Genomic DNA, 72,089 nt, shown 5'->3' with positions numbered 1-72,089 from the left:
TCCAGCCTCCTTTTATGATTAAAACCCTCTGCAAAATTGGCATAGAAGGAACATACCTCAATTTAATAAAAGCCATCTATGAAAAAGCTACAGCTAGTATTATACTGAACCAGATAAAGCTGAAAGAAACAACCGAAACATAAGTATCCATAGCCATATATCTTTGTGCACATATGAGAGTGTTTCTGTAGGATACAGATTTTTTCATAATAGAAATGCTTATTAGATACACTCATTTATGTGCCAAAAAAGGTGTAATCATTTACACATCTGTCACTATGTTTTGAGAATAACATTTTGCCTGTAGTTGAAAAATACTATTTTGTTTCAATATTAATTTTTGTACTACTGGTGAGACTGATTACCTTGTCATGCTTCTTGATTGTATTTGTTCTGCAAATGTTCTTTTCTTGTACATGATTAAGTTTTCTTTCAGGTATCTTATTTTTATTGAATTACAACAACCTTTTATATATATAGGAACTTTGTTTCCCTTTGTTGTATATTATGAAAATATAGTTACCAGTTATATCACTTGTCATTTAGCTATGCTAATAGTGTTTAAGTCACACAGAAATGTAAAAATTGTATAATCAGATTACTCAACTTCTTATGGCCTATAGATTTTCTGTCTTGGTTAGGAATGACTTTGTTATTCTAAGTTTATTCTTCTACACGCCGTTTGAGTTTCTTCTATTATTCTAATTTGTTTTAGTTTTCTGAAACCCATCATTTATTGTAGCAGCCCACAACCACGTATTATATGTGAAAAACTTCCCTGTGAGGATTTAAATTTATAATAATTATATATTCAAAATTATATCATTTCTTTTTTTAACTCCCAGGGTACAGGTGCAGGTTTGTTATATAGATAAACTTATATGATGGGGTTTGTTAGACAGATTATTTTATCATTCATATATTAAGCCTCCTCCTCCCACTCTCCACCCTTTGAAAAGACCCAGAGTGTGTCATTCTTCTCTATGCATCCACGTGTTACCATTTAGCTCCCACTTATAAGTGAGAATATGCAGTATTGAGTTTTCTATTCCTGTGTTAGTTTGCTAAGGATAATTGCATTCATCTCTATCCATATCCCTGAAAAAATCATGATTTCATTCTTTTTCATGGCTGCATAGATTTCAATGGTATATATTTACCACATTTTCTCTATTCAGTCCATCACTGATGGGCATTTATGTTGTTTCCGTGTCTTTGCTACTGTGAATCGTACTGCAATGAACATACATATGCATGTGTCTTTATAATAGAATAACTTATATTCCTTTGGGTATATACCCAGTAATGGGATTGTTTGGTTGAATGATATCTTGCCACACTGTCTTCCACAATGACTGAACTGATTTACACTCCCACCAACAGTATATAAGGGTTCCCTTTTCTCCTCATCCTTGACAGTATCTATTATGTTTTGACATTTTAAGAACAGTCATTCTGTTATGAAATGCTATCTCATTGTGGTTTTGATTTGTATTCCTCTAATGATCAGTGATGTTGAGCTTTTTCTTATAAGAATGTTTACCACATGTTTTCTTCTGAAAAGTGTTTATGCCCTTTGCTCACTTTTTTTAATGCTTTTTTTTTTTTTTTTCAGAATTTTAAGTTTCTTATAGATGTTGGGGATATTAGACATTTGTTGAATGCATAGTTTGCAATAATTTTCTGCTATTCTCTAGGTTATCTAGAGATAATTGATAGTTGATATCTAGTTAATTTCTTTTGCTGTGCAGAAACTCTTTAATTAGATCCCTTGTCGATTTTTGATTTGTTGCTATTCCTTTTGGCAACCTCATCATAAAATGTATGTCTGGAATGGTATTGCCTAGGTTGTCATCCAGGTTTTTATAGTTTTGGGTTTTACATTTATGTCTTTGATCCATCTTGTTTTAATTTGTGTATATGGTGTAAGGTAGGTGTCCAGTTTCAATCTGCTACATGTGGCTAGCCAGTAATCCCAGAATCATTTATTGAATAGGGAATCCTTTCCCCATTGCTAGTCTTTGTCAGGTTTGCCATGGATCAAATAGCTGTAGGTATGCAGGCTTATTTCTGGGTTCTCTATACTTTTCCACTAGTCTATATGTCTTTTTTCGTATCACACCATGCTCTTCTGGTTATGGTAGCCCTGGAGAACGGTTTGAAGTTGGGTAGCATGATGCCTCCAGCTTTGTTCTTTTTGTTTAGGATTGCCTTGGCTATTCAGGCTCCTTTTTGGTTTCATGTGAATTTTAAAATATTTTTATCTGGCTCTGTGAAGAACATCAATTTTATTTTAACAGGAATGTCATTGAATGTATGAATTGCCTTGGGCAGGATGGACATTATCTCAATATTGATTCTTCCTATTGATGAGCATGGAATGGTTTTCCACTTGTTTGTGTGATCTCTGATTTCTTTGAGCAGTGATTTGTAATTATCCCTGTAGTGACCATTCACCTGCCTAGTAATTTGTATTCCTAGGTATTTTATTATTTTGGTGGAAATTATGAATGGGAGTTTGTTCCTGATTTGGCTTGTGGCTTGATTGTTGTTGGTGTATAGGAATGCTAGTGATTTTTGCACATTAATTTTGTATCCTGAGACTTTGCTGGAGTTGTTTTTCAGCTTAAAAAGCTTTTAGGTTAAGACTATGTGGTTCTCTAGATATAGGATTATGTCACTTGCAAAAAGGAATAGGTTCACTTTCTGTCTTTCTATTTTGATGCTGTTTCTTTCTTTCTCTTTTCTGATTGCCCTGGCCAGGACTTCCAACACTCTGATGAATTAGAGTGGTGAGAGAGGGCATCCTTCTATTGTGCTGGTTTTCAAGGTGAATATTCCAGCTTTTGTCCATTCAGTATGATGTTAGCTGTGGGTTTGTCAGATAGGGCTGTTATGATTTTGAGTAATATTCCTTCAATACCTAGTTTATTGAGTTTTTAGCATGAACGGATTTTGGATTTTATCAAAAGCCTTTTCTGCATATATTGTGATAATGATGTAGTTTTTGTCTTCAGTTTTGTTTATGTAATGAATCATATTTATTGATTTGCATATGTTGAACCAAATTTGCATCCCAGTGATGAAGCCTATTTGATGGTGGTGGGTAAGCTTTATAATATGTTGCTGGAGTTGGTTTGCCAGAATTTTGTTCAGAATTTTTGCATCAATGTTTATCAAGGACATTGTCCTGAAGTTTTCTTTTTCTGTTGTATCTCTGCCAGGTTTTGGTATCATAATGATTCTGGCCTAATAGAATGAGTTGGAGAAGAGTTCCTTCTCCTCAATTTTTTAGAATAGTTTTAATGGGAATGATACCAAGTCCTCTTTGTACATCTATAGAATTCAGCTGTGAATCGGTCTGGTCTTGGCCTGTTTTTGGTTTATAGGCTATTTATTACTTCTTCAATGTCAGATCTCTATTGGTCTGTTCAGAGATTCAATTTTTTCTTGATTCAGTCTTGGAAGTGTGTATGTGCCCAGGAAGTTGTCTGTTTCCTCTAGATTTTCTAGTTTATTTGCATAATATTCTCTGATGGTTGTTTGCGTTTCTGTGGGGTCAATGGTGATATCCCCCTTGTCATTCTGATTGTGCTTATTTGAATCTTCCTTTTCTTCTCCTTTATTAGTGTAGCTAGCAGTCTATCTATTTTATTATTTTCAAAAGAAAAAATTCTGGATTTTCTGATCTTTTAAATGGATTTTCATGTCTCTATTTCTGTCAGTTCAACTCTGATTTTGGTTACTTGTCTTCAGCTAGCTGTAGGATTTGTTTCCTCTTGGTTCTCTAGTTCTTTTAATTGTGATGGTAGGTTGATGACTAGATATCTTTTTAACTTTCTGATGTGGCCATTTAGTGCTATAGATTTCCCTCTTATCATGATCTTAGTTATGTACCATAGATTCTGGTATGTTGTACCTTTGTTCTCATTAGCTTCAAAGAACTTGATTTCTGCCTTAATAATTTACTCAGAAGTCATTTAGGAGCAGGTTATTCAATTTCCATATAATTGTATGGTTTTAAGTAAATTTCTTAGTCTTTCTAATTTGATTGCACTGTGGTCTGAGAGATTGTTTCAATTATGATGCATTTATTGAAGAGTATTTCTGATTATGTGATTGATTTTAGAGTATGTGCCATACAGCAATGAGAAGAATGTATATTCTGTTTTGTGGGGGTGGAGAGATCTGTAGCTAGCTATCACGTCCATTTTATCCAGTGCTAAGTTCAGGTCCTGAATATCTTTTTAAATTTTGTGTCTTGATGATCTATTAAATATTGTCACTAGGGTGTTAAAATCTCCCACTATTATTTTGTGGAAGTCTAAGTCTCTTTAAAGGTCTCTAAGAACTTGCTTTATGAATCTTGGTGTTCCTGAGTTGGGCATATATATATTTACAATAGTTAAATCATCTTCTTGAATTGAACTATTTACCATTATATAATGCCCTACTGTGTCTTATTTTATCTTTGTTCGTTTCAAGTCTATTTTGTAAGAAAGTGGATTAAAACCCCTGCATTTTTCTATTTTCCATTTGTTTGGTACAGTTTCCTCCATCCCTTTATTTTCAGCCTGTGTGTGTCAATTGCATGTCATATGGGTCTCTTGAAGACAGCATACCAATGGTCATGGTTCTTTATCCAGTTTGCCACTCTGTGTCTTTCAACTGGGGCATTTAGCTCATTTACACGTAAGGCTAGAACTGATATGTGTATTTGATCCTGTCATCATGATGTTAGCTGGCTATTTTGAAGACTTGTTTATATGTTTGCTTTACAGTGTCACTGCTCTGTGAACCTCAGTGTGCTTTTGTAGTGGCTTGTAATGGGCTTTCCTTTTCATATTTAGCACTTCCTTTAAGAGCTCTTGTAAGACAAGTCTAGTGGTAACGAATATCATCAGCATTTGCTTGTCTGAAAAAGATCTTATTTCTTTGCTTATGAAGCTTACTTTGACCAGATATGAAATTCTGGGTTGCAATTTCTTTTGTTTAACATTGTTGTATATTGGCCCCCAATCTCTTCAGACTTGTAGGTTTTCTTCTGAGAGGTCCAGTGTTAGTCTGATGGGCTTCCCTTTGAAGGTGACCTGGTCTTTCTCTCTAGCTGCCTTTAACAATTTTTCTTTCATTTCAACCTTGGAGAATCTGACGATTATGTGTCTTTGGGATAATCATCTCATGGAGTATTGTACTGAGGTTCTCTGCATTTCCTGAATTTGAATGTTGGCCTCTCTAGCTAGGTTGGGCGAGTTCTCATGGATGATATCCTGAAATACATTTTCTAAATTTGTTCCATTCTCCCCATCTCTTTCAGATACAACAATCAGTCATAGATTTATTCTCTTTACACAATCCTAAATTTCTTAGATTTGGTGTCCTTACATAATGCTATATTTTGTTTATTCCTTTACATTCTTTTTTCTCTATTCTTTTCTGCCTGTCTTATTTAATAAATCCCATCTTCAGAATAGACTTGGTCTATTCTGCTATTAATGCTTGTGATTTCCTTATGAAATCCTTGTACTGTGCTTTTCAGGTCTATCAGGTTTGTTACATTCTCCTCTAAACTGGCTATTTTGTCTGTCAGCTCTTGCAATGGTTTATCGTGATTTTTAGCTTCCTTGCATTGGGTTACAACATACTTCTTTAGCTCAGTAAGCTTTTTTTCTATCTATATTCTGAATTCTACTTGTCTTTTCAGCCATTTTAGCCTCATCCTGGCTCGAACCCACCCTTGCTGGAGAGGTGATGCTGTCATTTGGAGGAAAGAGGGCATTCTGACTTTTTGAGTTTTCAGTATTCTTGTCGTGATTATTTCTAATCTTTGTGGGCTTATCTACCTTCAATCTTTGAGGCTGTTGACCTTTGCATGTTTTTTTTTTTTTTTTTTTTTTGCAGTCTGACCACTTTTCTATAGGGCTGCTGTGGTATGCTGGGGGTCTTCTCCAGTCCCTAGTCACCTCAGATTTTCCAGTACTTGGAGGCATTCACCAGTGAAGGCTGAAAAACAACAAAGATTACAGCCTGCTGCTTTCTCTGGTAGCTGCATGCCAGTGAGGTACAGACATGTTGTTGGTCCAAACACACCTGTAGGAGGTGACTGCAGTCCCTGGATGGGAGGTTTTGCCCAGTAAGGAGGAACAGGATCAGGGACCCACTTAAAAAAGTAGTCTGGCCACATTTTTGTAATGCAGCTGTGCTGTACTAGGGGTCCACTTTAGCCCATGGTTGCCTCAGACACTCTGAAGCCCAAAGGTCAGAATGGCTCAGTTGCCCAAATAGCTAAGATGATGGACCACCCCTCCTCTTAGGAGCACCATCCCAGGGAGACCTGAAACCTCTGTCAACTAATGATCACTGATGGGGGTGGCCAGAGATGCTGGTTGGGAGGCTCCACCCAGTGATGAGGAATGTGGTCAGGGATTTGGTTAGAAAAAGTGGCAATCTGACCACATTTTTTGTATGACTGCTGTGCTGTGCTGGGGTACTGCTTCCACTCCTAGTTGGCTTGGGGTCCCCAAAGCCCAAAGGCTGGAACTGCTAAGTCGTCCAAACAGCAAAGATAGTTGCCTGCCCCTGTCTCTGGGAGTTCCATCCTAGGGAGTTTTCAAAACTCTGTAGACTGCACAACACTGGCAGGGGTGGCTGGAGGCTCTCATTTGGAGGTCCCACTCAATGAGGAGGAACAGACCAGAGACCGACTTAAAGCAGTAGCCTGGCCACGTTTTGGTAGAGTGGCTATGCTGTGCTAGAGAATTTCTTCCACCCATGGTTAATTTGGATTCTCCAAAGTCCACAGACTGGACTGGCTTAGATGCCCAAATCACAAAGAGGAAAGCCTCCCGCTTCCCACAGGAACTCCATCCCAGGTAGTTGCAACACTGCTACAGGTGGCTGGCTGGAATTCTAAGACAGTGAGTCTTATTCTGTTAGGTGCCATGGAAGTAGGGCTTACAGACCATTGATGCTTGGCCCCTTAGATTCAGCCCCTTTCCTAGGGATATGTATGGGGGCCTAACATCCCACGTTGCTGGAGTTGTAGTTACATCTGACAGGAAGCCCACAGTTGGAGCATCTAAAGCTCCCAGGTCTCTACACATGCCTGAGTGGCTGCTCTGCTTTCTCACAGCTCTGTGTGTCAGACTGAAGGCCCTGGTGGACTAAGTCACGAGGGGATCTCCTGACCCAAGATTTGCAAAGATCTGTGGGAGAAGCGTGGTTTCCCAGGGTTGCACATTTACTCACTGCTTCCCTGGGTAGGGGAGGTTCTCTTAACTCTGTGTTACTCCTGGGTGAACCATTGTCCTGCCTTGCTTTTTCTCCATTCTCTGTGAGTTGCACTGGTTTCTTGATTAGTCCCAATGCCAGTACCTGGTTGTTTCTGTTGAAGTTGCTGTTTTTACTCACCCCTTTCATTCCTCTCCATGAGAGCGACACAACCTAGCTGCTTCTAGTTGGCCCTCTTGGCCACTCCCTAATTACATCATTTCTGGTCTGTTAAATGTCACATTCTACTGCTTTACTTGTAAATAGTCCATGTTTATCTAAACATAAAAGTATAATATTCTTTATGAATTTGTAAAACATACCTTTATCAAAATAATGGAAATCATATTTTTTTCACAAAGCAATTCCAAAATTCATTCAGAATTTGTTTTACAATATTTTTTCAAATGAGAATAATGTAACACATGGAGGTAAAGATGCTTGTCCAAGGTCATAAGAAGAATCTTGGATAAGGCTAAAACCCATAGCCTCAGTTATTATGTGTGTGTATATATGTATGTGTTTCCTCACTGAGCCACATTGGCTCTTACTTGAGGCTAAAAAAGGAAAATGTTTATGCAGAAATATGTGTGAAAGTTACAGAAGAAAGATTTTAATCAAAATTATGTATTTCATCTCTCTCTACTTCCGTTACCCAGCTGGTATCCAAGTCCTTCCTCATTCCCCTGTTTGGGATAAGAACAGCTGCTTATGATGACATAGGCAGTCTTCTCCAGCCTTCTGCTTCAGGCAGCAGTTTGTGCCTTTCTCTTTGAAATTAGCTGGAACCATTTTAAGCATTTTCCTGTTTCCTCTAGGCACATGCAATACCAGGATAAGAATCAAAGCATCTGTCCTTCTAAAGATTATGTGAAGTTTTTACAATGTTTCTTGATTATTTGAGGGCCAGCAAATTAAGTAGGTAAGAAAAGTTTGTAACTGGATTAGATCAAAACAGAAAAATGAATGGAAAATAGTCAATGGTCAATATTTGGAGTGTAGAAGAGAAAAAGAGCATTTTGAGAGGTGGAAATATTTCATATCAAAGATTTTTCCTCATAGGAAAAGACAAGGTACCGAAATGATTTAATTTAGTAATAGACACCACTAAGAGAATATTCCTTTGCTGCATTGGTGAAATAATCTAGTATGCTCTGGATTTTCTTGCTGCACAATTTCTCTGAGTACCTTTTCTCCACTCAGCCCCATAGAACCCATTCTAATGGAATCTTCCTCCTTCTCCTAGCTAGCCTGCCCTGCTTCCTACCTTTCTCCACTCAGAAAAGCCTATTATTCTCCTCCATTGCTGATGTTCTTGTGATTTTTGGAGAGGAAGAGACTTTTGGAAGTTTCCTTAGAGATAATTAATTTGGCTGGAAATGGACTATTAAGGAAAACAGGAAGGACATGGACAGAATATTATAAAGAAGATTATTGTAATGACAGAGAAGATAAAACACAAGGCTCCTGCAGAGTACAGAAAGGAATTCCAAGAGTAAAGAATAATAGAATATGCTATCCAGAAAATAGAAGAGTAAAAAGCCTTTCAATAAACACACACACACACACACACACACACACACACACACACACACACACAAAGTTACCAAGTTGAAAACTAATGCTTTGGGTTGGTAGAAATCTAGGTTTAGTCATTTACTTGTTGGAAGCTATATAATATATACTTAAAAATAATAGAAAATAATATCTAAAAAATATCTAAAATATAAAATAAGCTCCTTTTGACAATGTGATAAAGCCTCTGAGTACTGTAGTCTGAGCCAATTTATGAAGTAGGTGATGCCATTTGTACATTCTCATTTAACCTGCAAGTGCTCATTTTTTGTAAACACATAGGCGTGTTCCATGTCCTATTCTTCAGTTATTCTTCATTATAATGCTACAGGGGAATATTGTATACTTAAGAATTCCTGTTCAACACTGAAAAGCCAGGTGCTCCATGAAGTCTTCCTTAACCTCCTCCCTTCACAGACACAGTTATTATCTCTCTATTCTGGACTCTTCAACAAGTTCTGAATGTCTATTATTGCACTACATTCACTGTACTGTAATTATTTGCCACTTTTTTGTCTCTTTCGCTGAATTGTGTGATGTTTGGTGACAAAAGTCCTGTTCGTTTCTTTTTTTATTGTAACCCTAGGACCCATAGCTGTACCTAAAAAAGAATAGTAACTTGATAATTGTTTTAAAAAATTATTTTCCATTTTTATTATTATTACTTATGTTTTGTGTTTTCTCTTTCTTTGGTTTTCTCCCAGAGATGCTATAGCCTAAGGACTCTGATCTTGTCGAATGGCATCTGCTTCTATGTAGTCTTTGTTTCTGTTAAAAGGTACTTTATCATTTTATCTGAAAACATCTAAGAATTCTTTCTCTCTTCCATTATACTCTATTCTTTTTTAACATCTAGTTTTCTGCATCACTAGGTATAGTACACCAACTACTTGATCACTAAATGTGTTTTTGCCATGACAAATGATAACACCACTTCTCCCTTTTATTGTATATTTATGTCTCACATTATAGTCCAAGGATTCAAGAGTGAATACGTGTTGTAGGTAGACTTGCTGCAACAATATTTTAGCTGTGTTGATTTATGTCATGTGAATTGCAAGACAAACATCTAATAGTATGTGTCATTAAATATTTTTTTCCATTTATTTTATTGCATTTTAGGTTTTGGGGTACATGTGAAGAACATGCAAGATTGTTGCATAGGTACACATGTGGCAGTGTGATTTGTTGCCTTCCTCCCCATCACCTACCTCTGGAATCTCTCCCCTTGCTATCTCTCCCCAGCTCCCCACCCCCTCACCATCCCTCCCCTATTTCCCCCCAAATGACCCCAGTGTGTAGTGCTCCCCTCCCTGTGTCCATGTGTTCTCATTGCTCAACACCCGCCTATGAGTGAGAACATGCGGTGTTTGATCTTCTGCTCTTCTGTCAGTTTGCTGAGAATGATGGTTTCCAGGTTCATCCATGTCCCTACAAAGGACCCAAACTCATCGTTTTTGATGGCTGCATAATATTCCATGGTGTATATGTGCCACATTTTCCCTGTCCAGTGTATCATAGATGGGCATTTGGGTTGGTTCCAGGTCTTTGCTATTGTAAACAGTGCTGCAATGAACATTCGTGTGCACCTGTCCTTATAGTAGAACGACTTATAACCCTTTGGATATATACCCAGTAATGGGATTGCTGGGTCAAATGGAATTTCTATTTCTAGGTCCTTGAGGAATTGCCACACTGTCTTCCACAATGGTTGAACTAATTTACACTCCCACCAACAGTGTAAAAGTGTTCCTATTTCTCCACATCCTCTCCAGCATCTGTTGTCTCCAGATTTTTTAATGATCGCCATTCTAACTGGCGTGAGATGGTATCTCAATGTAGTTTTGATTTGCATTTCTCTGATGACCAGTGATGATGAGCATTTTTATATGTTTGTTGGCCTCATGTATGTCTTCTTTTGTCAAGTGTCTGTTCATATCCTTTGCCCACTTTTGAATGGGCTTGTTAGTATTTTTCTTGTAAATCTGTTTTAGTTCTTTGTAAATTCTGGATATCAGCCCTTTGTCAGATGGGTAAACTGAAAAAATTTTTTCCCATTCTGTTGGTTGCCGATTCTCTCTAATGACTGTTTCTTTTGCTGTGCAGAAGCTGTGGAGTTTGATTAGGTCCCATTTGTCTATTTTGGTTTTTGTTGTCAATGCTTTTGGTGTTTTGCTCATGAAGTCCTTGCCTATACCTATGTCCTGAATGGTTTTGCCTAGATTTTCTTCTAGGTGTTAGGTCTTATGTTTAAGTCTTTAATCCATCTGGAGTTAATTTTAGTGTAAGGTGTCAGGAAGGGGTCCAGTTTCTGCTTTCTGCACATGGCTAGCCAGTTTTCCCAACACCATTTATAAAACAGGGAATCATTTCCCCATTCTGTCTCGTTTGTCAAAGATCAGATGGTTGTAGATATGTTGTGTTGCCTCCAAGACCTCTGTTCTGTTCCATTCGCCTATATCTCTGTTTTGGTACCAGTACCATGCTGTTTTTATTACTGTAGCCTTATAGTATAGTTTGAAGTCCGGTAGTGTGATGCCTCCCGCTTTGTTCTTTTTGCTTAGAATTGACTTGGCTGTGTGGGCTCTGTTTTGGTTCCATATGAAGTTTAAGGTGTTTTTTTCCAGTTCTGTGAAGAAGGTCATTGGTAGCTTGATGGGGATAGCGTTGAATCTGTAGATTACTTTGGGCAGTATGACCATTTTCACGATATTGATTCTTCCTAACCATGAACATGGAATGTTTCTCCATCTGTTTGTGTCCTCTCTTATTTCATTGAGCAGTGGCTTGTAGTTCTCCTTGAAGAGGTCCTTTACGTTCCTTGTTAGTTGTATTCCTAGGTATTTTATTCTCTTTGTGGCAATTATGAATGGAAGTTTGTTCTTGATTTGGCTCTCTTTAAGCCTGTTGTTGGTGTATAGGAATGCATGTGATTTTTGCACATTGATTTTGTATCCTGAGACTTTGCTGAAGTTGCTTATCAGTTTCAGGAGATGTGGGGCTGAGACGACGGGGTCTTCTAGATATACAATCATGTCATCTGCAAACAGAGACAATTTGACTTCCTCTTTTCCTATTTGAATACCGTTTATTTCTTTTTCTTGCCTGATTGCTCTGGCTAGAACTTCTAGTACTATATTGAATAGGAGCAGTGAGAGAGGGCATCCTTGTCTAGTGCCAGATTTCAAGGGGAATGCTTCCAGTTTTTGCCCATTCAATATGATATTGGCTGTTGGTTTGTCATAAATAGCTTTTATTATTTTGAGATATGTTCCATCAATACCTAGCTTGTTGAGGGTTTTTAGCATAAAGGGCTGTTGAATTTTGTCAAAGGCCTTCTCTGCATCAATTGAGATAATCATGTGGTTTTTGTCTTTGGTTCTGTTTATGTGGTGAATTACATTTATAGACTTGCGTATGTTGAAACAGCCTTGCATCCCCGGGATGAAGCCTACTTGATCATGGTGGATAAGCTTTTTGATGTGCTGTTGCAATAAGCTTGTCAGTATTTTATTGAAGATTTTTGCATCTATGTTCATCATGGATATTGGCCTGAAGTTTTCTTTTCTTGTTGAGTCTCTGCCAGGTTTTGGAATCAGGATGATGTTGGTCTCATAAAATGATTTGGGAATAATTCCGTCTTTTTGTATTGTTTGGAATACTTTCAGAAGGAATGGTACCAGCTCCTCTTTGTATGTCTGGTAGAATTCGGCTGTGAACCCGTCTGACCCTGGGCTTTTTTTTTATGGTAAGCCCTTAATTGCTGCCTCAACTTCAGACCTTGTTATGGGTCTGTTCAGGGTTTTGCCTTCTTCCTGGTTTAGGTTTGGGAGGAGGCAAGTGTCCAGGAATTTATCCATTTCTTCCAGGTTTACTTGTTTATGTGCATAGAGTTGTTTATAATAATCTCTGATGATGGTTTGAATTTCTGTGGAATCTGTGGTGATATCCCCTTTATCATTTTTTATGGCATCAATTTGGTTATTCTTTTTCTTTTTTATTAATCTGGCTAGTGGTCTGTTTATTTTGTTGGTCTTTTCAAAAAGCTCCTGGTTTTATTGATTTTTTGAAGGGTTTTTTTGTGTCTCTATCTCCTTCAGTTCTGCTCTGATCTTAGCTATTTCTTGTCTTCTGCTAGACTTTGAGGTTTTTTGATCTTGCTCCTCTAGCTCTTTCAGTGTTGATGATAGGGTGTCAATTTTTGATCTCTCCTTGCTTCTGATATGGGCACTTATTGCTATATATTTTCCTCTAGAGACTGCTTTAAATGCGTCCCAGAGATTCTGGTATGTTGTGTCTTCATTCTCGTTGGTTTCGAAGAACATCTTTATTTCTGCCTTCATTTCATTGTTTATCCAGTCAACATTCAAGAGTAAGTTGTTCAGTTTCCAGGAAGCTGTGCGGTTCTGGGTTTGTTGTTGAATTCTGAGTTCTAACTTGATTGCACTGTGGTCTGAGAGACAGTTTGTTATGATTTCCGTTCTTTTGCATTTGCTGAGGAGTGATTTACTCCCAATTATGTGGTCAATTTTAGAGTAGGTGTGATGTGGTGCTGAGAAGAATGTATATTCTGTGGATTTGGGGTGGAGAGTTCTGTAAATGGCTATTAGGTTTGCTTGTTCCAGGTCTGAGTTCAAGTCCTGGATATCCTTGTTAATTTTCTGTCTGGTTGATCTGTCTAATGTTGACAATGGGGTGTTAAAGTCTCCCACTATAATTGTGTGGGAGTCAAGGTCTCTTTGTAAGTCATTAAGAACTTGCCTTATGTATCTGGGTGCTCCTGTATTGGGTGCGTATATATTTAGGATCGTTAGCTCTTCTTGTTGCATTGATCCTTTTACCATTATGTAATGTCCTTCTTTGTCTCTTTTGATCTTTGTTGTTTTAAAGTCTAATTTATCAGAGATGAGAATTGCAACTCCTGCTTTTTTTTGCTCTCCATTTGCTTGGTAAATCTTCCTCCATCCCTTTATTTTGAGCCTTTGTGTATCCTTGCACATAAGATGGGTTTTGGCTTTTTATCCAATTTGCCAGTCTGTGTCTTTTGATTGGGGCATTTAGTCCATTTACATTTAGGGTTAATATTGTTATGTGTGAATTTGATACTGCCATTTTGGTGCTAGCTGGTTGTTTTGCCCATTAGTTGATGCAGATTCTTCATTGTGTTGATTCTCTTTACCATTTGGCATGTTTTTGGAGTGGCTGGTACTGGTTGTTCCTTTATATGCGTAGAGCCTCTTTCAGGAGCTCTTGTAAACCTGGCCTGGTGGTGAGGAAATCTCTGAGTACTTGCATGTTCACAAAGGATTTTATTTTTCCTTCACTTATGAAGCTTAGTTTGGCTGGATAGGAGATTCTGGGTTGAAAGTTCTTTTCCTTAAGGATGTTGAATATTGGCCCCCACTCTCTTCTGGCTTGTAGGGTTTCTGCTGAGAGATCCGCTGTGAGTCTGATGGGCTTCCCTTTGTGGGTAACCTGACCTTTCTCTCTGGCTGCCCTTAGTATTTTCTCCTTCATTTCAACCCTGGTGAAACTGACGATTATGTGCCTTGGGATTGCTCTTCTTGATGAATATCTTTGTGGAGTTCTCTGTATTTCCTGGACTTGAATATTTGCCTGCCTTGCTAGGTTGGGGAAGTTTTCCTGGATAATATCCTGAAGAGTATTTTCCAGCTTGGATTCATTCTCTTCGCCACATTCAGGTACACCTATCAAACGTAGATTAGGCCTTTTCACATAGTCCCACATTTCTTGGAGACTTTGTACATCCCTTTTTACCCTTTTTTCTCTATTCTTGCCTTCCCATTTTATTTCATTGAGTTGATATTCGACCTCTGATATCCTTTCTTCTGCTTGGTCAATTCGGCTGTTGATACTTGTGCATGCTTCGCGAAGTTCTTGTGTTGTATTTTTCAGCTCTATCAATTCACATATATTCCTTTCTGTTTTGTCCATTCTTGTTAGCATTTCATCAAATCTTTTTTCAAGGTTCTTAATTTCTTTGCATTGGGTTAGAACATGTTCTTTTAGTTCACAGAAGTTTCTTACTACCCACCTTCTGAAATCTGATTCTGTCATTTCATCACACTGGTTCTCCATCCAACCTTGTTCCCTTGCTGGTGAGGAGTTGTGAACCCTTGTAGGAGGAGAGGTTTTCTGGTTTCGGGTGTTTTCATCCTTTTTGCACTGGTTTCTTCCCATCTTTATGGATTTATCCACCTGTCATCTTTGTAGTTGCTGGCTTTCAGATTGGGTCTCTGAGTGGATGTTCTGTTTGTTGATGATGAGTCTATTTCTGTTTCTTGGTTTTCCTTCTGACAGTGGCCCCTCTGCTGTAGGTCTGCTGAGGTCCACTCCAGGCCCTGCTTGCCTGGGGATCACCTGCAGCAGCTGCAGCACAGTAAGGGTTGTTACCAGTTTTCTTCTTCTGCTATCTTTGCCCCAGAAGGATACCCGCCAGGTGTCAGTCTGATCTCTCCTTTATAAGGTGGCTCTTTGGATATACAGGGGTCAGGGAGGTGCTTGAGGAGATGGTCTCTTCTTTATAGGAGCTCAAATGCTGAGCTGTGAGCTCCATTGTTCATTCAGAGCTGCTGGGCAGGTACGTTTAGGTTTGCTGCAGCAGAACTCATAAACTGCTTTTTGTTCCCAGGTGCTCTATCCCAGGGAGTTAGGGCTTTATTTATGAGTTTCCATTATGCTGCTGCCTTCTTTTTTTTACCTTCAGAGATGCCCTGCCCAGCAAGAAGGCAGCCTAGTCACTGTCTGCCTGTAGAGGCTTTGCTGAGCTGCTGTGGGCTCCACCCAGCTGCCGAGTGAACTTCCCTGCAGGCCGGTTTATATGGGTGTAGTTAGAACTGCCTCGGCAAGGGTGGCCCGCCTCCTTTAGGGCGGAGTCTCTCTGTAGTGGCGGGTTGCCTTGGCAACGGCGGGCTGCCTCAGCAATGGCGGATGCCCCTCCCCCATAGAGCTGGACCATCCCAGGTTCAGCTGCGCTTGCTGTGAAACCCTCAATCCAGAGAGTTTCTGATTGCTGTTCTTTTGTGGGGGTGGGACCAGCCGAGCCTAATTGCCTGGCTCCCTGCCTCAGAGCCTTTTTTTTTTTAAGTTGGTGTTCCAGTCGCCTGTTGAGTCGCTGGGGTCTGTTTGTTTTCCTGTGTGGCAACTCACTGCACTGGCTTAAACAGTGGCACTGAGATTTGTGGCGCTTTTTTTTTTTTGCCCTGGAATCTACTGTCCTGGTTCTCTGCTCAGTCCCCTTTGTAAACAGAGGAATGGGTGACTTCCCGTGGCTCCAATTGCCAGCCAAAAGGGCACCCGGACTGGTGTATTTTGTACGGAGAACCGCTGCCCCGGGGCGCCGACAAAGCAGCCGCGTGGGGCAAAGCAGCGGCCCTGGCCGGCACAGCTGCGCTGGCCGAAACAGCCACGTTGGCGACCCATGGAGCTCCTCCGTCTGGGAATTTCCTAGTCTGTGGGAAATAAAAATGTGGCGTCCACTCACCCTATGCGCTTTCACTGGGAGCTGCAATCCTGAGCTGTTCCTAAACGACCATCTTGGATCGATCCCCCTAAATATTTTTACTACACTGAAGAAAATGAAAACATAAGACTATCCTCTGATTAAGGGATAAGTGAACTGATTTGTATTCTAGAAGCTAAGGGGGGAAAGATACATTTTTAGAAATCAAAAACTTCCGGTCTTCAATTTTAGGTGCTACTATCCTATTTAGGCCTGTGCTCCTTATTTTCAAAGTATATGGAAAGTCCCAGAAAGACTATGCTTCAAATTCCTATAGTTCTTGGTAATGGTAAAACCTTGGACGGGCAGGCAAACAGGGATAGCCCTGAGCTACCTTATCAAGAAGATGATACAGTTTGCAGTTTTCCATATCTACTGTGAGTGTTTACTACTCTCATACTCTAGGTGTGTTCTTTGTCCTATTAGTCCAGGGTCTAGCCATCAACTAATCTCCTTAATTATGGTGTTAGAGCATGATGTCCTAAGAAGTGTTTCTTACAATGATATCTGCTGATACGTTGCATCAGAATTATCTTTAACGTTATTGTTAAAATGGAACTCCCTGGGTCTAACTCAAGAATTTTGAAAGCAGAAGATCTGGGGATGTGGTATGGAATCGGCCTTTGTAATGGACTCCAGGAAATTTTAATTCAAAATATAATCTGTGAAGCACAGTTATGTGGTATTCTCTTTCCCTAGGTAATAAGGACCTCAGGGAACCAGCCTCTGTGATAAATTTACAGATGACACAATCCCAAATGGGGAAATAAACCTTTTATGGAAGTAGATCATCTCAAAAAATTATTTAATTATCTATGACAATCATATGCATATGACAATCAAAGTACTATGTTAGACATACAAATTATACTTACTCATAATGCTTAAATGTATACCTTGTTACCCCTAAAGAGGCCAAACAGATAAATGTGCTCTAATATGCAGATTACAGATTTTAATGTAATAATATACTTGTGGCTATAATTAATGACTATTCTTACATCCAATTACTTCCAGAAAAGGTGGTTTACAACCCACTGTTGCAAAAGTCATAATTTTTGGTAAGCATTTTGCAATATTTAACTAGTTCATTGATAATCACCTTAAACAACTGGGAGATTTCTTCAGTTAACTGGGATTATGTTTTTCAAGCAGCTAGTCTTAAAGAGATCATATTGCTTGAGTTTTATGAGTGTTTTTAATGAGTTTTATTTTAAAGTTAACTAGGATATTTGATTATACCCTATTAAAAATGATTCAAGTTAAAAATTAAGAGAAAATGCATTATGATACAAAGCTCTGGAAACTTGCATTCTTGTTCATTTATGAGGTGAAGCTGATTTTAACTATTTGGGGGATAAATCTTGCTCCTTTCTATAGGTAGTCCCTTGGCTCATTTTCATAAATAAATTCAGTGAACACCTCCTTAGGTAAGTGTCTTCAATTTTACAAAGAAGGCATAGACTCAATCTTATTTTAGTTTTTTTTTTTGTTTTTTTTTTTTTTTTTTTTTTTTTTTTGATGGAGTCCTGCTCTGTCACCCAGGCTGTAGTGCAGTAGCACCATCTCGACTCACTGCAAACTCTGCGTCTCGTGTCCAAGCAATTCTCCTGCCTCAGTCTCCTGATTAGCTGGGATTACAGGTGCCTGCCACCATGCCTGGCTATTATTTGTATGTTTAGTAGAGACTGTGTTTCATCATGTTAGCCAGGTTTGTCTCGAACTCCTGACCTCATGATCTGCTTATTAAAATACATCTGTCTGCACCTAAAAAGCAATATAGATTAGCTGCACTCCCAAATTTGACAAAGAGTATTACTTAAAAGTCTGCCACACAATACATATCAAAATTTATGTGAGAGATTATCTCTGAAAGATTGCCTCAAATACTTAAGGAAAATTTATTTCTCTAGATAATTTCAATTTGACTTGAAATTATCTAGTCAATTTGACTCTAGATAATTTCAATTTCAAGCCAGGCCTAGCTTGCCCCATGACACACCTCATCTAGACCTAAACACATGTAAAATTTCTTTAATGGCACTAAGATGGGTTATAATGGCATAATACCATTGACGTACATTGACCGATATTATAAAACAGCCTTATCATGTTGGTTATTTTGTAGAAAGTTGTTAAAGATATTATTGACTACATTATACACTGTAATATAGGAGGAATTACAATAGAAATTTCTCTCTGGTTGTGTTTCTGAAAATAATTTTAATCCTCTTGAACATTTAAAAAAATTATGTGCTGCAGCTAATGTTACATGTTACATTTCATTCTGTACATCATAGCATGTATTTTCTTAATACTCACCTCTGTATTAATCTTATATTACTAACATTTCTAATTGCTCACCATGATTTTTCATTTACTTAATGAAAGTCTTATTGCACTGCTCATATTTGTGCATACTATCTTACATATGTTTCGCAGAAAAGCAGCATATAAATAAACATGATAATCGTAAAGCTGAGTCCAGAGATTAGCAACTTTTAAAAAAATAATAGTACTGAAATTTCCTGGTGTTCAGAAAAAAGCTGAGACCAGTCCACCATAATATAAACTCCCCAGGCATATAAATAGACCAAACGTGAAGAAGTACTATATTTATTTCTAGGTAGGGCCTTCTTACCCAAGACTGTGCTGAAGATTACTGTACTACCTATATTTATATAAAAGATTTGTAGACTAGAAATGAAACTTAAGAAATTTCATGTTTGCTGTATCTCCTGAGAAAATTACTTGAGCAGACCACTTCTGCAGATGGGTTGTGGTTCTTGTGTATAAAGCTGAATGTTTTAATTTTCTAACATTTATGTTTTGGACATATTTGAAACTTATCCTAAGTATAATTTGTTATCAAAGTCTAGTCAATAATATTCTTCAATGCCTCCTATTAACTTTTGGTGAGGAAATAACTTCTTTCTCTGAAGCCTCCTTTTAAATAGTAGAACTGCTTCTTGAGTGTTCTGATATAAAAAAAAAAATTCACTACCCAGTCATGATCACAAAAGGGAAAATGATTCCCAAGAGTGGCCTGGTATGAAGATATAAAGTATGACAAGGATGATATTAGGCTTGAAGCTCCTTCTGCAAATCTCCTGCTTTGTCTCAGTGTGAGATCAAGTTCGTTATAGATACGGGTTGCCGAATGTTTTATCAGCTGGTATATATACTCCTGGAAGGATCTTTACCCATTACTTATCATTAGATAATTTTTTTCCTCTAGTAATACGGAAAATATCTTTTCAATTTTTTTTCAAATATCACATCTCACCAATATGAATTCTGACAGCCATTCAGTAATAGCCAGAGTATACAATTGAGACTGAAAAAGGAGTAAGAGGTGTGTATGTGTGTATGTGTACATGGTGGGGGGTGAATTCTTTCTGATTCTATTTGATTTTATCTTAAGAAAAGCACCCATCAAAAGACACATGTGGAATTTTAAACTGTGGAAATGGATGAGCTTATTTGGTGCAAAAGTATTAAAACAAGCAGGCAGCACATAACTGAGCCTTTTCAATCTGCTTGCCTTTCTTCTAACCCCAGCCTGTTATACACTTTTTATTGAGAAATAAGTGTATGTTGCTTTGGTTACAGGTCAAATATCTAAGATAGAGTAAAACTGATTTTTTGTTACTCCAAAGATATAAGATAGGGAATGATTCTGTGTAAATGTCACTTATGACTCATCCAAGAGAAATAGGCTGTCTTCAGGCACTATTCTTGAGGTATACTGCTTACCTAGATGGACTCATTAGAGTACTAGAATCTTGAGTGCCCTATCTGTTGAGTCTACCTGATTCAGTTATTCTTTTTTTTCACCAAAATCTCTTTAAGAATTTTATAAAAATAGCAACAAGGACTTTTTGTGATAATAATAGAAGACACACTATTAAATTAGTTATACATGACTGATTAGTCATTAATAAATTGTATTATTACCGTAGGTAGTGTTGTAGTCTTGCCAATGCACCAAAATGTAGCAGTCTCTCATTTTCTGAGATAGTAACCATCCAAGAGATGGGTACTATCTTGTCGCACATCCAAGAGAATTAAGGAGCATGGACACAAGGGTAAGGTTGGAGTAAAAGATTAATAAGCAAAAAATGAAAGCTCTCTGCAGCTGAGATGAGTGTGGGGCTGAAAGCATTACCCACTATAAGCCTGAGGTCTGTGGTTTTTATGGAGTGGGAAGGGGAAGTAATGTGTTTAGTCTGGGGGTTGTCTTAGAGAAACTGTGACTCAGCTTGGTCTGGGAATTTGACCCAGGACCATCACCCAGGACCAATCAGGAGATAAAGTGATAATTCACAGGGACTATTCAGCTTGGCCCAGGACCTATCAGAAACTGAAGTGAAAGCTTGGCCTGGGACCTGAAATGAAATGAAAATACATATTTTCCTTAATTATGAATCTAAGCCTGACTAGATGCACCATATATATACTAGTGAGAATAAAGTTTTGCAAAAACATATTATCAAGGACTTAAAAGTTATGCAGAGAGGTTTGGGTCAGCTATTTGGAATCACTGAAAATTTTTGAGCAGGGAAATTTATGGTGAACAGCAGTATTTTAGAAAATTCTGTCTATCAGTGAGATATAGGATGAATAAAAAGGGACACTGTTTAATGGAAACAGTGGTGGGGAAAGTTTGGTTAGAGAAGGAAGATAAAATCATTTTTCGTAATCCAGGCATGAGATAGCAAGACTGGATTAAAGTGTTAGTGGAAATAAAAAGACAAATTTCAGGAAAAAATATACAAAAAAAAAAAATCAACAGAAATTGTTAAATAACGTCCTTAGGAAAGATGAAATAGAGACAGAGGTAGGTCACGGTTCTGAATCTTAGTAACCCAGAGGATGTCAGTTGTACCTCTGACAGACAGGGATGTCAGGAAGGCACTCTATTAATTATTCTAGTAAATTTTCTGCTGGTGAGATAGAGTCAGGTACTATTTTCCCTGTGTCTGATTTTCACACACTGCCTCCTGAGTAGGCTTTTTGGAACGGCAGCTTTCTAAGCTTTATTGTACTAGAATTGGAAATGAGGCCAGAGATGGAAGGAGCATCCTGCACTACAGATGCAGAAATTTACAAAGCTGGAAATTTGTCTTAAGTGACACATCCCATAATTGTATACCACACCATACTGCTGACATGCCTTAAGTACATTCTTAATGGACAATATTAGGCTCAAATTGCCAATTAAAGCTGTGCACTAAGCTAAAGTAGACTTTTATACTTTTGCATGTGGATTTTTGACACATTTCACTCTTTTCTTCAGTCTGTTCATTGGCTCATACGTCCTTTTTGGATTCATTTTCCCTCATGAGTGGCAATGGGGACTTACTATTTATTCCCAGAAAAAAAAAAAAAAAGATTTGACAAGTAGCATCACCCATGTGGTTTCATTTCTAGTCATACAATGAATGAGGTTGGTTCATTTATAAAATAGGCTATTAGAATGTGTTTCATACCTAATGAATACTGAGGAATAGATGGCTCTGGGCAAAAGGATTTGAAAGCTGCCTCTCCATTCTACAGACGGTTAGTATGAGAAATTCTCTCGTGGGTAAGCTTGTCCTCTGCTCTTGTCTACCTCTAAATTTCTTTGGTATATCATCCATAATGTTTGTTGAACTGTATGTCTAACCACCACATGGGGCTATTGATTTATATTCTATGTAAGATAGATAATTTTCAGCTACTGATTGCAAACGAACATTAAATTAATTAATAATAAATACTATAGAGAACAATATATTGTTTTTGTTGTTGTTGTTGTTGCTGCAGAAAGGTGATTTTATTTAGGTAGAGAAAAGGAAAGGAGAAGAAGAGAAAGGCTTCCACAAAGAGTGAAGGGGATTCCAGAGGAGGAAATCCCAGAGGGAGCTCCCACCATGTGGGAATATATTGTTTTATATACCTAGATTACTCATATGAATGTAATGGAAAGCACTATCACTTGAGGCCTCTGTAAGGATTGGCTTGGAATTGAGGACTATTTGTTCAAAATTGATAAAGTTATTTCATTTATTTTTTTCAAAGTCTGTTTAAACAGATACAAAAAAGATGAAAGGCCTATATTTAAAAGTGTTCCTGCCTATATTACTAAGGCAGGTGTACTTTAAATCAAAATAACTTTTGACTATTTTGTTCTGTTTTGGAGTTTAATAATGAAATGAGATTAATTAGTCATTTTACTTTTTCTTTTTTGAACCTGTAGGTCTATTTAGTATGATATCATTATGTTTTAGTCTCTCCATACTGACCCACATTGACTTGTTGAGCTTTAAGAATAAACTATCATGGAAAGATTTTTATTCACTTATATAATCTATTCTGTACTTGCTTACAGTTCAGAGTTCCCATTCAAACTAATGGATGTGGGTACCTAAGACAAAGAGAGAATGGAGGTCAGTAGAATTGATAAACCTCTCTTTTGAGAATAAAATTTGATTCAATAAGTCATGTTCTATATGTTGGAACTGGGAAAGTGTCTTACCCACTGCTGAGAAATTAGGAAGAAAATGTTATCCTCAGAGATTTTAGCTTACAGTCTCTAAATCTTATTTTTGGTGGTATGTAATTGAGACAGATTTTTTAGGATTTATTCTCATTCTACCTGTGAGTATTCTCATTCTACTGTGAGTACCTCTCACTTGGAAGACTGGTCTCCCCTTATTTAAAAATTTATCTTGTACCAAGAGGAGGAGTGAAGTCTTTGTTAAAGAAAGGTAAAGTGAAAGAAAAACGTGACATTTAGATCCCTAATACATAAGAGAATGAAAACTAAGTTTGTTGTCAATGAATACATTTGGAATGCATTTCTCCTCAAGTGATGTTTATCAAGTGCCTATTGTTTACATGGCGCCATGCTAAGTACTATACAATACAAATTAAATAGATGTGGTCCCTGCTTCTGCCAGTTTACATCTTCCTTTAATTCAAGTGCTATAGCAGAGTGCTTAAAACAGCAAAATTAGATCATGAAGTTCTAGCTGTCTCCCTCGAGGACTGGTAATTGAGGTTTCTCTTTATGTGCTGGGCTGGGCAGGAGATGCTGGAGAAGTGGCAAGTGGACTCTCTGTAACTTTCTTCTGCTAACTAGTTGCAAAAGTATCTAAGCCTCTGAAGCTTGAACTAAAAATTTTGTATATTGTTTCTGGTTAGCATCAGCAGCTAAGAGAAGTCCTTTATTTATTTTCATAGGTTTTGGGGGAAACAGGTAGTGTTTGGTAACATGAGTAAATTCTTTATTGGTGATTTGTAAGATTTTGGTGCACCCATCACCCAAGCAGTATACACTGTACCCAATTGGTAGTTTTTTTAAATCCCTCAACCCCCTCCTACCCTTTCCCCCAAGTCCCCAAAGTCCATTGTGTCATTCTTATGCCTTGGCATCCTCATAGCTTAGATCCCACTTATGAGTGAGAACATACGATGTTTGATTTTCCATTCCTGAGTTATTTCACTTAGAGTAATGACCTCCAGTTCCATCCAGGTTGCTGCAAATGCCATTATTTTATTTCTTTTTATGGCTGAATAGTATTCCATGGTACATATATACCACAATTTCTTTATCCACTCATTGATTGATGGGCATTTGGGCTGGTTCCATATTTTTGCAATTGCAAATTGTGTTGCTGTAAACATACATATGCAAGTATCTTTTTCATATAATGACTTCTTTTCCTCTGGGTAAATAGCCAGTAGTGAGATTGCTGGATGAAATGGGAGTTCTACTTTTATTCCTTTAAGGAATTTCCACAGTTTTCCACAGTGGTTGTACTATTTTACATTCCCACCAGCAGCGTTCCCTTTCCAGTGCATGCAATACCACCTTAGTCCTGAAAAATGGCTATAATCAAAAAATAAGAGAAGTCCATTTTTGTGAAGGCCTAGGGCTGATGGCCTGAAAAGGCAGCTTCCCCTATGTGTATTACTCCATAATCTTTGAAGTATATTTCTTCACCTCTATTAAAACCCAAGTAATAAACATAGGTAGACTCTTTGCTAGTCACAGCTACAGACTTATGAGTCTTTTAGAAACATTATTAAGTTACTTTAAGTGGTCATGAGGTATGGTATGATGGGAAGAGCACAGACTAAAAGTTAGAAAGACTGGATTTTAGTCCTGGCTCAGACCCTAAATAGCTAATTAGAACAAGTGGTTTCAAATTTAGACTTCAGTATTGTCTCAAAATTAAGAAAATGAAGTTAAATACTTTTCAGTTTTAATATTCCATGGGACTACATGTGAAATAACCACTATCTGAGAGCTGTCAGTCATCAGAGTCAGTAAAAGGGAAGGAAATGTCTATTTCTTTGTTCCATCTTATATTATCAATGTCTTCATAATTTATTCTACGGTATGGATATAACCACTTTTGAAGTCAAATATTGCAGAAATCAACTAGTTATATGATTAAAATTGGGAACAATAGCCTAGAAGCCCAATAAAAAGAAGTAATTGGTTCAAGGATAATAATTGAAGATGCAACTGACTAAATAGGATCTAACACTACATTCTGATCAAGTAACATAGTTCCAAATGCAAATTGTGGGTGTTAGGATATCTGTCCAAAATCATTAGAAGTGTATTTTGTTTCAGAAAGAGAAGGAGAGAGACATATGACCTAATTTTCTCCTTCTTTTTGGATGTCTCCTTCTTTTTCGTAAATGAAAAATGGAAAGAGTCCAGCTGGAAGACTTCCACTAAATATTGAAAGAAAGCAACATGCTTAAGGATATATAGAGTAGTCTATTTAAAGAATAAAGTAATATATTGCCTTCTTTTTTCTTTAGCAGAGCAAATATTTCTGAATCCTATGTGTGAGGAAAGAAACACAATAGAGGGGTTAAATCTTTAGTAAAATCTGTTTTCCTTTTTAGACACTTAGGCTTTCCCAGCAGATGTCTCTACAACTTTTTTGTTTATTTTTCCACCATTGGTTGAAAATATAAAAAAAGGGTGTCAGAGCCGAGTGCTGGGAAAACCTAAGAAAAAAAAAAAAACCTTAGCGATCAGAGAATCCAAACTGTTTTCCAGATGAGGAAGTCCTGTCTACAGAATTGACTTACCCAGGTTCTTTCAATTTTTATTCGCTGAGATAAGGTTAGATAATAGCATGAAATGTGAAAAAATGACAAGAGAGAGGGAAGTAGAATGAAAAGTGGGAAAACCATGGGAAATTGTGAATCAGAAAAAACAATGTAATATGTACAAATTTGAAAATCTAAGACAGAGCTCAACCAACTGCAATCTACTAACCAAATTCAGCCTGTAGCTTGTTTGTGTATAGCCCTTGAGCTATGAATGGTTTTAAGATTTTTAAAAAGTTGTTAAACATGTGACAAAGACCATACATGGCCTACAAAATCTAAAATATTTACTATCTGGCCTTCTACATAAAACATTTGTATATCCTAGATTAAAGCATGACACAGACCACACATACAGTATAGCTAAGCAAAATCAAAATGACCTTCAGAAAAATCTGACAGTGACTAGATTCATTCAATAACAATTTGCTTTATCCACTTTCCATTCCAATCAACTATATACAATGCTCTGACCACAGAGACCAGAAGAAGAGATTCTTTTTTCAGAAACTGCCAGGATATTTTTCTCAGGAAAAGAGTATATTGTTTAAAGTAGGTCTAAGGGTCAGAAAATAAATTATAAACTCTTTGTTCTCCTTCTCTCCTATAATCTTCAGTTTCACATTTTGAAGCCTTTCTAGGCTCCACTGTGTTCATTTTCTTCTTTATTTCTGACTAAACTGTGATCATGTTGAATCATAGGAAATTGCTGATATTAAACCAGTTTTGACTTAAAAATGGCAGTGTTTCATGGTTCAAGTTAATATTTAGTGTTCTGGTCACTTTCTCTTCTTAGAATTTTGCCTCTCATTGTTTTGCTATACTTTGCCTTATCAGTGATTCTTTTATTTGATCTTATTGAGCTCCCCAATTGTCTAGAGCTTCTTTATATAATGCAGGCTTGATTTCTAAGTTTACAGACTACCCTTTGCAATATCTTAGTTGACTGAAGCTACTGCTAATGTTTTATTTAAAGTGTTCTGACCTAACCCTCACTATCTACAGGCACACACAGTCATGCTTAATTCAGTTTACAGGTGAATAAATGGCTTCCACTGTCAGTTTTGGATCATCTTATGCCATGCAAATGCAAAGTCTACCTGAAAAAGCACACAATTTATTTTTTGAAACAATTTAACCAATTATCAGAAGGTGAAACTATGAAGGAACTGTTGGATCTTTTAGCATCCAAATTGTAGCATCCACGGCTGTATATGACATTGGCTGATAACTGTCAACTTTCATCATTCCCACATTTTTCTTACTTAAAGTGGTATTCAACCAAGCTTGCCAAAATGAAGCTTGCTGTTAAGAAATGCGGTCAATTATAATTGGGGAAGCTTTTCTTTTGCCTATAATATTAAGCATTATGATTCAGCAAACCAGAGATCATGAGGTCAGGGAGTGTAGATTTCTTCTCAGGCAAAGAGCTTTGTGAACATAATTATTGATTATGCCAGTTAATTTGAAGAGAGACATGAGGAAAAGAAACCTAAAAAGGATAGTGGAAGACTGCTAGTTTATTGTAATAGTTTAAAGCATGCAATTTGGAATCACATCAATCTGGATTTTAATCCCAGTTCCTTCTTTTACTAACTATTTGTACCTTGGGATGTATTACTTGATTTTTATTTTTTCTTTATGATACGTACGTATCCTTGACCCAATAGATTTCTGATGAATATAATTTGAGGTAGAATGTGTAAAATAAGCATTCAATAATATTTTGTTATTAATATATGAGTAAAAACAGTAGTAACAATAAATTAATATGTATGAAAATGAAATTGATCATCTCCAAATTTATTAAGATCTGAAATGCTAGTGGAAAATAAATTAGATAAAGTCGCTAAAATGTTGATAGAAAAAAACTCAAGAAAATGAATTTAAGGAAGAAATATGTTGCCTAAAGTTCATAGAAACTATAGTGGCAATCCAGTGTTTGAAATAAGCAGGAAGAAAACTGAAATTCTTATACACTTACTTTATTCATGTACTCATTCAGTCACTCTCACTCTTTCAATATATGTTTCTTGAGTACTTGTAATGCTCAAAGGACTGTGCTAGCATGGAAATGCCATAACATAAACAAATTCTGTACACTTTAGGGTGTTATGGCCCAGGGGTTTGTGAATTTCATAAAATCTTGCATAGACTCCTGATCAGAAACAGAAAAAAAAGAGGATCGTCTCTAAACAGGAAGTGAAGGAATACTGAAGCATATACACTTAGTGTCTCACTCTCTCCCACTCATCTCAGGATGCCCATTGGCACCTCCACTGACCCTAAGTTTTATGAAACACTGCTTGAAAACCACTCATCTAGTTTGTTATGAAGATGGATTGCATAAAATCCCATTTTATGTATCCCTCTTTAGTCTATAACACAGGTACATTTTTAGAAGCACACATTATATTAGAAGCATAATCAAGTAGGCTATTTTCAATCCCTGTATCCATAATTGCATTATTTAACTTCTACAAAGTTGCTGTGAAAATGAAGACAAAATAATAGCATTTTTTGACTAGGAAGGGAAAAGGCATCAGGCAAGTTTGAAAAATTTTGTCATGGTCTAAGAGGACACGTCTAGCAGGACTCCAGTGTGGAGAAGCTTGGAGTAGAATGGACATGCTAGGCAAGAGAGAAATGCAAATAGAGTGAGAAAAGGATATTTAAAGTCTCCCAAATAATTTGCAACCACATAACTTTTCTTCTGGTAACTTAATGAAGAAAGAAAATTTATTTTTTCTTGATTTAATGACACAAAGAAAGAACTCAGAAGTGGTTTATGATGAAATCATGTGTTTGGCTCATTTCAGAAAACAAAAATATATTCAAAGGGCATGAAAAGACAGAAAATATGAGGAAGAAGAAACACCTTCTTAGATTTGACCAGGCCAAGAAACAAGGGGAAATGACAACCTCTCAATATACAAGGAGAAAGAGCTGGTGGCAGGTTATTCTAAGGTTTCTTCAAACTTTTAAAAATTTTAACTTTGAGCAGTCAGATCTTAGAAGCAATTTCTATAATAGATAAATAGGACCGTGATAGGCATAATACATACATTAGAGATAAATAATAAATCTATGACTCTGAGATTATTAGGCAGCATTCCTAGATGTCAAAATAAATGGAAGGTGACATGTCACCTTACCATCAAAGAGAATGAAATATGGCAATATCTGCTGCCTTTTCTCCCATGTTCCCTGTGTACTTTCCCAACACAACTTAGCCACAGACTGATAAATTGAGTGTCACCTTGCCGCTAAGACTTTGTATATCCTCTGTCTAAAACGCCATTTCTCTTCTGTCATTACTAACTCTTGCACATCCTTCAAGTCTCAGATTAGGTTTCACTTTCAAAGAATAACAACAATGACAACAGTAACAACAGAAACAAGAAAACATCCTTCATTCACTGCCTTTGTCTCCTTTTTCTCCAAGTCCATGCTGGTTGCATTTATGTGTTCCTTTTACTATCTCTTCAATAGCACTTACCATATAATACAATTGCCTCTTTAATTGTTGCTGTCCCTTACTAGAGTATAAGCTCACTGAGGCAAAACCACATCTGTTTTGATCATCACTGAATACTCAGCACACAAAAAGAGACAGTCACACTGTAAATGGAGTGAGTCAAATGAAAAAAAATGACAGAGTGAATAAGCAAACAAATAATTCTACATATCAGTGAATCAGTGACTACAAGGCTACCTTTTTTAATGATATGATTTGAATGGTGCTAGAAGGAATCTCTTCCCTAAAATAATACTCTCCCCTACTTTACTTAGGATCTGAATTTCCACTATTTGCAATCCAAATTTATTTTGCTTATAAAGACCATGTGGCATTCTAATAGTTTTTAAGTGATGGGGCAAATATATCTGGGTGAAAATAATATGCTAACACACCCCATTTCCACCTTAGAAGAGAATATAACAGGCCTAAACAAGGACATATGCAACATAAAGATTCTAGGGCAACATTAGTAGAACTTTTAAAATAATAGTTTTAGTAGAATTTTTGTAATAATTGTAACATGGCTAGTGCAATTGAGGAACCGAATTTTTACTTTTTTTAAAAATCTTTAATGACTGGGGTACATGTGCAGATCTTGCAGGATTGTTACATAGGTATGCACATGCCGTGGTGGTTTGCTGCCTCCATCTCCCCATCACCTACATTAGGTATTTCTCCCAATGTTCCCCTTCCCCAACCTCCCCACTCCCCACTATCCCTCCCCTAGCCCCCCCACCCCCAGCAGACCCCAGTGTGTGATGTTCCCTTTCCTGTGTTCATGTGTTCTAATTGTTCAACACCCACCTATGAGTGAGAACATGCGGTGTTTGGTTTCCTGTTCTTGTGTCAATTTGCTGAGAATGATGGTTTCCAGATTCATCCATGTCCCTGCAAAGGACATGAACTCATGCTTTTTTATGGCTGTATAGTATTCCGTGGTGTATATGTGCCACATTTTCTTTATCCAGTCTATCATTGATGGGCATTTGTTTTTTTCAATTTAATTAATTTTACTTTAAAAAGTCCCATGTAGCTTGTCACTACTGTATTGCACAGTGCAGTTTTAGAGAGAAAAGAACACCAAAAAGAAGAAAAGGATAAAATACAAAGCAATAAGGAGGACTTCTAAGACTGCTCTATAATGCTCATAAGTCCATTTCTGGTTCGGGGCAATTTGAGTTGGATAGATGATACATGTCAACAACAAAGTCTGAAAGAAACCAAAGATCTGGATTTTAAATAAACCACAAAACATGTATCTGGCATTGTGAATAAAGAATACTATTATTTCAACCTTCTAGTATTCAAGAAGCCATTTAAATTGGTCAAATCCAGAAAGAATCACATATTATCTCATAGACTGGAATTTCAACATAAGACACCCAAACCTAAATTTTCTTCATGTCCTTTGATTAAAGTTAATTAAAATCTCAAGCTTATAGAGTATGCTTTCTTTCAAATTTATCTTTCTACTTGTCCTTGTTTATAGCATTTTTAATGTTGTTGAATCGTAGCATGGTGACATTTTCCATAATGCTTAATGGTACATGATGACTTTGCAACCAGAAGCGCAGACCACTTAGAAGGCATTTAATGAATGGAACAGTCACCAGAATGAATAAAATCACTGGTTTATTCCTAAGTTTAAGATAAATCTTTCATGTGTGCAAATAACTTATCAAATAACTTTACTTTTTACTATTGGTGCAAAAACTTTAGATAAATATGCAAATTGTGGTGTTCTTTAACTTTCTGCAATTTGGCATCATTGCATATGTCTAATGCCCATAATTTATGACTGTAAATGCTCATAAAATATGCCATTTCTTCTGGCTGCCAAATATATGTTTGAAAAACATAAAGTTATCAAAGTTAAAAGTGGTAATGAATTCAAATAGTATAAACTGAGACAAAGGTTATCTCTAAAATGGTACATTTAGTTTTAGCATTTATTTTGCTGCTTCTGGTAAATAACATTTTTACATATCAGGGTAGTTTTTTTTCTCTACCTAGATAATCATCACAAATTTGCCCAACCAATGTTGAAATTCCAATTGATTTAATGACTCCAGTCAAATAACAAGTCAGTTAAATTGGGGGGAAAAAATCTTTAAGCCAATGATTTTACTGTAATGATGGAATATTTGAATTGACCAGTTGAGTCAGAGATGTTGCTCTAAAAACACAAGATAGAGTCAACCTAGTGTAATGCTTTCTGTAAAAATAAAACAAGGGTAACATGGAACCATTTTTATTTGTGACCATACATATGTGTGTGTGTGTGTGTGTGTGTGTGTGTGTGTGTATAAAATATGTCAATTGCATTAAAATCTGACATGTTATTGAGACCACATCAGGTGAAAATTAATGCAGTTCTATTAATTTATACCTCTGACTGTTCATGTGACAATGAAGCACTGTAGGTTTTGGATTTTTTTTTATCATATCCTTTTGTCAAATCAATCAGTATAGCCTTCTGTCTCAGTGCAAGATCAGCTGAAAATCCAGAAATATTTGCTTTTTGTTCCATGCTAACATGCTGAGGAACTGAGCTGCTTGCCTTGTAAAAGATTGTGTTTGGAAAACTTTTCAGATTTCTCTTGTTTCCGGGGCTGTGTAGATGCAGGATAAATTTATGTAGGGTGAGACAAAGAAAGAAAATGAGGCTCTACCTAAGTCTAAATCTAAATCTACTTTCAAAGTTCAAAGTAATTCTCTGGAGAATCACTTATTTGCCAAGTTCAATTCACCATTATCCATCTCCTTGACCTACAAGCATAGTAAAGCTCACATTTACAGGTTATATTAGGTTATCAAGTGTCTCCTAGCGAGACAAGGAAATGAAATACTGACCATAGATCCTTCAGCTACTGTAGAAACCAGTACCTTAGGAAGAGAAACCATAATGGTCTCATTAGACTATTTATAACCAGTATATGCCAAGGTAAATTCTTTGAGAAAACATAACCTAGTGACCAGAGAAGGACATAAATTCCGACCTGGCCTCGAATTGCATTGTCCACTCAATAGCTATAGGACTTTGGTTAAGTTACTTATCTTCATTATTTATTTGACTTTTAAGTGCTTCCTTTTTCCCAGCTTTTTTTTGAGGTATAATTAGCATATAAAAACTGCACATAATTTGATGTGTTTAAACATATGTATACATTCATGTTACCATCACCACAATCAAGGTAATCTACATATCCATCTTTTGCAAAATTTCCTTGAGTCCCTTTGGGTTTTGTTTGTCTGGTCTGTGTGTGTGGGGGTGTGGCTGTGTGTGTGTGTTAAACATACTTACAATGAGTTCTATCCTTTTAACACATGTTTATGTGCACAATGCCTTATTTGTAACTATAAGCACTATGTTGTAGAGAAGACTTCTGGAACTTATTCATCTTATATAACTAACTGTGTGCCCACTGAACAACTCCTTCTATTTCCATTCCTTATCTCCCATTAACCATCATTCTATTTTCACCCTCTATACAGTTGATATTTTAGATGCTGCATATAAAATGAAGCATGTTGTATTTGTCTTTCTGTTGCTGACATTTCACTTAGCATAATCTTCTAGGTCCATCCATGTTGTCACAAATGGTAGGATTTCCTTCATTTCCTTGTATGTATATACAATGTTCCTTGCATGTATATACTACATTTTCTTTATCCATTCATCTGCCCATGGGTATTTAAGTTGTTTCCATATCTTAGTTGTTCTGAATAGTGCTGCAATGAACATGGGAGTGATCCCTTTGACATACAGGTTTCAGTTGTTTTAGATATATAGGCAGAAGTGAGATTGCTGGATCATATGTTACTTTTATTTTTAATATTTGGAGGAAATTGTATACTCTTTTTCATAGTGGCTGCATCATTTTACATTCCTACAAACAGTGTACAAGGATTCCAATTTTTTTTTTAAACCTCCTAGCACTTTTTATTTTTTGTTTTGTTTGTTTTTATTTTGATAATGGCTATCATAACAGGTGTGAGATGACATCTCATTGTGGTTTTAATTTGCATTTTCTTAATGATTAGCATTGGACATATTTTTGTATATCTGTTGGCTATTTGTATATGTTCTTTAGAGAAACGTCTATTCAGGTACTTCAGAATCTAAAAAATCTGATTTTTAGGTATTTTTGTTTTTGTTTGTTTACTATTGAGTTTAAAAGCCTCTGGGGTGTGTGTGTGTGTGTGTGTGTGTGTGTGTGTGTGTGTGTAATAATCAAGAACTCTTTGCTGAGGCCAATGCCAAGAAGCTTTTCCCCAATGTTTTCTTTCAGGAGTTTTACAGTTCTAGATCTTACATTTTAGTCTTTAATGCATTTTTGGTTAATTTTTGTGTATGGTGTAAGACAAGGGTATAGTTTCATTCTTTTGGATTTCAATATCCAGTTTTTCCAATACCATTTATTGAAGAAACTATCTTTTTCCCATTGCATATTCTTGACTGTATATCTGTGGGTTTATATCTCTATTCTGTTCTATTGGTCTATGTGTCTACTTTTATGACAATGCCACACTGTTTTGATTACTGTCCCATTGTAATGTATTTTGAAATCAGAAAGCATGATGTCGCCAGCTTTGTTCTTGCTCAAAACTATTTTGGCTATTTATTCTCCACTCAACAGCTATCTGTAGGGCTTCGGTAAAGTTACTTAAGTTTATTAATTTTAAAAAGGGGGCAGGATTGGGAAAATTATGAAATAGTCTCATAGGAGTATGTGAAAGAGTAAAAGCGACCATATGTATGTATGTTTATATATATATATTTTTTCTTTTCCCCCTTGGGGCCATTCTGTAATCTCTACAATAGTTATTCTAAATCATTTCCATTGTCCTTAAGCCTTTGGCCAAAATTGTACCTCCATGTTCAGTAAATAACTTAATTTCTTATTTTGTTGAGTAAAATACTATTCTGCATGAACTCAGTTTTTCTGAATTTCTCCTCATTATCTTTTCCTGTTTTTGTCTGTGAGGAAAATGTGTTCCTCCTTCTTCACAAGGCTAATACCTTCTGCTCTGTTTTGGTACCATTATTTCATCCATTAACCCCATCTGTCTTGCATCTCTAATGTTTTCTTATGCCCATTTTATATATGTGTGTGTGTGTGTGTGTGTGTGTGTGTGTGTGTGTGTGTATACACACATATATATATGTGTATATATTCATATCTATATATGCTAGAATAGTGCTTGGTACATTATGAGCCTTCCATGAATGATTTCTTTTTGACTTCCACACCACTGGATTTATAATGTCATTGTTTATAAATTGCTAACTTTGAAGTTATGTCTCAACAATTCTATGATTTTAAGGAGTAATAACAATGATACATATATAATTAATGACTAGAAAGCTATTTATCAAGTCAGCAAAATTTATTACCAGTCATTATTTAGAATGTTGTGACTTCCTCATGCCTGTAATCCCAGCATATTGGGAGGCCGAGGCAGGTGGATCACCTGAGGTCAGGAGACAGAGACCAGCCTGACCAACATGGAGAAACCCTGTCACTACTAAAAAATACAAAAAATTATCTGGGCGTGGTGGTGCATGCCTGTAATCCTAGCTATTTGGGAGGCTGAGGCGGGAGAATTGCTGAACCTGAGAGGCAGAGGTTGCAGTGAGCCAAGATGGCACCATTGTACTCCAGCCTGGGCAACAAGAGAAAAAAACTCTATCTCAAAGAAAAAAAAAAGAATGTTGTAACTTCTAAGTGCTTATCTCTGAAATTCTCCCTATTATATTAATAGTGCCTTATATTTAACTTTCACATATTTATGAAACCAACATTTGCTATCATTATGACTGGTTTTACTTGCTACTGTCCCTAGTCTAAAAGCCATGGTCAAATATTTAATTGTAATTTTTTCATAGCCTTTTAGAATTCTTAGCCCCTTTGGCTTTATTTCTACATCCAGTCCTAAACCCTGAAAAAATTACCAATGTCTGTTTTCTCCACACTCTGATAGAGGCTGCTGAAGATTGCTGATGAAAATCAAGAAACTGTACTGATTAGGTTTACCTTCATTTGGTCCTTAGCTGCTGCTCAGCAATTGTTTCATTTATATCTTCTTGGGGCCATTCTATAATCTCTACAATAGTTATTCTGAATCATGTCCACTCTCCTTAAGCCTTCAGCCAAAACTCTACCTCTGTATTTAGTAAATAACTTACTTTCTTACTTTGTTGAGTAAAAGACTACCCTGCATGAACACCCTTGACTTACCTTCTATCCACCTCAAAGTTTCTCTGGATTTCTCCTCATTATCTTTTCCTTCTTTCTTCTGTGAGAAAAATATGTTCCTCCTCTCTTCCAAGGCTAGTACCTTTGTCTTATCCTTCTGCTCTCTTTTGGTATGATTATTTCATCCATTAGCCCCATCTCTATTGTATCCCTAATGTTTCTTTTTGCCCATTAATATACTCTTGTTCTAGGAGATACCAAAAGGAAGACAAATAATTAAACTAATAATTTTTTTCTATAACCAGCTATTCACTGAAGATTATGGTTTATCTAGCCTTTCTTTCACCACCAACCATTCCAAAAATAAAATCTGCAGTCATCTCCTACTAATTACCACCCACCTTTTGACCCACTTGCAGTCAAGCAACTTCTCCCCACTCCTCTATTGAAACTGTTTTTTGAAGGTCACTAATGACCTCCTAACTGCTAAATATCAGTTTTTTATAGCCCTCACTCTGCTTGACCTCTCATAACATTTAACACAATTCATTACACTGACTTCTCTCTCTTAAAATTGTCTGCTATATTGGCTTGCATGATTCCTCAGCCTTTTGGATACTCCTACCATTTTGACCATTTGCCTTTGTCTCTTCTGCTGACCTAATTTACTTTTTCTGTTTTCTATATTGTAAATATTACCTGAGATTCTGTCTTTGGTTGTCTTAAATTCTCTTTTAATAATCTCCACTATAGTGGTTTCATTCATATGTATGATTTCAAATATCATCTCTGTTCAGATTATTTTTCCTAATCTGTATCTTCAGAAAAAACTTCCCTCCTTTGCTCCCAGGACCACAGTTTCAAATGTTGAATGAATACTTAAATATTTTCACCTAGATAAGTGCTGATATCTGAAACCTAACATATTCAAAATTTTACTCATTATTGTTATTTTCGGAAATGTTCTGCTTATTTACATATTACAAATCCCCTTGATTCATAAATGCAGGTGTCATCTTTAAATCCTCAATTCCTCTCAAACCATGCAATTAGTCAGAATTTATTATCAATTCTATCTGTAAAACCAAACTCTCTCTCTCTCTCTCATTCTCTTTCTCTCTCTCCCCTCACCCCTCCTTTCCCTACTTACTCCTTTCTTATTTCTTATTTTCTTTCTCACTGTTACTATCTTATTCAGCTTTCTAACACCTCACATTTGGACTTATTCCAGTATCTTAGATCCCCGAACTTTCAACATGTTCCCACTCTAATCTGTTCCGAGTTACAAAATAAAGCTCCAGCCATTTTGCTTAGTACCATGAGATACGTTATGTGGCTTTTCCTTATCATGAATGAAACGAAACTTTCTTAGCCTGGTATGGAAGTTCTTATAGCCTCACCTGAGCTTAGATTTTCTAACTTCATCCACAGCTACTTCCCTGCATACACATTCTGCTATAGCCAAACTAGACTACTTGGCATTCCTCAAATCAGGTGCTATTTTTCTACCTATGCTTTCTTCTCCTATGAAAAGCCCTTCTCACATCTTTTCTTTTTTCAATAGCCTAGACAGCCTTCATGTTTCACATAAAGTTCCCTTTCTCTGTAAAGTCTTCCTGTTTCCCTTTGGCAGAAAATGATGATTACTTTACATGGGCCCCCAGAATTCTATTATTATCTCTTTTTATTGCATATGCCCCATATTGCCTAAGTTACTTGTATTTGTGAGTGGTCCTGCTACTCAATTGTTAGCTCCATGAATACATGAATTTAGAATTTAGAATTTAGTCTTATTCATTCCTATTTCCTCAGACCTAGCACAATACTGCATACTTAGTAACAGCTCAAAGATATTTGCAAAATATATGCTTAATTCCAAATGGATCAAATACTTAAATTTGGAGCTTTGTTCTATAGAGCCTCAAACACTCTAGGGACATTATTGCCCATCTTGTAAACAAAGCAAAGGACAGTTGCCATTATCTCTGTGAAAGGCTAAATGGCAAAGTAACTTACTAGAGTTGTAGCAGAGCTGCAAACCCAAGGCTCCTGACTGCTAGATAAGTGCTCTATTCCCTCAACCATGCATGCTCTCAAATTAAATTAATTCAGATTAATCTAGAAGTAAATTTCCATTTCCTTTGTTTATCCAACAGTTACTTTTAACAGCCACATTTTCCTGGTTGGAAGTCCAAATTGCCTCACTTCTTCCTCTCCCCTCTGCCCAATAGCAAATCACATTCCTCACCATCACTTGTGTGGAAATGCACTCTGGTTGATGTCCTTTCTCCTGGTGGTTTTAGATTCGGTGCACCAGCAATCAGCGGGCTTGATCAGCTTCTTTGCTTTGCTTTGCTTTCCTTTTCATCATTCCCCAAGTGAGTTGAACTTGCCTTCACTGAATTTTACATGTCATGGGTGGCCTCACATATTAGAGGGCAGAAAATGGCTGCAACTTAAGGGAGGAGAAGGGAGGATAATAATACTATTTTCTGCAGAAAGAGATGAGATCATTTTTAAAGGTGTCATTTCCTTTTAGATGCAGAAAGTTGTTAGACTCCCCTTTATGTCCTTTTATCATCCAAGGTCACAAAGAGTAGGAAGAAGTTGTATCTTACTATCATAGTGAAACCTGACTGTTGGACATCATTTAGGCATAAAGATCATGAAGTACTTTGCTAACCACTAGTGTAACCAAGATATCCGTGGGCTGGATCATGATAAATATTCTACTGTGGCAGTACAGCACATCAGCTTTAGATCTAGCAGTAAAAAAAAGGAATTGGAGACAGCCACTATTTGACATCTCTAGTCTTAAGCACACTGTTCAATGTGTCTATAAGTAATGGTCAGATAGGTGGGTGTATCTGTGTGTGTTTGTATGTGTGTGTATGAGTGATTGTGAGTGTCTTTAAAACATAATTCCTACCAGCAAAACAGCAGAATCCTCTGGATCATGTGATCCAGGCAGCGCCTTTACAATCTGCCCCCCTGCCCCCCCAAAAAAACAAGTTGAAAAAAAAATATTGAAGGCATTTGTTATCTTGTTTGCCTGATACCAAATCACCAGACTGACTCTTCTGGATTTCCTCTTGATTTGATTGTCCTGAGAACCAATTTTGAAGTTCTATTAGTTTTTGTGAATTTGGAGGTGTCAGGATTTCAGCCTTCCCTACAAAAAAAGCAACCACACCCAGCCTACTTGCACATCCAAGTTACAAACTAAGTTTGGATGACTTATGGGAAGCTATCACCCTTGGAGGATTAACTCACATTTAATTTTCACTATTGTATATGACAACTATGCATGTAAAATAATCCATCATCTTTCGAACCAAAAATAATTATGTATTCAATTTATAATGTCTTCTACTTCTGCCTGAATCTAGTAAACTGTGTTATATAAATAATAATCAGTAATAACCTAATACATAAAAATATGCTTCAGGTAATGATGAACATTAAAATGCATGAATTATTTCATCAGCAGAATGTGAACTTGTAGAAAAATAATAAGACAAACAGCTTGTTGTGCTTGTCTTTTCCTTATCCTCATTTACATCTCAAAACCTAACTTCATTGACTCTGCAGTGAAATTTTTAATAGGAAGATCCTGATAAAATGTAATTTAAGGGAAGAGGAGCAAAGGTGGTTAAATAAAATAATGCAATGTTAATGGTTTATATGACTTCAACAAAACTTCCCAGTGAAAAAATAATATTTTTAACTCACAAAGTTAATTGGTTAAAAGACATTAGAGTCACTGGTATTGAAACAGATCAGGTAAGAATAGCCATTTTTATTCAGTGGTGTGAAAATAACCCAGAAGGATAATTGTAAATGCAATGAAAACACAAAACAGAGCTGAGATTGCCATGTAAATAATAATAATAATAATAATAACTGGCTGCTTCTGCCAAAATACTGTCAACTCATACAGATTGTACAGCACCATAATTATCAGAACTGACATATGCAAAATGATTATAAATTAATAGTTTGTAGAACAAAGTCATATGTTATAGATTTTAGTAGGTAGATACATAATCACAGAGAACAAGGGACCTTTAAACAACGTAAAATTATGAAATTAATCTAAAATGGTATCCTGCACATACTATAAATTATCAGATCACTTTTCACATGATTATGGATTAATTTATATACCTAGATACTTGAATGAGTAGACTTCATTATATATACCTCTTATTACTGCCTATGTGACAGATTTGGTCAGCCTTACTGTAAGTACTTTAACAGTAAGTCAATCCAAGGAAAGATTGCAAAGCTGGAAATCAGGGTTATCACAAATTATGTTTCTGGTTTGAAGATCTAAAAAATAAATTGGAAAGGATGTTGTTTGTTTTAAAAAATTTACATGAAGTAGGTACAGACGATACGGTAGTCCGTGAAAGTTTTTGGCTTCATGAATACCACAAAGCTATTCCTTCAATAATATTTAATTTTTTCAATTGGTAAGTTGAACCATACTAGTGTAATTTTTCCAGAATGCGCTGACTCATTTTCTCATGAGCTAGAGATTCTTACAGGTCCTTTCTGTTTGAAGTTGTAGGCATGATCCCACCATTGGATGATTTCTTCTTTGTAGTAAATGTATCCCTACTGTGTTATTTTCTATATTTTGGGCAAGTTCAATATCTGGCAAAGACACATGTAGTCTGCTTTATAAAAAGTGTCTAAGGAAACTAAATTTTCTTTCCTTGTTATACATTCAGAAAGTTGTTATTTATTTTCTGTACATAGTGTTGTTTTGGTTTACTGATGCTTGGCCAATGTTAGAAACATGCATAAATTGAAATCTAGTCATAAGAAAATGAGTAATATAAATCATAACTCTTTGAGAAAAGACCCTATGTTAATGTTTTTATCACAATTCCATCTTTCTGAGCAAGAGACTGTGTCTTCATGACACCAAAACATCTGGATGTAAAGTGAAAAATGTAGTCAGTCATCTAGAGGTTTCTAAATATCCAGATGCTTTGTGTTGGTTAGACAAAGATTTCAAATGATTGACTGAATTGCTCACCCTCACAGTTAACATGAATAGATTACTCCATCTGGCACTCTGGGGAGGCAGACAGTAAGAAGATAGAAGATGGACCTTATAGAGGAAGGAGTGGTTAGATGATTATTTTATTTTCAACAATTCTCAAAGTTGATTGCTGTCCTTTTTGTGATATCATTAAAAGAATAATAAAGCAATAAAATTATGATTCACTTCTTGAAATCCTGTGATTTTTTGGAATAAATGCTGTGTTGGTTAATTGCAAAACTGTGTAAACTACCAAGGAATCAATAGATATTAATAGATAGATAAAAGTAAGTAATTTTAAATATTGCCTCCCTCAAGCACCACTGTATTTGAAAACAATATATATCAAGGATAATTAGAAATATAAAAAAGGTCAAAATTTTGAACTTCTGGAATAAGTAAGATTTTAATAACATTTATACATAATTTACCCATTTCTTCAGAAAACAATGAGCCCCTCAATGTGCCACATATGGGCATAAGATATGAAATGTGGATTAACAGTTTTTGCCTTCAAGCAACTCACATTCTAGTAGGGTATATAGAAATGTTAACTTATAATAATGGTAGAGTGAAGCAAGAGCCAACAGAACTGTGTATAAAGTGTTATTGATATATAAATAATGGAGCCACTGTTTGCCTGGAGTCTTGGAAAGGAAGTTGTTGAGGAAAGTTTGATAGCAGAAATGCTATTTGGTCAAAATATTGAAAAACAGACAAAGAGAACAACTAAAAATGCTGAAAAGTACAAATAAACCCACAAACGCCAGGTTAAAAGTATCAGCGAGCTACTGAAGAAGACAGGACTTGACGAACCAATCTTTGAGAGAGAACAGAAAATGTACTCTGCATCTGGCAAACATTTTAATACACATTTCCCTAAAATGATTTACTGACTCATATGTGGCTTAAACAGAGAGGCTGATAAGCTAAGCAGCTGTGTAGAAATGGTTGCTAAGAGTCAGAGAGGTTGAACAGAGCTTTTGGTTAGCTTCAAGAAACTGAAAGAAAAACATGAAGTTCATAGCTACCAAAGCAGCCTGTAGGTGACCAATAAAGATCCCAAAGAAAACTGAAGAGCAGAGGAGTAAACCTGACAGTTCAAGCAGGTTTTCCTCTGGAGGTAGTCACCAAATAATAAATGGCACAGACATACATGTGGAAATGCTAGCAGAAAGTAGCTATGAGGAGGCTCAGAAGCCAAGCAGAGTGTATCAATTAGGATTTGATCAGAGAACCAGAACCTCTATAAGTGACATGAAATGTAAAAACTTATAGGTATTAGATCTTATGCAACTGCGGTAGCCAATGAAGAACACTGAAAAGCTGTTGCCTCTGCACCAGGTGATGAGCCTGGTCACTAAGTGTCAGCAAGATCAATATTAGAGAAGAAAATTATGAACTGAAGCAAAAGAGAGACAGGGTAGACTGTAATCCACAGGGGCAAACCAAAATCCAAGATAACTAACTAGAACCCATGCTTGTCTATCAAAGCATTTGATTCCATCAATGTAGGTGACCTGAAAAAGTTAGCAACTTTTGCCATGGAGCTGAACATATGCCTAGTCCAGAACTTAGAGAAACTGAAAGATACCTGGTAGGAGTCAGGGAACCTATGAGCCTTGCTGCTGCTTTAAGTTAACAAATCAACAGCTCAATGATGAAGTGCATGAACTGCAATGATTCCTGGACCACAATACTTACATAAATCTTTAGAGCATAATGGCTGCTGCTTTATTTCTACCTTGAAAATCTCACATAATTTTTTCCCATTCTGTTGGTTGCTGGTTCACTCTAATGATTGTTTCTTTTGCTGTACAGAAGCTCTGGAGTTTAATTAGATCCCATTTGTCTATTTTGGCTTTCGTTGCCAATGCTTTTGGTGTTTTAGTCATAAAGTCCTTGCCTATGCTCATACCCTGAATGGTTTTGCTGAGGTTTTCTTCTAGGGCTTTTATGGTGTTAGGTCTTATGTTTCAGTCTTTAATCCATCTGGAGTTAATTTTCGTGTAAGGTGTCAGGAAGGGAGTCCCATCTGACAAAGGGCTAATATCCACAACCTACAAAGAACTGAAACAGATTTACAAGTAAAAAAAAAAAACTCATTCAAAAGTGGGTGAAGGATATGGACAGACATTTTTCAAAGGATGACATATATAAGGCCAAAAAACATATGAAAAAGAGCTCATCATCACTGGTCATTAGATAAATGCAAATCAAAACCACACCGAGATACTATCTCATGCCAGTTAGAATGACAATCATTAAAAAATCTGGAGACAACAGATGCTGAAGAGGTTGTGGAGAAATAGGAACACTTTTTTACACTGTTTGTTAGTGGGGGTGTAAATTAGTTCAACCATTGTGGAAGACAGTGTGGCAATTCCTCAAGGACCTAGAAATAGAAATTCCATTTGACCCAGCAATCCCATTACTGGGTGTATATCCAAAGGATTCTAAATCATTCTATTATAAAGACACATGTTCATTGTGGCACTGTTTACAATAGCAAAGACATGGAACCAACCCAAATGACCATCGATGATAGACTGGACAAGAAAAATGTGGCACATCTACACCATGGAATACTATGCAGCCATAAAAACTGATGAGTTCATGTCCTTTGTAGGGACATGGATGAATCTGGAAACCATCATTCTCAGCAAATTGACACAAGAACAGAAAATCAAACACTGAATGTTCTCACTCATAGGTGAGTCTTGAACAATGAGAACACATGGACACAGGGAGGGAAGCATCAAACAATGGGGTCTGTTGAGGGGGTTAGCGGAGGGACAGTGGGTAGTGGGGTGGTTGGGAGGGATAACATGGTGAGAAATGCCAGATATAGTTGATGGGGGGATGGCGGCAGCAAACCATATTGCCATGTATGTACCTATGCAACAATCCCGCATGATCTGCACATGTACCCCAGAACCTAAAGTACAATTTAAAAAAAAATGAAAAAGAGAAAAGAAAATCTCACAAAATTTGCCTAGAGGTCAATTCTAACTTATAGCTGACACATAATACAACTCTAGAAATTGTAGGTTTTTCTTGATATAATACCAAATTACCAAAATCTGACCCTTGTCAATTTGGCATCCATATGCATCTCTATTAATAATGTTTGTCTTTCATATAAAAACATTAGCAAAATTATTCCACTATCATTTGTACAACTAAAAGCACATCTCAAAAGAGGATACTTATTCAATTTTGGGTAATGACCATTCCTCTTCTAGCTGGATTATACTTTATCAGTCTGCTAGAGTTACCATGACACATATATGCATGTGGAATTGTAAGCAATGGAAACTTACAGACACAACTTATTTTTTGTGCTTCACTGTATTGTGCTTTGCAGATGTTGGGTCTTTTACAAATCGAAGGTTTTTGAAAACCCTGTGTCAAGCAAACCTATTGAATTATGTTTCCAACACCATGTGTTCACTTCCTATCTCTGTGTCACATTTTGGTAATTCTCACAATATTTCAAACTGTTATATCTATTATGGTGATCTGAGATCAGTGATCTTGGATGTTATTCTTGTAATGGTTTTGGGGCATCAAGAATCATGCTCATACAAGATGACAAATTTAATCCATAAATATGTCTGTTTTGACAGCTCCACCAACTGGCTATTCCCCCATATCTTTTCCACTTATTGGGCTGCCCTATTCCCTGAGACACAACATATTTAAATAAGGCCAATTAATTCCCCTACAATGGCCTCTAATCATTCAAGTGAAAGGAAGAGTTGCACATTTCTCACTTTAATTAGAAGTGTTATTCCAGTGCACATTTGAATTATAAGAAAGCAAGACAGTCTTATTGCTGCTATGGAGAAAATTCGAACGGTCTGAATAGAAGAGCAAACCTGATCAACATTTGCTTAAACCAAAGCCTTATTCAGAGCAATGTCTTTACTCTCGTCAAGTCTATGAAGGCTGAGAGAGATGAAGCTACAGAAGAAGTTTAAAACTAGCAGAGGTTAGTTCATGAGGCTTAAGGAAAGAAGCCATATACCTAATTTGAAAGTGCAAGGTAAAGCAGCAAGGATTGATGTAGAAGCTGCAAGTTATGGAGAAGATCTAGCTAAGACGACTGGTAAGTGGCTACGCTAAACAACAAATTTTCATTGTAAACACAAAAGCCTTCTATTGGAAGAAGATGCAATCTAGTACTTTTATGACTAGAGTGAAGTTAATGCCTAGCTACAAAGCTTCAAAGCATGGGCTGACTCCCTTGGTAGGGGTTTGTATTAGTCGATTTTCATGGTGTTGATAAAAACATACCTAAGACTGGGCAATTTACAAAACAAAGAGGTTTAATGGACTTACAGTTCCATGTGACTAGGGAGGCCTCACAATCATGGCAGAAGGCAAAGCCACTTCTTACACAGTAACAGCAAGAGATAGAATGACAGCCAAGTGAAATGGATTTTCCCTTACCAAACCACCAGATCTCATGAGACATATTCACTACCACAAGAATAGTATTAGAGAAACTGCCTGCATGATTCAATTGTCTCACACCAGGCCCCTCCCACAACATGTGGGAATTATGGGAGTACAATTGAAGATGAGATTTGGGTGGGGACACAGAGCCAAACCATATCATTTTCACCCTGACCCCTCTCAAATCTCGTCATAATATTTTAAAACCAAACATGCCTTCCCAACAGTCCCCCAAAGTCTTAATTCATTTCAGTATTAACTGAAAAGTCTATAGTCCAAAGTCTCATCTGAGATAAGGCAAGTCTCTACTGCCTATGAGCCTATAAAATCAAAAGCAAGTTAGTTACTTCCTAGATACAATGGGTGTACAGGCACTGGGTAAATATAGCCATTCCAAATGGGAGAAATTGGCCAAAATAAAGGGGCTATAGGTTCCACACAAGTCCTAAATCCTGCAGGGCAATCAAATCTTAAAACTCCAAAATGATATCCTTTGAGTCCATGTCTCACATCTAAGTCATGCTGATGAAAAAGGTGGGCTCCCACGGCCTTGGACAGCTCCACACTGGTGGCTTTGAATGGTATAGACCTCTTCCTGGCTGCTTTCATGGAATGGCATTGAGTGTCTGCAGCTTTTCCAGGTGCATTGTGCAAGCTGTTGGTGGATCTGCTATTCTGAGGTCTGGAGCACACTGACCCTCTTTTAACAGCTCCACTAGGCACTGCCCAAGTAGGGACCCTGTGTGGGGCTCTGACGCCACATTTCCCCTCGGCACTACAGTAGCAGAGGTTCTCCATGAGGCGCCCACCCCTGCAGCAAACTTCTGCCTGGGCATCCAGGTGTTTCCATATATATTCTCTGAAATCTAGGCATGGGTTTTCAAACCCCAGTTCTTAACTTCTGTGCACTCACAAGCTCAACACTACATGGAAGCTGCCGAGGCTTGGGGCTTGAACCCACTGAAGTCATGGCCTGAGCTATATCTTGGCCCCTTTTACTCATAGCTGGAGTGGCTGAGATCTAGGGCATCAAGCTCTTAGATTGCACACAGAACAGGGACTCTGGACCCAGCCCACCAAAACATTTTCTCCCCCTATTCCTCTGCATCTGTGATGGGAGGGGCTGCTGTGAAGACCTCTGACAAGACCTGGAGACATTTTCCTCATTGTCTTGGAGATTAACATTTGGCTCCTCGTTACTTATGCAAATTTCTGCAGCTGGCTTGAATTTCTCTCCAGAAAATGGGTTTTTCTTTTCTGTCTCATTGTCAGGCTGCAAGTTTTCTGAACTTTTATGCTTTGTTTGCCTTTTAAAATTGAACACTTTGCTGCTTAGAAATTTATGCTATCATATCCCATAAAACATCTCTCTCAAGTTCAAAGCTCCACAAATCTCTAAGGCAGGGGAAAAGTGCTGTCAGTCTCTTTGCTAAACCATAACAAAAGTGGGCAAAGCCATTTAACAAGTCTCTATGAAGTTCCAAACTGTCCTACATTTTCCTGGCTGCTTCTGAGCCCTCTAAACTGTTCCAGCCTCTGCCTGTTGCCCAGTTCCAAAGTCACTTTCATATTTGTGGGTATCTTTTCAGCAGTGCCCCACTCTACTGTTACCAATTTACTGTACTAGTCCATTTTACACTGCTGATAAAGACATATCCAAGACTGTGCAATTTACGAAAGAAAGAGGTTTAATGGACTTATAGTTCCACATGGCTAGGGAGGCCTCACAATCATGGCAGAAGGTGAAAGGTACTTTTTACATGGTGGCAGTAAGAGAGAGAATGAAAGCCAAGTGAAACATGTTTCCCCTTATCAAATTATCATATCTCATGAGATATATTCACTACCATGAGAGCAATATGGGAGAAAACACTCCCATGATTCAATTATCTCCCATCAGGTCCTTCCCACATGTGAAAAATATGGTAGTATGATTCAAGATGAGTTTTGAGTGGGAAAGCAGAGCCAAACCATATCAGGACTAGTGCAGCTGGTGACTTTAAGTTGGGGCTAATAATTCAAAACTTCTAGGACCCTTAAGAATTATGCTAAATATACTCTTCCTATGTGCTACAAATAAAACAACAAAGCTAGGATGACAGCACATCTGTCTAGTCCCTGGTTTTCTGAATATTTTAAGATCATTGTTGAAACCTACTGCTCAGAAAAATATCTCTTTTAAAGTACTACTGCTCATTGACACCTCACTTGGTCACCCAAGAGCTCTTGATGAAGATGTACAAGGAATGTTGTTTGCATGCCTACTAACACGAATGTCATTTGCAGCCCAAGGATCAGGAGTAATTTTGATTTTTAAGTTATTTCATTTAAGAAATAGTTTTCATAAAGCTATAGCTGCCACAGATAATGAAATCCTTCTGGATAGGATTCACCATTCTAAATTCCATTAAGAATATTTATTATTCATGGGAAGATATAAAAATATTAACATTTACTGAAGTTTGGGGAAAGGTGATTTCAACCATAATAGATGACTTTGAAAGGTTCAAGACTTTAGTGGGAAATGCAACTGCAGACGTAGTATAAATAAAAGAGAAGTAGAGTTGGAAGTCGAGCCCAAAGATGTGACTGAATTGCTACAATGTCATAATAAAACTTGAATAAGTCACTTCTTATGGGTAAGCAAAGAAAGTGATTTCTTGAGAAGGAATCTACTCCTGGTGAAGATGCTGTGAAGTTTGTTGAAACAACAAAGGATTTAGATTATAAAATAAGCATAGTTGGTAAAGCAGTGGCAAAGTTTGAGAGGATTCACTTCAGTTTTGAAAGAAGTTCTACTGTGGGTAAAATACTGTAAAACAACATGGGATGCTACAGAGGATACCTTTCATGAAAAGAAGTCAATCAATGTGGTAAGCTTCATTGTAGTCTTACTTAACAAAACTGACACAGCTACCCCAACCTTCAGCAACAATTATCCTGATCAGTCAGCAGCCATCAACATGGAGGCAAGACCCTCAGTCAGCAAAAAGATTGTACCTCACTGGAGGCTCAGATGATTGTTAACAATTTTTTCAATAAAATATTTTTAAGTTAAAGTATATATTTTATTTAATTTTTACACATAATGCTATTACACATTTGGTAAACTACAAACTCTATGTGGACTCCAAAATGATAAGAATATAAGTAATACCTTTGCTAGTAAATTACTAGAAGTAATTTGTTTTTTGTACCAGTTAATTTTGGCTATGGGAAAAATAAGACCATATATTGGTCACTGATGAAGCACATAATTTACATACTGGAGAGTGCTATTCTTACTTCACAGAATATTACTCTCCACATGGTATCTGTTTTTTTTAATTTTAATTTTATTTTTTCCCATTTATTTTATTGCATTTTGGGTTTTTGGGTACATGTGAAGAACATGCAAAATTGTTGCATAGGTACACACGTGGCAGTGTGATTTGCTGCCTTCCTCCCCATCACCTACATCTGGCATTTCTCCCCTTGCCATCCAGATGATATCATAATTGAATCTTCAAAGGGTCATTCCTTTGTTCTATCAGCTCAGCTGCTTCAGGATAGTGGTTTATCAAATAAGACCAGGAATCCTATAAATATGAGTCAATCCCTGTACTTCACTTGCAATACAATGAGTTCCTTGATCAGAGGGAATGCACCCTTTACACATTGGACCCAATTTCTTCTAGATTTTTATTTCCTTCCTCTCCCCCACACCTTTGTTGGTAAGAATTGTGTCTCATTCATTTGGGTAATTTTAACAAATGTAGCCTAAAATTTGGCACACGTTAAAAGGATACTGTCTTAATTCAGGGAGCTATAGCAAAGCTTTATAGACTGGGTGGCTTATGAACAACAAAATTTTATTTCTCACACTTCTGAGTCTGGAATTGCAAGAACAGGGTACTACATGTGGTGAGTTCTGGTGAGGGCCCCCTTCTAGTTTACGGACTGCTAATTTCTTATGTCATCTGGTAGAAAGAGGAGGAGAGAACTTTCTGGGGTCTCTTTAATAAGGGCACTGATCTTTTATCATGAGGGCTCCACCCTCATGTCCTAATTACTTCCCAGAAGTCCCACCTCCTAATACCATTATCTTGAGGATAGAATTTAACGTATGAATTTGCGAGTGCCAGGACACAAATATTTGGTCTATTGCAGATACTGACTGAATAATAAAAACATCAACTTCAAATATAAATATAACAGTAGGATGAAACAAAATTAGGAGAAACATTAATAAGGAGGATTTTTATTAGAAACAAAGACCATATAGAGATAGAAGTAAAGAGTTAAAGCAAAAAGAGAGAGAACTGTGGATGGAAATTTTCCTTACTATATATATGAACTTGCCTTTCTTTTGGAATAAATTGTGTCCCCTCTGAAATTCATATATTGAAGCGCTAACCCTTAAGGTGACGGAATTTGAAGATGGGGCCTTTGGAGATAATTGGGGTTAGATAAGGTTGTGAGGATAAGGCCCTAATAATGGGATTAGAGGCCTTGTAAGAAGAGGAAGAGATGTCTTTCCCTCTCTTTCCATGTTTGCATACGAAGGAAAATCCTTTTGAGGACATAACAGGAAAGTATCTGTGGCAAGCCAGAAATAGAGCCCTCCCCAGAAGCCAAATGAGGCTGGCACCTTAATCTTGAACCTCTGAGCCTCCAGAGCTGTAAAAAGTAAATTTCTGTTGTTTAAGCTGCACAGTTTTGGTATTTTGTTATGGCTTCCTGAGCATACTAATACAGTATCCATTTCCTTATTTTTAAAATGAATGTGAACCTATCTGGAAAGACTGATGGAGATAGTAGAGATCTTGTAAGTAGTGTGCCTAGCCATTGCTCAATAAGAGTAGTTATTCTTTCCAGTCAGTGCTGCAGTTAGTGCTGCTAGCCTGACATATTTTTTTCTCCTTCAATTAATTTAGGTGTGTCATTTGCTTTTTGTGTGGCCATTTAATCATTTACCTTAATTTGCTACTTCTTCTCCTATGGCTCTTTTGACTGCTTTTACACAGATTTATATCACTTTGGTCTGTGCAATTTATAAACTCTTGATACGTATTTCCTTCCTGACCTCTGACTCATCACTAATCAGATTCTGCTTCCCTGGTGGTCTGCCTGGTCCCTTTGGCCAACAATTGGTTTATATTTTAATCCCTATAGCAAATTATATTAATCCATTTTCATACTGCTGATAAAGACATACCTGAGACTGGGAAGAAAAAGAGGTTTAATTGGATGTACAGATCCGCATGGCTGGGGAGGCCTCAGAATCACAGCAGTAGGCAAAAGGCACATCTTACACAGTGGCAGCAAGAGAAAATGAGGAAGAAGCAAAAGTGGAAACCCCTGATAAACCCATTAGATCTCATGAGACCTATTCACTATCACAAGAATAGCATGGGAAAGACCTGCCCCCATGATTCAAATTCCTTCATCTGGGTTCTTCCCACAACACATGAAAATTCTGGGAGATACAATTTAATTTGAGATTTGGATTGGGAAACAGCCAAACCATATCATTCCACCCCTGACCCCTTCAAATCTCATTTCCTCACATTTCAAAACCAATCATGCTTTCCCAACAGTCCCTCAAAGTCTTAATTCATTTCAGCATTAACCCAAATGTACACAGTCCAAAGTTTAATCTGAAACAAGGAGTCTCTTCTGCCTATGACCCTGTAAAATCAAAAGAAAGCTAGTTACTTCCTAGATACAATGGAAGTACAGGTATTGGGTAAATACAGCCATTCCAAATAGGAGAAATTGGCCAAAACAAAGGGTTACAGGGCCCATGCAAGTCCAAAATCCAGTGAGACAGTCAATTTTTAAAGCTTCATAATGACTTCATGTCTCACATCCAAGTCACACTGATACAAAAGGTGAGTTCCCATGGTCTTGGGAAGCTCTGCCTCTGTGGCTTTGCAGAATACAGCCTTCCTCCCAGCTGCTTTCACAGGCTGGTGTTGAATGTTTCAGGCTTTTCCAGGAACACAGTGCAAGCTGTCGGTGGATCTACCACTCTGGAGTCTAGAGCACAGTAGCCCTCTTCTTACAGCACCACTAGGCAGTGCCTAAGTAGAGACTCTGTGTGGGGGCTCTGACCGCACATGTCCCTTCTGCACTGCCCTAGCAGAGATTCTCCATGAGGACCTTGCTCCTGCAGCAAACTTTGCCTGGGCATCCAGGCATTTCCATGCATCTTCTGAAATCTAGGCAGAGGTTTCCAAACCTCAATACTTGAATTCTGTGTACCTGTGGGCTCAAAACCACATGTAAGTGGCCAAGGCTTGGAGCTTTCACCCGTTTAAGCCACAGCCCAAGATGTACATTGGCCCCTTTCAGCCACAACTGGAGCAACTGGAGCAGACAGCACCAAGTTCCTAGGCTGCACAGAGCACCTGGGCCCAGCCCACAAAACCACTTTTTCCTCCTGGGCCCCTGGGCCTGTGGTGGGAGGGGCTGCTGTGAAGGTTTCTGACATGGCCTGGAGACATTTTCTCCATGGTCTTGGGGATTAACATTAGGCTTCTTGCTATTTATTGCAAATTTCTACCACTGGCTTGAATTCCTCCACAGAAAATGGGTTTTTCTTTTCTACTACATTGTCAGGCTGCAAATTTTCTGAACTTTCATGCTCTGTTTCCCTTTAAAAAAAAATGCTTTTAACAGCACCTAAGTCACCTGTTGAATGCTTTGCTGTTTAGAAAATTTTCACAAGATACCCTAAATAATCTCTCTCAAGTTCAAAGTTCCACGAATCCCTAGGTCAGGGGCAAAATGATGCCAGTGTCTTTGCCAAGACATTACAAGAGTCACCTTTGCTCCAGTTCCCAACAAGTTTCTCATCTCCATCTGAGCCCACCTTAGCCTGGATCTTATTGTTCACATCACTCTCAGCATTTTTGTCAAAGCCATTCAACAAGTCTCTAGGAGGTTCCAAACATTCTTGTCTTCTTCTGTGCCCTCCAAACTGTTCCAACCTCTGCCTATTACCCAGTTCCAAAGTTGCTTCCTCATTTTCAGGTATCTTTTCAGCAATGTCCCACTCTGCTGGTACCAAATTACTGTATTAGTCCATTTTCATGCTACTGATAAAGACATACCTGAGAATGGGAAGAAAATGAAGTTTAATTGGACTTAGAGTTCCAGATGGCTGGGGAGGCCTCATAATCATGGGGAAGGCAAAGGCACTTTTTCCATGGAGGTGGCAAGGTAAAGTGAGGAAGAAGCAAAAGTGAAAACCCCTGATAAATTCATCAATACTATAAGACTTATTCACTATCATGAGAATAACATGGGAAAGACTGGACTCCATGACTCAATTACCTCACCCTAGGTCCCTCCCACAAAATGTGGGAATTCTGGGAGATACAATTCAAATTGAGATTTTGGTGGGAACACAGCCAAACCGTATCACAAATCAAGAGGTATTTTTTTAAGGTAATTTGTACTCCATATTAAAAAAAAAAAAAAAAAAAAAAAAAAAACCTTGAAATAGTTTTTATAAAAAAATGGCATGTTGCTATTTAAATGTGCTCCTACCATGGCATTTACATTAGTCTTACAATTTTGCCTCCTTTCAGATCTATGCATATAATTAATGAGAGTACTTATTGCTCTAGATGTCCAGGAGTTTTATTGCTTACCTTGTAAAACAGACAAGTTCTCATGCATTATTGCTGTAAACTTTTAGAATCAGAAACCCTTTGAGAATTGCATCACCACTCCAAATGTTTATCTGTATTTCTACATAAAATTCGGTACACCATTTCAGGAAGTTTGTGAATATTTTAAAATACAAGATTTTAACTCCAGATTGTGAACCTTAATATTATTCCGTACTTGCATTTCAGCCTAACTTAAAGTATTTAAATAAAATATTGTTTTTAAAAATTAGCTTGTAAATTATCCATACCTAAGAAATAGAAGGAACTGACAGGTTGAGAAATTTACAGAAAACAGTAAGAAAGGGGAACTATTTCAAGAACTGTATGTTGAAATAATTTCTTAATCTTTAACAGTGAAGAAAAGGACATTGCCCTTCACATGCTATCCATGTTGAATAGAGATATGTCACTATAAAGGATTTGCCAGCATCATGTTAATGACGAACTGACATTGGTAGCACTGTTGATCAGCTCACATGCCACTCTCTGTTGAGCATATCATTCTTCAGTGATTCTTACTACCACGATTAGAAGGAACCCGGCCTTGGCATCTCTGTGTTTCATGAATTAATAAAGGAGTCATGACTGGCTTTTTCATAACTTGACATAACTCTCAAATACATATTATAATATGTCTGTCATCTCTTTATAATTGTATCCCTCAATGTGGGTTCTCCAAAGATTGTGTTATAATAGTTTTGCCATCATATCCATTGAGGTATCAAATTGGCATCATAATAGATCATTTTTGGACTTGTATTGGTATGCATTCTTATATCTCATTATAGTGGCATCATAACGGTGTCTCTGCAGACTTTTATTGAAGAAATTATGAGATAGTTAACATGATGGCAACTCCAGATTAAATTGCACAGGAAGTCAGCATTGTAAAAAAAAAAAAATGAAAATAAAATCCTCACAATTAATTATTGGCTATGCTTAGTGATTTTATTTAAACAACTCTGTTAATTCAAAATGTCCCCCAAAGACAGTATTTCACATAAAAAAAAAATAACTACCTGGCAACCAGAAAAATTCAATTTTTTTAAGTCAGACAATGTTTAGTTGAAGTTTGGCAAAACATCCGAAAGCTTTAGTTTGTGCTTTAATAACTGGAAAGTAAGCTGACATTTTTCAGCTTGTGTTGGTTTTTAAAACAATTGATCCCTAAAAACTAACAAAGAAATTCTGGACTTAAACTCGACACTCAATCAACTGTAACAGGTGTCTCCAATCCAGAACTACAGAATATGCATTTATCTCATTTGCACATGGAACACACTCTAAAATCTAACACATACTCAGTCATGAAGCAGGTCTCATTAAATTTTTTAAAAATTAAAATCATAAAATATAATAAAATGAGAAACAAATATCAAGAAGCTCTCAAAACTCCAAAAATACATAATACATGAAAATTAAATAACTTCCTTCTGAGTGACTCTTGGGTGCACAATGAAATTAAGGCAGAAATCCAAAAATTCTTTTAAATTAATGAAAACAGAGACATAGCTTACCAAAATCCTTGGGATGCAGCTAAGACTAATATGAATGCTAGGGTAGGAGGACATTTAAACAACCACATGCCATTTTTTATGAACAGTATTTTAAGGTCTTTTTTGAAAATATGTAGTATTTTCAAATACTACCTTAAAAATGCCTCTCGATTTTCAGCCCAAGGATTTTGATAAGCTATGTCTCTGTTTTCATTAATTTCAAATAATCTTTTGATTTAAGATGAAAGTTTATAGCACTAGACGCCTTCATCAAGAAGTTAGATTCAAACTAACAATCTAACTTTGTACCTAGAAGTAGAAAAAAAAAAAAACTCAAAGCTAACAGAAGAAAATAAATAACTAAAATTACAAAAAGAATGCATGAAATTGAGATGCAAACATCCTTACAAAAGATAAATGAAATGAACAGTTTCCTATTAAAAAGAATAATTAAGATTGTTTGCTAGGTAGACTAACCAAGAACAAAAAAGAAAAGATTCAAATAACTACACTCAGGATTACAAAAATAACACTACAAGTTATCCCTCCAAAATTAAAAATATCCTTAGAGATATTTTTATTATGGACACCTCTATAGATAAAAATTAGAAAATCTACATGTAATAGATAAATTGCTAGAAACACAAGCTCCTCAGATTTAACTAGGAAGAAAATGAAACCTTGTAAAGACCAATAACAAGTTCTGAAATTGAATCAGTAATTTAGAAATCTACCAAATTAAAAAAGCCCTAGACCAGATAGGTTCACAGCCAAATTCTACCATATGTACAAATAACTGGTACTAATATTACTGAAACAGTTCCAAAAAATTGAGGAGGAAGGATTTCTTGCTAACTCATTCTACATCAGCCAGATACCAAAATCTGGCAGAAACAATTAACAAAGTAAAATACACACCAATATTCTTCATGAACAAAGATGCAAAAATCCTTGACAAAATACTAGCAAAAAAATTCAGCAGTACATCAAAAAGTTAATACATCACAATCAAATAGGCTTTATTCCTGGGTTGCAAGGCTAGTTCAACATACACAAATCAACAAATGTGATTCACCACATAAACAGAATTAAAAGCAAAAAAATTTGATCATCTCAACAGATGCAGAAAATATTTTTCATAGAATCCAACATCCTTTCATGATAAAGACTCTCAATAGACTAGGCATCAAAGGAGTATACCTTAAAATAATAAGAACCATCTATGAAAAATGAATAACCAATGTAATTCTGAAAAGACAAAAACTAGAAGCATTATTGTCAAGAAGCAGAAAAAAACAAGAATGCCCACTCCCACCATTCCTGTTCAGATTAGTACTGGAAGCTGTTGCCAGAGTGATCAGGCAAGAAAAGAAATAAAATGCATCCAAATAAGAAGTCAAACTATCTCTTTGATATGGTTTGGATCTCGGTCTCCACCAAATCTCACATTGAATTATAATCCCCAATATTTTAGGTTGGGCGTGGTGGGAGGTGGTTGAATCATGGGGATGAATTTCCCATAAATGTTTTAACATCATCCTCTTGGTACTGTTCTTAAGACAGTGAGTGAGTTCTCATGAGATCTGACAATTTAAAAGTGTATAGCACCTTTCCCTTCTCTCTCTGCTACTCATGCTTCAGTCATGTAATATGCCTGCTTCCCTTTTGCCTTCTGCCATGACTGTAAGTTTTCTGAGGCCTCTCCAGAATCCTAGCAGATGCCAGGAACATGTTTCCTATACAGCCTGCAGAGCTGTGAGCCAATTAAACCTCTTTTCTTTATAAATTACCTAGTCTCAGGCATTTCTTTATAGCAATGCAAGAACAGACATTCTCTTTGATAGTGATATAATTCTATACCCAGAAAATCTTAATGACTCAAGAAAAAGGCTCCTAGAAGAGATAACCAACTTCAATAAAGTTTTAGGATACAAGATCAATGCACAAAAGAGACTGACTGGTGGCATTTTGCCCCTGCCCTAGAGATCTATGGGACTTTGAAGTTGTGAGAGATGATTTAGGGTATCTGGCGGAAGAAATTTCTAAACAGTAAAGCATTCACGATGTGACCTTGCTTCTTCTATAAGCCTATGCTCACTTGTATAAACAAAGGGAACTTATCTTTAAAAGGGAAGTATAACATAAAAGTTTGGAAAATTTGCAGCCTGACAATGCAGTAGAAAAGAAAATCTTATTTTCTAGGGAGGAATTCAATGCTACAGAAATATGTATAAGTAAAGAGTAGACAAATGTTAATAGTCAAGACAATGAGAAAAATGTCTTCAGGGCATTTCAGAGATCTTCACACCAACTTCTCCCAGAGGCCTAGGATGGAAAAATAGTTTCATGGGCCAGCCCCAGTGCCCAGCTGCTCTTGCAGCCTTGGGACATGGTGTCCTGGGTCCCAGCTGCTCTAGTTCCAGTTGTGGTTAAAAGGGGCCAAAGTGTAGGTCATGTCATTGCTTCAGATGGTTCAAGCCCCAAGCATTGGCAGTTTCCATGTGGTGTTGGGCTTGCGCGTGCACAGAAGGCAAGAGTTGAGGTTTGGGAACCTCTCCCTAGGTTTCACAGGATGTATGGAAATGCCTGGATGTGCAGGCAAAAGACTGCTGTCGGGGAAGAGCTGTCATGTAGAACCTCTACTTAGGCAATACAAAGGAGAAATGTGGGTGTGGAGCCCTCACACAGAGTTTCCACTGAGGTAAAGGCTAGTGGAGCTGTAAGAAGAGAGCCACGGTCCTCCAGATCCCAGAATGTAGAACCATTGATAGCTTATGCACCTAGAAAACACACATGCACTCAATGTCACCTCATGAAAGCAGCTGCAGGAACTGTACCCTGCAGAGCCATTGGCATGGAGCCTCCCAAGGCCTTGGGGGTCCACCCCTTGTGTAAGTGTGGCCTCAATGTGAGATATGGAGTTAAAGGAGATCATTTTGGAGCTTTAAGATTTAATGACTGCCCTTCTGGGATTCAGACTTGCATGGGGCCTGTAGCCCCTTTGTTCTGGCTTATTTCTCCCTTTTGAAATGGGAGCATTTACCCAATGCCTATATTACCACTGACTAAATTTGTTTTTGATTTTACAGGCTCATCGGCAGAAAGGACTTGTCTTGTGTCAGATGAGACTTTAAACTTGGACTTTTGGGTCAATGCTGGAATGAATTAAGACTTTGGAGGACTGTTGGGAAGGCATGATTGTGTTTTAAAATGTGAGAAGGACATGAGATTTGGGAGGGGATGGAATAATATGGGTTAGCTGTGTGTCCCTACCCAAATTTAATGTTGAATTGTAATTCACAATGCAGGAGTGGAGAGCCTGTGGGAGGTGATTGGATTATAGGAGTGGATTTCTTCATGCTTTTCTCATGATCATGAATGAGTTATCACAAGATCTGATGCTTTAAAAATGTGTAGCACTTCCCCACCTCACTCTCTCTCTCCTTCTGCCATGTGAAGAAGGTGCTTGCTTCCCCTTTACCTTTTGCCATGATTGTAACTTTCCTGAGGCCTACCAGTCATGCTTCCTGTTAAATCTGCAGAACTCTGAGTTAATTAGACCTCTTTTTTTTCATATATTACACAGTCTCAGGTAGTTGTTTATAGCAGTGTAAGAATGAACTAATACAGACACCAAACCACAAATCCAAGAAGGTCAGAGAATACCAAGCAAGTAAATGTTTTCCCCTAAATACATCTAAGCCTATTATAGTAAAACTTCAGAAAATTAAAGATAAATAGAAATTTTTGAAATAAATCAGAGGAATAAAACACCTTATTTATACAGCAGTAAGCATAAGAATTATACCTGACTGCTCCTCAGAAATCATTCAAAGAAGAAGAAAATGGAGTAAGATATTTAAACTGTTGAGGCAAAAAAAAAAAAAAAGAAAACGAAAAAAATAAAAAGCCACCAACCTAGATTTCTGTAGATTTAAATTATCCAACGAAAGTAAGCAAAGCTTTTCTCATATAGACAAATGGTAAGAAATTTGTTGCCAGTACACCTGACTTCCAACAAATGTTAAAAGAAATTCTTCAGAGAGAAGGAACATGATACTCGTCAGAAACTTGGATCTACATAAAGAGAAGGAATAAGTAAAGTAAAATTAAAACTTTTATTTTTCTTATTCTCAATTGATCCAACAGAAAGTCTGTTCAAAAATAATAATAGCAACGTTGTTTTAATGAGGTATGCATATAATGGACAATAGGTAGAAGAATATATATGCTTATGTTTAAGTGAAAGGAATGACAGCAACAATGCAAAGGATGGGACAAAGGAATCAGGATTATTTTGTTATTTTAAGGTACTTTTACTACCTGTATAATGGTATAGTGTTATTTGAAAGTGGAATTTGATTAATTGTGTTTTATGCACACTATAGGACAACCACTACAAAAGTGAAAAATAAACAATAACTGATATGCTAAGAAAGAAAGTAAAATGAAATTATATACAGTATTCAATTAAAATCACAAAAGACAGAAAAAGAATAGAAGTAAAACAGGAACAAAGATGAAAGAGGATACATAGAAAACAGTAATAATTCTAGTAGATATTAATTCAAGTATATTAAGAATCACTTTAAATTTCAATCACCTAAATTCACCAATTAAAAAACAGAAATGGTCAGTGTATTAAAATATAAGATCCATCTTTCTATTATCTACAGTAAACCCCCTTTAAATATAGACACATATAGATTAAAAGTAAAAGGATATTGAAAGAAATACTATGCCATCCACAATTTTTACAGATAACAGAGTATCATATTAATTTCAGAAAAAGCAGACTTTAGAACAAGGAACTTTATCCAGAATAGGGTAACAATACCTCATGATAAAGGAGTTAATGCTGAATAATAACAATTCTTAATGTATATGTGCCTAATAACAGAGCATCAAAATATGTGACACTAACCTGATAAAACTATAAGAGACATAGATGAATTCAATATTAGTGTTGAAGATTACACCACCACTCTATCAAAAATGGACAGATCCAGCAAGGAGAAAATCAGCAATGACATAGTTGAACACAATAACACAGTCCATCAACTGTATATAACACACCTATTGACTTGTTTGTTCAACAGCAGCAGAATACACATTCTTACTAAGTTCACTTGAACCTTTACCCATAAAATATATTTCAACACGTGTAAAAGAAGAGAAATTATGTAACGCCTACACAGTCCATCATAGAATTTAACTAGAAATGAAAAACAAAAATATAGTAAAAATCCACTGAATACTTAAAAATTAGGCAACACACTTCTAAATAGTACATGACTGAAAGAAGAAATTTCAAAAATATTTTGAACTAAATGAAAACAAAAATACACCTCATCAAAATATGTGGAACACAGTGAAATTTGTGCTTACAGAGAAATGTATAACATTGAATGCATATATTATAAAAAAGAGAAATCTAAAATCAATAATATAAGCTTATAACATATGAAACAAAAAAACTGAATTCAAAATAGGCAAAAGAAAAATAATAATAAAAATAAAAGCAGAAACTGAAAACAGGAAATCAATAGAGAATATCAATAAACCCAAAAACTGGTTCTTTGGAAAGATCATAAAGTCCCATAAATACTCTAGGCTGGATAGCTGAGAGAAGATACAAATTATTAATGTCAGAAACTGAAGAGGAGACATTATTATAGATCCCATGACATTGAAAAGCTAATGAAGAAACATTCTGAACAACTATGTGACCACAAATTTGATAACTTTGATGAAATTGATCAATTCCTTTAAAGACACAATCTTTCATAACTCATACAAAAGTAAATAGACCATCTGAATGGGCTTATATCTATTAAAGAAACTGAACCAATGAATAATAATCTTCATAAACAGAAAGTACCAGGCACAGATGTGTTCACTGGTAAATTTTACCAAATATTTAAGGATTAAATTATGCCAATTCTCTGCAACTCTTTCAGACATAGAAGCAGAGGGAACTACTCCTAACTCATTTGATTAGGCCAGCATTACCTAAATACCAAAACCAGACAATATCATTACAAGGAAAGCAGATTACAGACCATTATCTCTCATGAACATAGATGCAAAAATCATCAGCAAAATATTAGCAAATCAAATCCAAGAACTTATTAAAATAATTATACACCATGACCAAGTGGGATTTATCTAAGGTATACAAGGAAGTTTCAACATTTGAAAAGTAATTATTATAACCCATTAGACCAACAGGCTAAGGAAGAAAAATTACATGATCATGTAATTAGACACAGAGAAAGCATTTAACAAAATCCAATACCCATTTGAGACAAAAACACTAAGAAAACTAGGAGTAGAAGAGAACTTCCTCTACTTGATAATAAATATCTACAAAAAAACTACAGTTAAATTATGCTTAATGTTGAAAAACTAGAAACACTAAGTTCAGAAACGAAGCAAGGATGTCCCTTCTCACCATTCCCTTTAAACATCATACTGAAAGTCTGTACTAATGCAATAAGATGAGACAGAAAATAAAAGTTATACACATGGGAAATGATAAAATAAAACCACTTTTTCAGAGATTGCATGATTGTTTTCGTAGAAAACCCAAAATAATTGACAAAAATCCACCTAGAAGTAATAAGCAATTATAACAAATTGCAGGATCCAAGGTTAATATATAAAAAAATCACTTTCATATATACCAGGAGAAAACAATGGAATTTAAAATTGGAAACACAATACCACTTATCTTAGCACCCAAAAAACTGAAATACGTAGGCATAAATCCAATAAAATATGCAGAAGATTTAAATTAGGAAAAATGTGAAACTCTGATTAAAAAAATTCAAGAGGAACTACAAAATGGGGATATTCCATGTTTATGGATAGGAGGACTCAGTATTGTCAAGATGTCAGTTCTTCCCAACTTGATATATTGATTCAATTTGATCCCAATCAAAATCCAACAAGTTATTTTGTGGACATCAGCCAACATATTCTAAAGTTTATGTGGAGTGTCAAAATATTTGAAATAGCCAACACAAGGGAAGGAAAAACAAATTAGCAGACTAACACTACTCAACTTCAAGACTTACTGTAAACTACAGTGATCAAGAAAGTGTGGCACTGGCAAAAGAATAAACAATTAGGCTAATGAAATAGAGAGCCCAGAAATATACCCACAAAAATATAGTCAACCTATCTTTGACAAAGCAAAGTAAAATGGAGAAACGATGATGTTTTCAACAAATTATGCTGGAACAATTGGAAATATACATGCAAAAGAAAAGTAGATCTATACACAAAACTTAAATCCTTCACAAGAATTAACTCAAAATGGATCATAGACCTAAGTGCAAAATTCAAAACTGTAAAATTCCTACAAGATAACAATAAAATCTAGGCAACCACTGGTATAATGATTAGTTTTTAGATGCAATACGAAAGGCAAGATTTATGACAGAAATAATTGATAAACTGGACTTCATCAAAATGAAAAAACTTCTCAGCAAAGAAAAAAAAGTTAAAATAATGAGAGGACAAGACACAAACTTGGAGAATATACTTATGGAAATCATATCTGATAAAAGGTTCTTATTCAAAATATACCAAAAACTCTTAAAATTCAGCAGTAAGAACCCACACACACACACAAAAAAAACCTGGATTTTAAAAATGGGCCAAAGACCTTAACATAGACCTCACAAAAGAAAACATACAGATAGCAAATAGTATATGAAAGGATGTTCAACATCATATGCCATTAGGGAATTGAAAATTAAAACAACAATAAAATACCACTACAGTCCCATTAGAATGGCCAAAATCCCAAACACTGACCACTCCAAATGCTGGTGAGGATGTGGAGCAATAGAGAAACTCTCAGTCATTGTTGGTAAAGAATACAAAATGATACAGCCATTTCGGAAGACAGTTTAGCAGTTTCTAACAAAATTAAACATACTCATACATATAATCCAGCAATTTGTATTTACCTAAGTGAGTTGAAAAGTCCACACAAAAATTTTTACAGCAGCTTTATATATAATCACCAAAACCTGGAAACAACCAAGACATCTTTCAGTAGGTAAATGGATAAATAAACTGTGATACATTCAGACAAAGGAACCTTATTCAGTGCTAAAAAGAAGCAAGCTATCAAGCCAGAAAATGACATGGATGAACCTCATATGCATATTACTAAGTGACAGAAGCCAGTCTGAAAGGGCTACATACTATCTGATATCAAGTATATGATGTTTTGAAAAAGGCAAAAGTATGAAGAAAGTAAAATGATTAGCATTTTCCAGAGGTTATGTGAGTGAGAGGGATAAATAGGTGGAACAAAAAGGATTGTTAGGGCAGTGAAACTATTCTGCGTGATGCCATAATGGTGGGTACACGTCATCATACATTTATGAAAACCCATGGAATGTACAACACCAAGAGCAAACTCTGTGAACTATGGATTTTCGGTGATAATGATGTGTCTCTGTAGGCTCATTGTAACAATGTACCATTCTAATGGAGAATTTTGTTAGTGGGGAGGCTCTGTATAAGTGGGAGCTGGGGATAGACATGAAATCTTTACTTTCCACTCTATTTGCTGTTTACATAAAACAGCTCTAATAAAAGCCATCTATGACAAACCCACAGCCAACATAATACTGAGTGGAGAAAAGTGGAAAGCATTTCCCCTGAGAACTGGAACAAGACAAGAATGCCCATTTTTGCCATTTCTATTCAACATAGTACTGAAAGTCCTATCCAGAGCACTCAGACAAGAGAAAGAAATAAAGGGCATCCTAATTGGAAAAGAGAAAGTCAAACTGCCCCTGTTCACAGATGATATGATCATACACCTGAGAAACCCTAAGGACTCATCTGAAAAGCTCCTAGAGCTGATAAATGAATTCAGTAAAGTCTTAGGATACAAAATCAATTCACACAAATTAGTAGCACTGCTATACATCAACAACAACCAAGCTGAGAATCAAATCAAGAACTCAATCATTTTTACAACAGATGCAAAAAAATAAAATACTTAGGAATATATGTATCCAAAGAGGTGAAAGTTCTGTACAAGGGAAACTACAAAACACTGCTGAAAGAAATCATAGATGACACAAACAAATGAAAACACATTCCATGATCATGGATGGGTAGAATGATTATTGTAAAAATGACCACACTGCCCAAGTAATCTATAGATTCAATGCAATTTCCATCAATATATCATTATTCTTTACAAAACTAGAAAAAGCAATCCGAAAATTCATATGGAACCAAAAGAGTCCACATGGCCAAAGCAAGCCTAAGCAAAAATAACAAACCTGGAGACATCACATTACCTGACTTCATATTATACTGCAAAGCTATAGTTACCAAAAGAGCATGGTAGTGGATAAAAACAGGCATGTAGATCAATGGAACAGAATAGAGAGCGGAGAAATAAAGCCAAATTCTTACAGCCAGCTAATCTTCGACACAGTGTACAGAAATATAAAAGAAAGGACACTATTCAATAAATGGTGCGGAGAAAACTGGCAAGCCACATGTAGAAGAATGAAACTGATCCTCCTCTCTCATCTTATGCAAAAATCAATCTATGACGAATCAAAGACTTAGATTCTAAGACCTGAAACCACAAAAATTCTAGAAGATATCATTGGAAAAACTCTTCTAGATATTGGCTTAGGCAAAAAATTCATGACCAAGAACCCAAAAACAAATGCAACAAAAAAATAAATAAATGGAACCTTGTTAAACTAAAAATATTCTGCATAGCAAAAGAAATAATCAGCAGAGTAAAGACAACCCACAGAGTAGGAGAAAATGTTCACAAACTATGCATCTAACCAAGGACTAATATCCAAGATCTACAAGGAAAAAAACAAAACAAAACAAATAATCCCATCAAAAAGTGGGCAAAGTACATGAATAGACAATTCTCAAAAGAAGGTATACAAACATCCAAAAAACATGAAAAAATGCTCAACATCACGAATTTCCAGGGAAATGCAAATTAAAACCACAATGAGATACCACCATACTCCAGCAAGAATGACCATAATTAAAAAGTCAAAAAATTATAGATGTTGGCATGAATGTAGTGAAAAAAACACTTTTACACTGCTTCTGGTAATGTAAATTAGTACACCCACTATAGAAACAGTATGGCAAATCCTTAAAGAACTAAAAGTAGAACTGCCATTTGATCCAACAATCCCGCTACTGGGTATCTACCCAGAGGAAAATAAGTCATTATATGAAAAAGACACATGCACACGCATTTATACCAGCGCAATTCACAATTGCAAAAGTATGAAACCGACCTAAATGTCCATCAACCAACAAGTGAATAAAGAAAATGTGGTGTATGTACATCATGGAATACTACTCAGCCATAAAATGGAATGAAATAATGGCCTTTGCAGAAAATTGGATGGAGTCAGAGGCCATTTCTCTAAGTAACTCAGGAATAGAAAACCAAATATTATATATTCTCATTTATAAGTGGGAGCTAAGCTATGAGGATGCAATGTCCTAAGAGTGATATAATGGACTTTGAGGACTTGGAAGGAAGTGTAGGAAGGGAGAGAAGGATAAAACACTACATATTGGGTACAGTGCTCACTACTTGGGTGATGGGTGTACCAAAATCTCAAAAATCATTAAATAACTTATCCATGTAACAAAAAAATCTGTAACCCCCAAATTATCGAAATTAAAAATAATAAAATAAGGTATATATTTTAAAAAGAGACAACACATATATTGGTTAGCACATTAGTAAAAAAAAATTAAAATAAGCTAAATTCTTCACCTCAATTTTAGCTTATTGCTCTCCAAATAGTTTTTTAGAATTTTTTAAATTGTCCATTATACTGACCTATTTTAGCACAAATTAAGTTTGTAATACAATCAATTCGGTTTGTTTTTAGGCTGAAATAAAAAACAAATGGTGAGGGAAAGCTGATTTGATTCTAGTTTCCCATAATGCTATGACAATCGGCCAGTATAGCATCAGGCTGCTGCTTTCTTGCTGAGACTAGCTGACTATCTAATGTTCTCATTCACTCAGTCATTCAAAGAATATGCATTCATATGGATCTATGAAGAGATATAATTCTTGCTTTTCAGGGATTTATTCTAAAAGTCATGTTTTAATACAGGCCTAAACATATTTAAAGTTCCCAGCCAGCTTCACTGTATAAATAGGTCTGACTATAATCCTTGCCCTGACTGTTTACAATCCTACAAGAAGGGAACTAATAAATACATAAATGTAGTGTAAGGTCAAGTAGACTAACTTTGGGAGGCAGCTTGTGCTGTAGGAGTTAAAAGCACTAATTCTATAGGCAGATTTGGGTTCATAACCCTCATTTTGTAATTTCTTAGCTCGTGGAAGGGATAGGCTAGTTTCTAATCTGTTCTAAGCCTCAATTTCTCCGTCTGCAAAGTGGGGATCAAAGTAGTATTTATCTTATTGTTAAGAGGCTTAATTTAGATAAAACATATGATACAGTTTGGCAAATGGCACATAATTTGTAATCAGAGTTGATATCTAGCTATATAAACACAATTTTATGGGGATTCAGATGATATAGCGCTCCCATATGTTTATGAGGAGGAGGGAAATCTTTCTAAAGGAGGTAACGTTTACTACTGAACTTCCTAGTTTCCCTGCCTTTTGTCTTTCCCCAGTCCCTGAAACTGGCCTCACTGATAGGCTCAATCTTTAGGCATGGGATTGTTACAAGTACTGAGTTAATTCTAGCAGGAACAACCCCATTCTCACCATCTTAGCATCTGAAAATAATTCTGCTCAGCCTTGGATTTAGTATTCCGATTATAGATAACTCTATCTTCATCATTCTTATTTCTTATGTGCACATCTGATCAGTGTCTAGGTGAGAGTATGTGCAAGTACATTGAAAATGGGTCATTGATATTCTTCTACCTTTCTGTAAAACTGATGTATTGATGGTGCCACATGCCTTGACATGAAAATATTAAAAGGCTTAAATGGGAGCAAATAATTATAAGCAGAAAAAACCTGTTCCTGCTTACATTATTAAAGCAAACCTTTGTTCTTCATCATCAATGAAAAGATAAATCCATATCAAATGGCACAGTGTAAATTAGACATTTATAATTTATATTCGTCTGTAAGTTTAAAAGATAATGATTAGGAACACCACATTTTCTCACAGTAGAGCTGATGGAATTGCCATAAGAAATATTTTGCATACTGAGAGGGAAGAAACTGAATAATCTGCTTCTAAATGCTAACAGCTTTAGAGAAAGACTATGAGAAGTAAGCTCTGAGAACAAAATCGCAGATTTGTGTTGCAATCATACTGATGTTGGAACTTGTGAGCTGGAATAGTGTCTTACTGTTTCTAACCCACCTTGCTGTCTTTTATGTTTTTTTTTAAATGGACAAAGAAATCAGAATTCTATATGCTTTCATTCCTTTCTAACATCTGGCTCTTTTTCTGAGTTAAGTTTTCACTTCATGTCTGAAGCAGAACTGAAGAACTGAAATGTCTTTTTGGACTCCCCATCCTTATTCTCTGCATGCTGTCTCCCACTTTTAGTAGCTCTTTTCTCTGCCAGTATTTAGCATGTCTTTCTATGCTTTGAGTTTACAATTAGGAGAAAAACAGATCTGCTGTTATCATAAGCTCCTTGAAAACAGAGGACATATCCTGTATGCCTGTGTATTCTGCACTGTGCCTATTTCACACAGGGTGTTCAACGAATATTTCTTATTTTTTTTCATTTCTAATAGTCTATACATATCATATATCTACCAAAAGCTTAATGCATGTAAAGCATTATTCTAAATACTTGCATTATCTCATCAACACGTCAGCAATTTCAGGAATTAGGCAGCTTAATAATTTTTATTTTCATTTGGCTTAAAGAGGGCAAACAGATACTGAGTGTCAGACAATATTTAAATCTGTCTGTTTACGATGAACTTTCATCCCTTAACCACTAAACTCTACTCTCAGTGCTCATTTAACACTCTATTATTACTGACATCATTTGGTCAATTGGCTTAGCATATTATATTTCCCCAAAGTATTTGCATTTTATAACACAGAGCTAAGGAGCATATAAGATGAATAAATCAATCTCTGATAATGGACTTTAAGGCACAAACTGCAGGAGGAACTGAGGTGACATTTTTGCAGTAATTTTTCACCTGTTCCTCAAGTCACATTGCTCAAGTGTTTCCTCACAAATGGCTAGTAAAAGTAAAAAAGGCTAAGGTCTCTAATGGAAGTAGAGAAAGGAGCAAACCTTGACAATGGCAGAAGTGTATTGTTAAACGGGTCTTTTTAATGTAAAAATTAGCACAACATGCTGCTCTCACCCTGCACTGATTTCTCAGTCTCACTGTTTATGTTGTATCTTTCTAGAAATTGTACATGTCTGTGCAAATGGGATCAACAAAATAGGACCAAATTATACACTGTTTGACACACCTATTAATGTGATAAATTATATTAATATTTCCTAATATTAAATATTATTGAATTCCTAGAAAGGACCCCAAATCATCTTGGCAGATTATTCTTTACATATAGATTCTAACTGCCAATATTTACTTAGCATTCTTGCATCTACATACATAAGCGAGATCAAACTTTAGTTTTCTTTTTGAAGATGTCTTTGTAAGATTTGATGTCAATGTTATTGCTGGCTTTATAGGAAGAGTTTAGGATGTTCCTCTTTCTATCCTGAGGAAAGTTTAAATGCTTTCAGAATGATTTATTTCTTGAAAATTTGAGAGAAATTATCTTGTAAGTCTATTTGAAACTAATGCTTATTTTCGAGAAAGGGCATAGCTTTCCAATAAGACTAGATTTTTTTAATGCCAATTAGTTTATTTTGTTTTTTAAAAATCTGATCTGGAGGGTATTTATGGTTATAATATTTTCATTACAAATTATGTATTTTATCCAGATTTTTAAATTTATTTGCACAAGGTTGAGCAATGTCATCTTATATAATTACTTTGCATTTGTCTAAATCAGTGACAATTTTCTCTTTTTCCAATTCTAATTGTATTTGTGCCACCCCCCCGCCAATCTCCTTGATTAGATTAGCTGCTGGTTTGTTTATTTTATCATTATTTCTAAAGGAAAAACTTTTGGATTTAGTCATTAGTTTTACTGTGCTTTCTGTTTTCTAATTCATTAATATTAGCTTTTATCTTCATTAATTTCTTGTTTCTGCTCTTCTGCTATTAGTAATAACTAAGCCAAGTAGTTTTAAATAATATATTAGTACATATAATCCTCATAACAACTCTAGAAAGTAGATATTACTTGTATCCCTATTTTACAGGTTGACATTCCTCATTTTACACATTGGGAAAGAAACACTGAGAGGTTAAGTGACTTGCCCAAGGCCATGCAGTTGGTGGAATGAATTACAGAACCGACTAAGATATGAAGTCAGCTCTGTGTTTCTATCTACTATGCTATATCGTCTCCTTGAGTTTACATTACTGATTTCCTCCCTAATTTCTTGAGTTGAATGCTTAATTAATGTATTTTTAATATTGTTCATTCATCAATAATAGTTTTAATGCTATAATGTTTCTTCTAAGTACAGCTTTATTAGGATCTTATATGTAATTTTATTATTATTCTCTGAATTTTCTACAATTTCAGAGATTTTTTTCTTTTGGACTCAATGATTTTTATCACAGATTTTTTCTTAATGTTTGGGTTTTTACAGGTTTTGTTGGCATGTTTCAGTGGTGTTTGTTCTAGTATTTTTGTAGATACTATTTTTCAAGTTCACAATATTTCATTTTATTCTTCTTTGATTATAGTATTTTGTAGTAAATAGGGAATGAGTTTTTTCAACTGTTTTCTTCAACAACATATTAAAATGGTCATATAACTTTTCTAATCTGTTAACATAGTGAATTACCTTGCTTCATTTACTCATTTCAAAATATGTAGGAAACATAGGATTCTATGATATAGTTGTTTTACATTATTCTTTTAAATCACCTTTAGGTTTAAGCTGCATACATTTATTTAGGCTGTTTGCATCCATCCTTACAAGTCAGTTTTCCCTAGAGTTTTATTGTACTCTCTCTCACATTATTGTTGTAAGGTGATTTGGTTATCTTCATTCTTTTTATTTGCCATTTAATGGTATATCACACAAGTTTTTAGGTGGTAAAACCAAAAATCAATCCTAGCTTACTTAAGAAGAAAATTAATTGATCATGAGGATATCATGGCATTTATACAATGGGAAAACTAGAGAGCGATGCTTAGAAAACAGACAAGAACAACAGGAAGCTAAGCAGCTGAAAACACTGGGGCACTTTCAATCATGTCCCTGAGTCTGCCAAAATTCAACACTCCAACACGCCCCACGACCATCTCTGGATTCTAAACTCCAGTAAAGTGGCTTTACACAATCTACAACTCTCCCAGCACCTTTTATTCACTTTCTTCATATTTTCAGACTTAGGTAAGAAGCATGTAATGAGCTTCATCTAATAAGTGTTAATTACAAAGGATTAGGGAAAGGAAATGCCCATACCTCTTCAACTTCATAATGTTAATAAAATTTAGTAGATGATCATTTTTTTAAAAAAGTTCCAATTTGTTTGAAAATAAATTGTCCAATTAAATTTAAAATTTATTGGTTATTTAATTCAAATCCTATACATTTCATTTTTCTTTGTCTACTTGGCAGTTGCTGTCTGAACAAAAGTTAATAGATCCTACTGTAACTCTGTATGGATTCATTCCTTTGACTTTTGTTTCATATGCTGTGTTACATATTTGACATTTCAGGGAATAAATAAACAAACAAAACCCCACCCTTGCTGCCTGAGTTTAGAGCCAATTAAGAGAGAGACACAAGTCAATAACATGAAGATTGAAATTATTACTACTGAAAGAACTGCCTGATAGGAGAATGTGGCTTTAGACCCTCTGCCAAGGGATCTTTGTAATACCTTGTTTCTGCTTTAGACACATTTATCCACCCAGTCTCAGGGGCAGCTTGACAACTGCATTTCACACCAGCAAGGGCGAATCCCCACTATGCATCAGGGTAGATGATAGCACTTGCGTTTGTATAAAGAAAAGATAGCTCACAAAGACAAGAGAAAGAGACAGAGACAGAGACAGACAGAGAGACTAAGCATGATGATTATTATTCCAAACTCTCGTTATTCCTCTTTCTGTGGAAAGAAGTAAGCAATCTGCCAGAAGTGCATATCTAGCAAAAGTCCCTAACGTGGAAACAAGAAGAATAGAGAATACATGTTTCCCTCTTAATGCATCAAGTTGAACAATATAAAGTTTACAATAATTTCAGACCAATAATTTTTTTTGACATGAAAACAGCAGTAATTTTATATCTCAAAGTTATCTCATAAGTTACATGAAGATTCAAGTGTTTTGTATCTTTGTCTTGCATTGTCTTTTATGCATATAACCTTGCTCTTTATCACTTTTTAAATTTAAAAAAGTTTTTAAAAATAAGCAACTTTACACATATCTTGCAAGAATAAGAATAATTCACAAACATAAATATATTCTTTACCAAAGTTCACCCATCGTTAACATTGTTAATATTTTACCACCTGTATTTATACTGTCTTTGTATACATATACACACAACACACATATGTTTGTGTGTTTCTTTTTGAAACCATCTTAGGATAACTTACACATATCCTGGTCCTTGACATAACCAGAGTACAATTATCAACACAGCACATTTAAAATTCATATACTTATTCAATTTAACATTCATATCCAGTTTTGTCAATTCACCTAATATGGTACCAGTCTAGGGTCAGGTATTACATTTACCTATTATGTCTCTGGTTTTCCTTAATCTGGAAGATATTTGTTTTTTTCTGACATCAATGTTTTTGAGGAATACTGTCCCCACTCACTCTATATGTTGTTGTTTTTTGATCTACTGTTTGTTTTAATAGAATAATGACCATATTGAGTTTGTCTGATGTTTGCTAATGATGCAATTCCAGTTATGAATTCTCAACCAAAACACCATGTAGTCGATGCTATATACTTGCCAGGGATCACATCAGGATGCATACAATGTTGATTTGCCCCTCATTGGTGCCGTGATTTTGATATTAATTTTGATCACCCAAAGTACTGTTCAATTTCTCCATCGTGTAGTTACTATGTTTTCCTTAATTAATAAGTCTGTAGAGAGAGACTTTAAGATCACCAAAATATCCTGCTCATCATCAACATTTTTCCTAAATTTAGCATTATTTGATGAGTTTTATCTGCTCCAATATTTAGCCTAATGGTTGTAAAATCGTGTTTTTCCAGTACTCCCTCCACATTTACCAGCTCTTGCCATTCTGCTGTAAGCAAGAACCTTTCCTCTCCTTATGTGCTTGTTTATTTGTTTAATTGGTTATTATTGGTATGGACTCATAAGATCTTCTAAATGATTTATAGCTTACTGCACTTAATTATTTTTAATTATTTTACTGTGAATTCTATTTTATTTCTTATTAATGTTAGTATACGTGCTTTCCTTTTGCTAAGATTTGCCTGTCAGGTATTTTTTATGCTGTTATTTTCAACCTTCTTACTTTAAGTATGTTACTTGTAAACAGAATTTTACTGGTTGTTGTTTGTTTTATGCCAACTGGAAAGTATCTTTTAAAATGTGACATTAACCAATTCATATTTATCATAATCAGTGACATATTTACTGATGACATATTTTGTAATCTTTTTATTATTGTTATTTCTTCATATGCTATTTTGATTGTTTTTCCTCATTTCTGTTTTGTGCTTGATTGAGCAGATTTTACATTAAAATACCTTTTTCTCTGTAGCTGGCTGCCTGTTTAGTTGGCAGTCCTGGGGATTCACTAATTCATGTCCTAAACAGAAACACAATCAAAAGCTACCTGTATAATGTGATAAGGAGTATGATAGGTCACCGAAGATCATTGGTTCTATCATTGTTCATAATCATACTTTGGAATGCACCTGTGTATGACATATAAGATTTTGTGAAAAATTTCCACGCAAACTCTGATAGAATCTAAATAACTTGCTCTTGTTTCAGTGCAATTTGTGAGGTCACTTTCCATTTATAAGTTTCTTAACTGCATGCCTTGCTACATTAAATGTAGAAACGCATTGGTCTTACCTCAACAGATAGCAGTGGGAAAC

Source organism: Sapajus apella, unplaced genomic scaffold (assembly GCF_009761245.1).
Source record: "Sapajus apella isolate SASKATOON/1434 unplaced genomic scaffold, GSC_monkey_1.0 scaffold98, whole genome shotgun sequence".
Lineage (NCBI taxonomy): Eukaryota > Metazoa > Chordata > Mammalia > Primates > Cebidae > Sapajus > Sapajus apella.
Note: the sequence above shows the minus strand (reverse complement) of the source record.